At 43.6% G+C, this 72,089-nt stretch overlaps 3 protein-coding genes across 4 annotated transcripts; all 3 read right to left on the bottom strand.

Annotated features, from left to right (window-relative positions):
- Nucleotides 1-26,452: 26,452 nt before the first annotated feature.
- On the bottom strand, nt 26,453-30,887 carry LOC133901370 (uncharacterized protein At3g52155, chloroplastic-like). The gene is made up of 5 exons (XM_062342730.1): nt 30,507-30,887; nt 28,604-28,703; nt 27,934-28,113; nt 27,685-27,802; nt 26,453-26,645 (listed from the first exon to the last, which is right to left on the bottom strand). Exons 1-5 carry the CDS (start codon nt 30,757-30,759, stop codon nt 26,589-26,591), a joined length of 708 nt encoding a protein of 235 aa, XP_062198714.1. The 5' UTR covers nt 30,760-30,887; the 3' UTR covers nt 26,453-26,588.
- A 656-nt stretch (nt 30,888-31,543) lies between these two features.
- Nucleotides 31,544-39,019, bottom strand: LOC133901369 (ycf20-like protein). Of its 2 annotated transcripts, none has more exons than XM_062342728.1 (2): nt 38,614-39,019; nt 31,544-32,250 (listed from the first exon to the last, which is right to left on the bottom strand). In XM_062342728.1, exons 1-2 carry the CDS (start codon nt 39,009-39,011, stop codon nt 31,830-31,832), a joined length of 819 nt encoding a protein of 272 aa, XP_062198712.1. In that variant the 5' UTR covers nt 39,012-39,019; the 3' UTR covers nt 31,544-31,829. The 2 variants fall into 2 exon arrangements, with proteins under 2 accessions (XP_062198712.1, XP_062198713.1); XM_062342729.1 differs by having other exon boundaries at nt 31,544-32,264; nt 38,614-38,970.
- An 11,001-nt stretch (nt 39,020-50,020) lies between these two features.
- LOC133901943 (E3 ubiquitin-protein ligase ORTHRUS 2-like) lies at nt 50,021-54,618 on the bottom strand. The gene is made up of 9 exons (XM_062343498.1): nt 54,022-54,618; nt 52,688-53,220; nt 52,439-52,564; nt 52,063-52,162; nt 51,899-51,963; nt 51,699-51,801; nt 51,489-51,627; nt 51,146-51,360; nt 50,021-51,070 (listed from the first exon to the last, which is right to left on the bottom strand). The coding sequence occupies exons 1-9, from the start codon at nt 54,427-54,429 to the stop codon at nt 50,396-50,398; spliced, it is 2,364 nt and encodes a 787-aa protein (XP_062199482.1). The 5' UTR covers nt 54,430-54,618; the 3' UTR covers nt 50,021-50,395.
- Nucleotides 54,619-72,089: the final 17,471 nt, after the last annotated feature.

Below are 72,089 nucleotides of genomic sequence, written 5' to 3'. Positions count from 1 at the left end.
TTGAATACGTAGCTGCTGCTAATTATTGTTCACAAAATCTTTGGATAGCTGCTACACTTAAACATTATGGAGTTAACTTAGAGAGTGTTCCACTTTTCTGTGATAACACTAGTGATATAAGTATTGCTAAAAACCCTGTGCAACATTCTCGGACTAAACAAATTCGCATCAAATTTCATTTTCTTAGAGGCAATGTGAAAAAAGAGAACATTGAACTTCTCCGTGTGGATACTGAACATCAATTGGTAGACATTTTCACAAAACTTTTGGACTCTTCTCGTTTTATTTTTCTTTGGGGACAACTTGGTGTTATTCATCCTATGAGATTGTTTTGAGGCTTGAAGCTTGTCGAAGTTTAAAAATGAGAAAACAATAAAATACGATGAGTATCATATCTGATACATATGTGACTTTTAAAGCCAATGCTTATGCTACATGAGAGTTTTTGCACATTCATATCTATATATGTAGGATGTAGTTTTTATCATGACTTTCTAAATCGAATGACAATTTGAATTAAATCTTGTCATGGTTAAACTCTCTTGATTGCTTTAATCTTTGATAAAAATGCTATATGTGAAAGACTCAAAGAAATGAAAAAGTGTTGAATAATGATTGATAGGAAAAGGATCAAGGAAGTATATATTGTCGCACCTCTTCTTTATGAGACTGCTTATCATTGCACGTTGATATTAACTTGGAAGAAGTTATGTATGATCGTAACCACTGTCTTAAGCTTCTGATTGTCTTTGACATAGGCTTGGTATGGTTGGATAGAATAATTCCTTGCAAAATAATATGAGATGTTCTTGACAGCACAATTGGTATCTTGTTACATGTGATTTTAATCAAAATAATAACATACTTTTTATATCCATGTTTTTGATAGCATATAATTTGAAGATTCGAGTAGTTGAGATTGTGAGACCATGCCTTGCAAATAAATCTTTAATTATACTTGATAAGTTCTGATTACACTATATTTTTACATGTGTAGATATGTTGGTGCAGATATTCTTGATAGTGTGGTTTTGGTCGAGTATATGTTATATATGTGGCTGATCTACGATGCTCATTATGGTAAAAACAAAAAATAAATAATTTGATTTTCTTGATTTATATTTCACTTTGCATTTGATTTTAAAATCAAATCATGTTTGTTAAGAGGTTGCCAATGTTTTCATCAAGGGGAAGATTGTGAGATCATGTGATGAAAAATTGGTTTGAATGATAAAATTGGCAGAGCAAAGTGATTTAGCTTAATGAAATTAGGATAATGTTCATGAGTTACTAAGTTACTGCTTAGATATGCTTATACGGTGGTGTTAGCGTAGAGATGATGCAATATACTCATGTGAGTAGTGTTGCATGAACTGATCTTGAGTCAAGTCAGGAAGGACTTGTGCTCGTACTCATTTTTTAATTCATGTGCAAGTGTTGCTCAAAGGCGAACGTGGTCGATAACGAATTGGCAAATTAAATTCAAGGAGGAACTGAGGTTCAGCGACTAGGTTCAAGAGGAACTAAGGTCATAGTGATCGAGGATGTCATGCGGGACGTTCATGCTAGAGAACAGTATACGTGAAGACAAGGTTGCATGTGTGCGACTAGGTGCGTTGCGGAGAAGGAGAAACATACACGAGGTCGTGGGCATCCAGATTGTGTGTTCGGATGATGAAGTCGTTCGAGTACATGGCAAGGTAAGGCTGCGGTCTAATTGGTTGAAAAGTTCACTCCCATAAGGAATCGAGTGCTAGTTCGAGTTGGATTTAGTTATGGGTGGACGTGTCTTGGTATGGTTTGTGTCCGGGTAGGATATGACCAGGTTGTTTCCAAACCAAGGATGTTTTTTAGGGCTATACATTGAGAGGGTCTCGGTTAGGGTAAATAGAGCGAAGAACGAGATTAGATTTAGATTTTTGATCTTGGGAGTTCATCTGTCTAAGGTTTGAGATTTCATGGAAATATTTGTTGGATGCTTTGGATATGCATCTTGTAAACTCAACTGTGCAATGAAAATCAAGTTTCGTAAGTTGATGACTTGCTGATTTGGAATTTTCTTTCTGTTCTATATTATGCTTACTTGGTTTTGGTTTTCGATCAATTTTGTGTTTCTTTCAAGTTTCATCTTGGTCTAATCCATCCAAAACCTTATTACAATATCTAGTGTTTGATTTAAGAAAATTTCGAGTGGTTCTGGTTTGATCTCGAGTAGCTTATTGGTCAACTCAACTAGGTTTCGATCTATTCGATTCTGGTTGACACAGTCTGCTTTGACTAGGCATAATTCTTGAACCGTATATCCGATTGACTCGATTCTTCTCGAGTTAGTTTTATATTTGAGTCTAGTTTCAGATGTTCAAATTTGAGGGCAATCGGACTAGCAGGGCTTTCTCTACATTATTTTTACTAGAGCATATACAATATGTTTTGAGTGGAATACCGAGTTTAAATTGATATTTGATTTGGGTGAATTTATCTTGAATTTGGTTTCCGCAATGATTCAACCCCCTCTAATTGCCTTATTAGAGTTTAATTGATCCTACACATGAGGACAATGATCCCACAAACACATGGGGCCTAGCCTCTCTAGCTGCGGGAGATACTAGCCAGCTTCCACTGATGACAACTCCTTCGGTCCAAAATCCCAATAGTGAACCAAGTGCTTCAGATATGCAACGGCGCAGAGGCTCCTCCTTCTACAAGAGCCCTCCTACGACCCCCATTGCAGATCTTACTACCCTGATGGCAAGGGCTGGATCAATTCGGTCACTAGCCTGGCTAAGGAAGCTATCCCCAGGCCGAGAACTCTCATTTATCCGCCACAGCGAATAGCTCTAATCTGGGGAAGTCTCACATTGACCCTTCCTGTGGTGACTCAGATTCAGAAAGACACAATCCCTTGAACAAGACAGTATGGGAAGACAACCGAGCACCTAGCCACCACAAGACCTCGCATATCAAAGACCATCCCATCAACGATCTGTGCAAAGTCATCGATCTGCGGAGATACTCAAACACCCCTGAGGAAGAATCAACCGGTCCTCAATGGTCTAACATGAGGTTGTCCTGGTGCCACTCGAGTAGGAACTGTGGTCGATCTCCAACCCCTGTAGGTAGAACACATGTGGCTACCCAGACTGAACAAGGAACCATCAATGGATGACAAGCCTTCTCTCCGGAGCACGGAAGGTGAACTGGCTGGCACAGTTTTGGCCCGGATTGATCGAAAAGTACAAAGAGAATACTAATCCCATTGTGTTCCTCCAGATCTACACTATAGCCATCCAAGCGGTTGATGAGGATGAAAAGGTGATGGCAAATTACCTTCCCGCAGCAGTTGATGGGTCAGCCAGGACCTGGCTGACTAATCTATTGCCAGTGATGATATACTCCTAGGAGTAGCTTTGTGACTTGTTCCGAGCTAATTTTTAGGTTATCTACATCCACCCCAACATGAAAAATGGCCTCTTCCATTGCATACAGATAGAGAAAGAAACCTTGCACAAGTTCGTCCATCGCTTTAGTAACACCCAGAATACCACCCCCAAGATAAACAACTATGATGTCATCCAAGCATTTATTTGAAGGGTCAAGAGCGAAGTTGCATCGAAGACGTCACTAGGAAGGATCCCAAGACAGTCAAGGAGCTAATGAGGATCATCGACAAGGCAACCAATGCTGAGGAGTCGCTCTTATTTGTTAAGGAAAGGGACCAGGGCATCAAGCACCCCCAACCTAGGCTGACGATGTGGAGAAGAGCAAGCACAAGATGAACCCCAAGGGAGGTAAGGGCAAGAAAACCAGAACTGACAAAGTTTTTGCAGATCTTCCCGGTACACATCCTGACAAGCGCTCTAGCTCATCTCGGGGCAAGGGCTACAAGCCGGGCACTGTCGAACGTGATGGCAAGCCCTAGTGTGACCTCCACCATGCCAGCAATCACTGCCTCCATCAATGCCGCATCTGATAAATGCTAGTCATGGCCGAAATCGATAAGGCCAAAGGGAAGAAGACCAGGTCATGACCCAAAGCCAGGACTCCAGCTCTAATAGTGGCAGCGAGGATGACTCGAACCTGATATCCTACTAGCCGGGGGAGAGGACCATCAACCACATGTTCGGTGCTCTTCTTCCTATGAGTCCAAGTGGCAATACAAGATGGTGGCCTGAGAAGTCTTAGCAGCTATCCCCAAGGGTCTTCAGGCCGTCAAGTGGTCAAGTGTCGAGATCTCTTTCGGCCAAGATGACTGCCCAGAAAATTTTGTATAGCCAGGCCGCTTCCTGATAGTGCTCGATCCTACGATCAATAATGACAAGGTCTCTCGAGTGCTTATCGATGGAGGATGTTGTCTAAACATCCTTTTCTTAGGCGCACTCAAAGCGATGTAGATCTCCTAGACTGCCATCAAGCCAGTTAAGCAAGCCTTCCACGGTATAGTAATTAGATCTTCAGCCACGCCCATTGGCCAGATATCACTCCACATCACCTTCGGGAAGTACGACAACTTCCGGACAGAGAACATTCTTTTCGATGTGGTCAACTTCGAGACGGTATACAATGCCATCTTGGGACAACCAACCCTAGCCAGGTTCATGGTTGTCATGCACTTTGTCTACCAGTGCATGAAGATCCTAGGACCCGAGGGGGTCATCACCATTCGGGGTTGCCCTAAGGTAGGTTTTGTAGTGATAAAAGCAGTCTCGACATGGCATCTCAACACCAACCCGACAACAAAGCCAACAGCTCAAGGATCATGGTCGACAGGGAGCCATCATCGTGACCACAACTATAGCACCTGGGAAGCACACTCGACAACCCGGGGATCTGGTTCCACCACTAAGTTCAGAACCAATGAACATCAATGCACTATCCCCTAAGTAGAAGGGTCCCTACATATCGGCTAAATCTAGTATGTGTCATTTAGGTATAAGATGATATGTCCACAATAATTCATGGAATGTCGGCTAGCTTTGTAACTCCCATATGTTAGTACTAAGAGTACACTCGTAATAATAAAGCTCATATGGCCTAGAAAGTCACCTGAATCCCTCCTTCAACCTTATTTGTATTCTCTTTTATCCTAATGCTCGACGATGGGGTAAGCCGCCTGCCGGGTACCTCTACCCATGCGCACACCCGAGGTTGCGAAAAACCTTTCTAGGATTAAAGGGTAATATGAGTTCCTTTTACTTTATTACGTTATTTAGCTTCCAACCTTTAGATTGCCTATCTGGGAATCCTTCCTGGATTCACAATCAAAGGCTTAGTGGGTACTTGGTACTCGGAACTAAAAACAACATATTATGTACTTTCTGAAAGCAAATTCCCATGAGAAAGGATGGATCGCTAAGTTATGACTTTAGGGTTGCAAAAAGGTTCCATATCGCGTTCCACAAGTGTCCAGAGGCTATGATGCCTTCCACTCAAAGCGGACCTAAGGTCGACCATTATAAGCACCTCGACTAGCGACTGATGTAGCCTGAACTAATCAAAGGGAAAAGTGGGTAGGGGTACCACGAGATGTTGTCGAACGTATCTAGTACCTGGTGCTCGTGGTGTTCCTATTTAAAGCACAAAACATTTAAGATAAAAGTCTTAACTTCCAAGTTCTTATTGCAAGACTGTAGGGAATAAGAGTCTTAAGGTGATGACGAAAATGTCATCACATCCACGTATCCCTTGGCCGGTCTGAGCATCTCCTCCACCATCTAGAACATCTCCTCTACCGTCTCCCTAGGGAAGTCAGCCTGAAGGATGTCGGTGTCGATGTTCTGGTAGTGCGCCTTCATAATGGCTAGCAATTGGGCGATCGCCTCCTCTGTGCCTCACCAGGCGTAACTCAAGATGTGGTCGGCCACTTTCGGGTGGAGGCATCCGAAGGCCTCAGCGAGTTTGGTCGCTTGGGCAGCTAGACCGGCAGTGTCGACGTCCTCCACAGGCTCCACCTAGATTTCAACTCTAGCTAAGGCATCTTGGAATGTATCAAGGGCCGCAACAAGCTGCCATCGAACGTAGGACATCCGGGGCCCATCCTGGGCTAAGGCGTCACGGATCTCGAATAGCTCTACGTGAATAAGGTGCCAAGTTCATAATGAGAAGGTAAAATCATGGCGTGTACAAGATATCGAGGGCTTACCTTTGGACTTGCTCTTCAACTCAAAGCGCATCCCCTCCTTCTCACTGACCTCCCAGGAGAGTTGGGAGCCCAACTAGCCTAGTCGGCGGTCCTTCTCAGTTGGGAGCCCAACTCACCCAGTCGACAGCCCTTCTCGGCGAGATCCCCCTCAAGTTCGTCCACCTGAGATCTCGCATGTCGAGCCTTGCTGCAGAGCATGTTCAACCACGACATGTATAGCTGCAAAGAATCAAGTTAGTATATATGATTCCATCAATTAAGCGTTTGTTTTGCAGGAAGGGACTTACCATGAAGAAGGAGCCAAACATGACCTCTAGGTCACATCCACATAGGACATGGGCCCCCTTGATGACATCCCTCAAAGGCATGTCACTGGGCAACCCATGGATCAGGTTCGCATCTGCCCTAGGCAATGGAACCTCCACCTCTTTGCTCTTGTCGGCTGGTGTCGAGGGCTTGGTGGACTCATTCCTGTGCCCTTTAGAGGACTCAGTCTCCTAGAGCCAAGGTTGTTGGGGCTCAAGGGCTGGCATTGATGCTCCAAGCGTCCTGCAAGAAGGAAGCTAAAAGTTGCGTTCCCACGAATAGGAGGAAGGATGTGTCAAAAAGAAACTTGGTCCTTTGCTCCACCACGTCCAAGGAGAAATCTGCGGATAAGAAAATGGCTCATGAAGGGGACACCTATAGCTCCCCTAATAGCTACTAGTGATAAGTCGGTACCTAGCCCACCTTCTCGGGTTGGGTCCTCCGCGACTGTATACTCCTAAGCACCGAAAATCCTTGACCTCAGAGGACACATGAGGCACTTGATGAAATCTTTGGTGACATCCCATGCCGTCAACCCCTGCTCCTTTAGATCTTAGATCTCGGTGATAGGGGCCTGAGAGATAGTGGTGGATCTCGGATCCTCTGTCCACAACGGCCTCAGCAGTGGTGCAAGACCTTGATATGGGAGTTCGGGCAGGTCAGACTAGCAGTAGAACCATTTCCTATGCCACCCCATCTATGAACTCTTGGTAGAGAAGCCAATGTATTCCACCGACTTCCTTTCTTGGAGGTGAAATCCGGCGCCGCCGATGACCTTGCCCTCAAATCCCTTCAGGAGGTAGAAATGCCTGAAGAGATCGACTGAAGGGTGCACACCCAGGTAGGCCTCACACAAGTGTGTGAAGACGCTAAACATGAAAATGTAGTTGGGGTTGAGATGGATGAGCTTGATGTTGAAAAAACTGAGAACTTGAAGGAAGAAGCTAGAATAGGGGAAACAGAAACCGCAGCAGAAGAAATCAAGAAAAATGATAGTCCAGGTGGTGTTTGGACTAGGGATTGTCTCTCCAGCCGCTGGAGCACAGGCGATCAAGGCGTGCGAGGGAATTACCTTGTCTCACTCCACTCGGGCCAGAACCTCCTCTAAAATGTTGGATTCCAGTCATGGCGAGATTGCGGCCTTGGCAGTGCCAACAATATAGCTTTCTGGCATGTCAATCTTCTTGTAACCCATGCCGTCGGGAGGAGATAGATGGCAGGTCTAGGGTTTTTGAAGGTGGTTGCAGGTGAGAAGTGCGAGAGAAGATGGCTCAAGAAAAAAAATGATAGAGGAAGTAAATGTTATGTGGGCTCTCCCTGTCTCATTTTATACGAAGGCAGAAGCACTCTGGACGGCTCTCCGACTAGCACAATAACCGTTCTGAGCAGACTCGAGGCCACATTTTCCTGCTTTAAAATCTTGTCACATTTAATGCTTGGAATACCTTTTGACACATGAGAAGGCAGTTGGAGCAATAAAGTAGAGAAAATGGCGTACTACTCCACCGTACATGCATAGTTTCCAAACGTCATCATGATCCTTTGCCAGGAATTTTTTTTTTCTCCACCACCTGAAATCTCCGCTACGACGGTTCAAATTTTGAACCCAGTCAACGATAAGTCTTTTCTCTCCGTCCTTTCAAAAGATTGGGATGATATTTCTTGGATGAATCAAAATTTCTATTCGGATGGAATACCTTCTCTAGGGCTCACTTGAGTACTCGGAGGTGTTCAAAAATCCTGATTAGACGACCCGAGGACTCTGAGATCCTTGAGGTTAGATTTACCATCCTATCCGAGAACCTAAGTTCTACTCGAAGATGCAGTCGATCAAAATGTTTATCTTTCCTGACTTAGCTTTTGTTCCATCGAAGCCTCATTTCATATACTGATGGGGGGCTTAATGATGGGTAGTGTAAAACTACCATATCTAGATCCTCCAGGGTTTCCTACATTCTCGAGGCATATCTCCATCCTTGGAAAGATAATCCTTCGAAGTATGAAAGCTGCCCAAATGTACCCAGGATATCTTGTAAATAGAGAAGTTTATCTATAAGAATGATAAGGAAGGACTTTAGAAGCTGTACGACAACCCCATATACATATAAAGTTAGGGGACCCTACGGAGGAACAAGCCAATTGAAGTCCATACAAGCCATTCAAGCCTACATGAGCGATGAACCTTCAAGCCTTTTGTACTTCAGATCTACATCAGCCATCCTCCATAACTACGCACAAGGGAGCCCCTTGACTAGATTTAGATCCATCTATGCTAGCCAAGACCCCCCTTGTAATTAGTCTCGGAGATCAATATAAGACAAATAGGATGTAGGGCTATTATCCTAAAGGAGATCTGGACCTGTATAAACCTTTGTGTGTGCTGTGTGATTCATCTACATGAAGTATCCCCTAGTTTCTCTACAAGTTCGTAAGATTGACAATTTACAAATCATCGACAAAAATCTAAAATTGATTACCTTAAATTTACTAAGTCAATTGGAGTTCTAGCTTCATCAAAATTCATCATCATGGAACAAGCACCTATTTTCAAGATCTAGAGTAATCTAGCAAGTAAATCTAAGTAAAAATAAAATTTAGATGAACTTACTAACCTAAATAATCTATACCTAAAATTGATCATTTTAAATTCACTTAATCAATTAGAGCTCTAGCTCCTTCAAAATTCATCATATGGAACAAGCATCAATTTTCAAAACCTAGAGCAATCTAACAAGTAAACTAAGTAAAAATATAATATAGATGAACTTACTAACCTTGGAGCAACTAGGTCACATGTATTCCTCTAAATTTTGAAGCCTCGTCGTGCAAGGCCGCCATGAAGAGCCACTGCTGAGAAGAATATAGTTCCTCTATTCTGCTCTGGCTTGGAGGCCAGACAAGTGATTATATATTGTGACACATCACTGTTGATTCTAGGAACCACCAGCAGTGATACTTCTTTATCACCGCTGATCCATGACACCAACCAGTAGTGCTTCATCACTGCCGGTTCTAGGAACCAGCCGGTAGCGATAACAGAAGTATCACTGCCAGTCTATGAGACCAACCGGTAGTGTTGTAGCACTAACGATTCGTAACAAAAACCGGCAGTGATAATGGGTATCATTGCCGGTTCTTAATGGCTCAATAATTGATTGGTTGGTGGAGCTTGTGAAACGACACTCTAGTGGTGATACCTTATCACTAACGGTTATTTTCGAAATTGAAGTTAAAAGGGGGCACGGATGACCCTTTAGTAGTGATTGTCTGTGAGACCACTCATTTCTTCCTCACAACTCGCTTGATCTTGTGCCTGCAATTCTTCATCTTTGAACGGCATCATGTTTCCACTATTTCTATTTTCTTCCTCGACCTTAGTATAAATCATTTAGGTTTTTCATTTCATCTTTGGTAATACAAAGTAGAACTCATGTTTTTTTCCAATTACAAGGATGATGCATGAACACATGCCACCACGCTCACACACCTTCCATTTCACCTCCTATCACACACGCCTACAAACAACACCACTGAAAGTACTTTCATATGTATAGTATGGGCACCGAGAGAATCTTAGTTAATGGAGTTGTACCCTCATACCTCTACCATTATACCAAGAGTCGGTTCCCAACTCATCTTGTTCATTATGATAGGACAACATTTTTGTTGTTTCAAAGTATGTTTTAGCAATTGTCCGATAAAATTTATTCGGAATTTAAACATAATAAATGCAACTTGATTGCCATGATATAAGATATCAAACATGAATGTCGAAGATTAGTTCCCGACAATATGTCCGTAAATTGACTGGGTACCTTCGAGTGTAGGGATTAATTACGAGATGAGACAAACGATGTATACAGGTTTGGGCCTCCAATTGGAGTAATACACTACGTTCTGTGGGGGTGTTGCTGTCGTATATTGATGATCTCGAGTACAAGCAATGTAGCTAATACTATTACAAGGAGTTGATTGGATCCAATCTATCCTATGGCTAAAGTTGTCGAGTAGCTCCTTTGTTGGGGTCTTGATGCTTGCCTCTCTCTTTTCGTCCTGTCTTTCGTGTCTCCCTCCCCAGCCTTTCCGCCTTATATAGGGGTGAGGTACCGACTCCTATCCAGCCGTAGTCGATAGGGACTTGTCTTCATTGACGTCCAAGTAGATAGATTTGTTTTGAATACTGGTCATATCGGGTTGGGTAACCAATCTAAACCTTTCCTAGTATGTACTTCCTTGACTCCGGGTGTATCAGGTACCGCTGATTCAGTTCTGCGGTATCTGGAGCTGTCGAATATGTGTCATATATACCCTATCTATGTATGATGTACTCCTTATGCGCATATACCCCTTAGTTAGATATTCGATAGTAACCCCGTAACTCTACCCAGGAGGAGAGGTTTCCATAAGCACCCACTCGAGTACCACCAAGTTTAAGCTTGGTTGAGTAAAGTGGATCGGGCTCATAGTCAAAAGAATTGAGTATGGACGGTTCCTTCCTCTAGTATCGAGTGGAAGCTCAGTCGGGTCGAGCGCCCTGCAGCTAACCACACTCGAGACTTGAAGAGAAAGATTAAAGAACTCAATTGATCGACACCCGACTCCGAGTAGAGTTAAAAAACCTTTTGAAATTTGAAACGGTGGGTATAGACGCATTTAATGCAGGCAGAAGGGCATGCAGAGATTCGCACGTCATCATTGTTCCTCTTTTCGTGCCAGTCGAAGCGTTGTAAAGGTGGCAGTGGTTGAAGAGGCGGTAACTTTTTGGTTATTGACCCATAAGACCCGGACTTGTAGCGGCCATTCCTCATCATTGCCACCAGTCTTCCTGCACAAGCCTTTCAGCTTTTCCACCCTAGCACGCACCACAGCCAAAAGAATTTTAGATCCATGGATCCCAGCTCTTCTTCGAAGATCCCGACTTCCTCCTCGCCGGAGAAGCAGTCGGACGCAGCAGCCGTCAACGCCTCGCCCGATCAGTACGATGAGGCGAGGTTCATGATCGAGGCCTGGACACCCTCGGCAATGGCAGAACTCAAAATGGAAGGAGTGGTTGAATGGAGGACGGCATCCGATGAGAGATTCCCTTCTTGCAAGATCGAGCATGAGTTTGTAGTTTTCGAGTCTTTCTTCTATTGCGGTTTTAACATCCCTCCTTCCAAGTTTCTTCTCAATGTGCTCGATCGATATCAAATTGAACTTCACCACCTAAACCCCAACTCTGTCACCATATTGAGTGTTTTTGTTCATCTTTGTGAGGCTTTCCTTGGCATCAAGCCAAGTTTGAATCTTTTTCAGTATTTTTATAAACTGAAGATGATTACTGAGAATAAATGTGTCGGGGTGTGTGGTTTCCAATTGAGTGGAATGAAAAACTCCTATATCTTTGTTCCCCTAACCTCCTCTTGATCGAAGGATTGGAAAAAACTTTGGTTTTACATCTCCAATCACGACTAGATTGGTTTTTCTTTAGTGCATAGAGGTCTTTTTCCCATCCAAAATCTTTCTTGGGCACAAGAGCACCGAGAGTCCAACAACACCACCTACTTCGCCAACAGGATTGGCATGCTGAGGCAATTTGGCCTAACTGGGTGGCATGTGGCCAGATACTTTATTAGTAAGAGATTGAGTCCCTTGAAGGAGCGAACACGCCTGGCTTGGGAATACAATGGGGATGAGGATGTTTCCAGAGATGCAGCCGGATGTAAGGCTTAGTTAGCACTTTGCACTTTTCTTTTTGCTATGACCTTAGAGCTTTGTCGAGTAAACCTTTCTTCTCTTTTCAGCCCTGCCTGCACAGGATGTCACCGCCCGGTTGAACAAGCTTTTCTCTTCCGGTGCACCAGAGTGTGGCATTCTGCCTTACTCCTTAGCGAATCCTCGGTCAGAGATAAGGATTTTCTTAATGGAAAACTAGGACCTGTTATTGTCTATTTGATCAGACTTGTCTGTATGACTGCAGGCTCCAGTCTTCTGCCAAGAACATATCCTTTCGAGAGAGGTCTTTGATCTCGACAGCACTTCTTCCGCCGATGCTATCGACAAAGGGAAAGGATCAGCCAATGAGGAGCCCGAGGGGTCTCTTCGATCGAAGAGATCGTCCCCATCTTCTCACCTGTTGCCTGATCCGAGCCCTCTCAAGCGCAAGCGAAGGAGCGCTCGGGTATCGAAATCAAAATTCTTATTATCTTCTTATTTCCTTTCAAATTATTAAGTGGATACTTGAATGCATTCGGTTTGGATTAGTGGCCTTTTGTTAGGGAACGGCGAGCGTACCCACCTAATTGCCTCCTTTTAGCAGCCGCCACTCTCGATGACCCAGCCGAAAAGGTAACTCTTCTCGAGTTATCAATTTTCTTTCGGTCATTCTACTAAGGACGAATTTGTGTGGGTGGCTTTTTTAGGGGACGTCTAGCGCGCCCTCGCAATCGCCAACTCGAGGGACCTTCATGCCTGATGACTCGACTAGAGAGGTAATTTTAATCGAATTATCACTCTTTAGTTGGTCATACTTTCACTATAATTATCATTTGGTTCTTTGTAGGCTACTGATGCCTTGGCTTTGCCTAGTCCATGTGTAATCCTCCATTGACTCCGCCTGCCATACCAAGAACGAAGGTGACCACAAAAAGGCCAAAGTCAAGCATCATTTTGCACTTCCCAATTTCAAAGAGGTTTTTCCTGGATCCTGATCTTGACTGGTCGACTGGCAGTCTTTTGTCTTCCTCTTTCCTAATTCTGTTAATTGCAGGCTATCGACTGAGGCGCAAACTAAGGCTGCCAGCGTCTCGACCAGTCATCCGAGGTTGACTTCCCCGATTGACTCGGCCTGAGCTCCAATTAGAGATCCTGCCTCGAGCACGCCCGAAGAAGACCTGCAGCTCAAGGGAAATGAAACTTCAATATCAATCCCGACCAATGACCCGTGGGCGGCGATAAAGGCTCTTCTCTAGGTTACAGGCGCTCAGGTAGCTGCCGCCAAGGCCAACCACCACAAGAAGCTCGAAGCCAAGAGGGAGAAAATTGAACATAATTTTGTCCCTGATCACAAGTGTGTGATTCGATTATTGGGTGACTAACAAAAATTACTTTCCGATTTACCTTTTTCAGGCCTTGAGTCCTCCTGTAGCAACAAGGAAAAACTTCCTGCTGACGCAAAGAAGATTGACGACGATGACAAGTATTGGAAGAGACTCATGAATCAAGTGAACAACTGTGCGAGCTGAAAAGAAGGCGATGATGATTGAAAGGGATGCTGCCATCGCTCAGCGGGATGCTATTGTCCTGGCTCTTCAAGAGTTGAAGGAATAGACACTCGACCTTATGCCCCATGTAGCCTCTGCAAGCACCGCCACATTGCTAGGTATCCTCAAGAGTTATAACCCCGCGCTCGATACCTCATTAGTGACAGTCAGATTCAATTATACTAGCAAGGAAGCCGCAAAACTTGTAGAAAGCGTCCAGCCGGTAGTTCCAGCCTTTGTTGAGTCATTGAGGCTTAGTCTGCCTAGTGACGATAGTGAGGGGAGTCTCTCGGACTGATGATCCATCCTGTTCTGGCACTTATAAAACATGTTTTATGATATGAGAATGCCCACAACAATACTACACTTTGCCAGTCTGTTATGCTTTTGTCCGCTTATTCCCTTGTCGATGAAATAGGATTAGCATAAGTAGATGCAATAACTGATAGATACATGTTGTCATTGTTCTCAAGATCATACGATTATGCATCTATCAACACCTGAAATCTTAACTAGATAAGCCATTAGATGCGCAGCCCTCGAGTACTCGAGAAGACCGTAATAGTGATGAAAAGACTAATACAGAGCTATAAAAAGAAAGAGCATATCGAATTTTTTGCGAACTTTTATCAATTTACACATTCGATCAACATACAAACATGAACCCGATAGAGAGCACACATGAGGCAGACTACGACTTCAGAACCCTTTTGGCCGTTAGGCGTGAGATGTTTGACAATCTTTGTGCCGTTATGCCTCCTGAGGTATAGTTATCCGTCATCAACCCAACACATGCCTCTGTTGGTTCTATTTAATGTGATCGACGCAGAGCCAGGTAAAATTTTGCAAAAAATGTATAAAAGAAAATGGTATTATGATGTAGCCCCCGACTCTTTGGTCGAGGAAGAAATTACTTGATCAGAGAGTAGAAAAGGACATACATGTACCATTGATCGGAGAGCAGTGTTATAGCTCTTGACTATGTACTCGATAACAAAGTCAGACGAAGAGTAAAGCTTGTTAAAGACTATGTACTCGATAACGGAGTCGGACGAAGAGTAAGGCTCGTTCTCGACCATGTACTCGATGACTGAGTCGGACGAAGAGTAAAGCTCATTCTCGACCATGTACTCGATGACTGAGTTGATCAAAGAGTAAAGCTCGTTCTCGACTAAGTACTCGAGAATGCAAGCCCCTAAGCGTTATGGTTTTAACTGCAATGTGGTTATCGAGTAAACTCGAACCGCCGGGTAGGTGGGCATTAAAAGATCCCACTCCCATTTGCACTTGTTTTCACCGCAACATTGATCTGGCGCGTCATAATGGCCACCCATCCCTCTTTGCAGAGACCAAACAAGCCATAACACCGTCATGATTTCCACCAAACACACTACACGCCCAAGGCGACGCCATCGTTTTGGATCTTGACGGCTATATTTTCACAGTACGACCTGTTTCCTCCGCTATAAATAGAGGGGACTCGAAGCTGTTTGTCCGTCGTCTCCTTTGTTTCCTTTTCCCATTGCCTCCTATGACTCGTAGAGCTTGAAGCCATGGTCTCCACTCCATCTCCGCCTCTTGAGCCAATCCCAGAAGTCCTCTCCCCTAGGCCTCTCGCCATGGTACTTCCTGAGGTCATCATCATCACTTCCTCCGATGACAAGAACTCGAGTAGCAGGCCTAAGAAGGAGAGGGAAGAAACATCCACCATATATCGTCATCGTCCCCTCACTCAGCACGTTAGCCGTTACATCAAGACCTATGCTTCAGGCCAGACGGCGTAGTGCTTTGCACCGGAGAGGAATGAGGATGGTGGTGATCTCTACCGGATCATCGACCAAGCCGCCATCGAGGTCTTCAGTGGTGGAGCCCCCTGAGTCATCACTGGCAAAGGAGGTGTAGTCGCCTTCTCCATCGACAATCGCCAGATCTCCTTCGTGCCAGGCAGAAGGCCACTCGGCATCACCGGCGCCAGTTAGCAGCTCCAGCAGGGCCTTCACCTTGGGCACTTTTCTTGGCCCTTATGCTAGTAGGTGGCTAATTCCTAGAGTGATCAGCTACCGCCCGAGGGAGGAGTATAAAAGGTTCCTCGACTCATACAAGGGCAAATGAGGGTCCATACACTTCCAAACTTTTGGAGGTGGTGGATCTTCACTATTTGCCAGAGCTAGGAGGATCCTTTCTGTTAATTTTGCACTAGCCACACGGATTAGAGGAAAAGGGAAAGATTATGTAATTGAGTAGCTAACCGAATCGAATGTAATCGACCTACCTATAGCCTACCTTTTCTATGAATAAAACTTTCAGAGTTGGTCGATGTTCCATGAGTGCTCGAGTATCTCGCCATTTGGAGTAGATAGCCGTACTGATCCAAGTCGAGTGACTTCAACTACTATGTAAGGTCCTTCCCACTTAGGCGATAACTTGTGGCGATGGGCCTGTTTCTGTACCTTTTGTAGGACGAGGTCCCCAACAACAAGTTTCCTGGGCTAAATTCTCTGGCTTTGATATCTACGCAACGCCTGTTGATTCTTAGCTGTTCAAATATATGCTCGATCTTGGTACTCCTCGAGTAAATTTATATCATCCGCTTGTAATTGCACCTGCCTTTCTTTGGAGTAACCTTCCACTCGAGGTGATCCGAACTACAACTCAATCGGGAGCATCGCTTCCGCTCCATAAACCAAGAAGAACGGAGTTTCACTAGTGGCTCTATTGGTCGAAGTACGAATGACCCATAGTATTGAGCGAAGTTCTTTTACCCATCATTTCGAGTAGGCTTTTTGCCTATCGAAGACCCGAGATTTGATGCCCTGTAAGACTATTCAATTAGCACACTCAACTTGACCGTTACTCTACGGGTGAGCTACTGAGGCGCAACAAGTTTTGATACCGAATTCTTCATAGAATGAAATAAAGGTCCTGCTTCTGAACTGGCTACCGTTATCCGTAAGTATCCGATGCGGAATGCCGAATCGAGTAATTATGCTCCTCATGAACTTCCTGTCCACTTCTGCAGTTATTTTTCCTACGGGTTTGGCCTCTATCCACTTAGTGAACGTGTCGATAGCCACAAATAGGAACTTGTAACCGCCTTGGGCCCTTGGGAACGGTCCCAGGATATTCAAGCCCCGGATAGAGAAAGACCAAGAAAGAGGAATTATTTGCAGAGCTTGGACTGGTCGAGTGGTCTACCTTTCAAAAAATTGGCAGCTCTCACACTTTTTGACCAGCTTGGAAGCATCCTGGAGGATAGTTGGCCAATAGAATCCCTGGCGAAAAACTTTTCTGACCAAGGTGCGAGAAGATGCATGATTACCACACATGCCTCCATGGATATCGAGCAGTATTTTACTGCCCTCTTCTTGAGTGATGCACTTCATCAAGATTCCATTACTCCCCTTTCGGTAGAGCTTGCCATTTACCAAAATGTAGAGCTTGGATTTACGAGCAATTTTCTTTGTAGACGCATCATCATCAAGGATGTATTGACCCTCGAGATAGGCTTGGTACAGAGTCATCCAAGTCAGGTTGCATTCAAGTAGTGTAGCATCCTTGTATGCGGGTTCTGCCACGCTGACCTCGCCAGACTACTAGTCGGGTTGGGCATCATCCATTTGCCGAACTGTCGGGACAGATGGTTTAAAGAGTTTCTCAATGAAGACCCCTATGGGTACCGGTGCTCGAGAAGAAGTGAGTCTAGCAAGTTCATCCGCACCAGAGTTATCACTCCTAATGTGCGTCAATTCTAGCCCTTTGAACTTTTGCTCGACATTTCATACCTCAAGTAAGTAAGCTGCCATGTTGTCATCTGAGCACTAGTACTCCTTTTGAACTTGGTTCACGACTAGTTGTGAGTCCCTTTTCACAAGAAGTCATCTAATTCCAAGCGATGCAGCTATGCGAAGCCCGTTTACCAGTCCTTCATATTCTGCAACATTGTTAGAAGCTTTAAATCTAATTGAATAACGTACCTGAGTTCATCGCCTGTTGGAGATTTATGTACAATGCCAACCCCCCGCCTTGGAGCGTGAGCGATCCATCAAAGAAAAGCATCCAGTGATTTTTGACCATGTTTGGCCTTGTTTCTTCAACGCTTGTCCATTCGGCGATGAGGTCCGCTAACACATCAGATTTCATGCTTGTGCGTGGTGCGTAGCTTATGTCAAACTTGTTTAGTTCTACTGCCCATTGCGCGATTCATCCAGTAGCTTCCCGATTGCGTATTACATCCTTTAGTGGGTACGTCGTCATGACGGTGATCCTATGCGCTTGAAAGTAGTGCCGTAATTTCCGGGAATACATCAAGACTGCATATATCAACTTCTGTACTTAGGGGTACCGTAGCTTAGTATCCTGTAGAACCTCGCTCACATAGTAAACAAGTTTCTGGACCTTGACCTTTTTCTTGGGACATTCCCGTTCAACCACTAGTACCATGCTTATAACTTGTGGGATCCTCTTTTTTGTTATCAGTGTAAGGATTAATTGAGACGATAAGTACCTTTTTAAGTCCTGGAAGGCGCGCTGAGCTTCTTCCGTCCACTTGAACCGATCTTGTTTCTTCAACAGCTTGAAGAAAGGCATCGCTCGCTCACCCATCTTGGAAATGAATTGACTAAGAGCAGCAATGCAACCAGTCAGTTTCTGAACCTCTTTCAGTGTTTGAAGTGACCGCATCTGGTCGAGAGCTTCAATTTTGCACGGTTTGGCCTCAATGGCTCAACTTGACACCAGGAAACCAAGAAGCTTGCCAGACAGCACACCAAACGTGCATTTTTTGGGGTTAAGCATCATGCGATACTTCCTGAGGTTGTCAAATGTTTCTTTGAGATTGTCAACCAATGTGTTTCCAGTTTTTTATTTGACTACAACATCATCGACATATGATTCTATATTGCGCCCGATTTGGGGTTGCAAACAGTTTTGAATACACCTTTGATACGTAGCACCAACATTTTTTAAACCGAAAGGTATCTTTACATAGCAAAATACACCAAAAGAAGTAGTAAAAGCCATTTTCTCCTCATCCTCTAATCCCATGCTAATTTGGTGATACCCTGAATAGGCATCTAGAAAACATAGCAACTCGCGGCCTGCAGTAGAGTTGATGATCTGGTCGATGCGCGGGAGAGGAAAAGGATCCTTGGGACAAACCTTGTTGAGGTTGGTGAAGTCAACGCACATTCTCCATCTGCCATTGGCCTTCTTAACGAGGACAGGATTTGCGAGCCATGTAGGATGATGCACTTCTTGAATGAAGCCCGCCTTTAGGAGCTTATCGACCTCATCCTGGATGGCCCACTTCCTATCTTCCGCAAATCTTCACTTTTTTGCCACCACAGGTTTGGCGTCGGGTTTAATAGCTAGTCGATGCTCAATCACCTCCCTGGGGACCCCAGGCATATCGAACAGTTGCCATGCGAACACTTCTTGGTTTGCCTGGAGGAAGGTGATGAGCTCGAGTTCCTATTTGGGGTCAAGATTGGCCCCAACCTTAACCATCTTGGATGGTTCAGACGGGTCGAGGGGTACTGCCTTGACGCAACCATCGATCTTTTTGTTGCAGACACCATCGTTAGTCTTTCCTTTGGCGTCGTCGGATTTAGAAGTGCCAGCAAGACTTACAAGCCTGGAATCTTTCACCTCGACGACACCTTGGTGCCTTTGACATTTAGAATTTGCGTCCTTAGGAATGATGGCCACTCGACTGAAGTGTTCGACCATATCTAGGCTTTGCTTGTCGCATTTGACCGCTGCGCACTGATCTCCTTTAATAATAATGGCCCCATTGGGACCCGAGATCTTGAGTGTTTGGTAGGCATAGTGAACCACCACCTTAAACTTGCCCACCATTGAGCAGCCTAGGATCACATTGTACACCATCTCGAAGTCTGCGATGTCAAAGGTCAGCTTTTCTCTACGAATATTGTCAGGCGTGCCAAATGTGACCGGCAACTCAATCTAACCGAGAGGCATGGTCGATGAGTTAGGAGTTATGCCATGGAAAGGTTCAACTCCTGTCTTAAGCTTTGATCTCCGGATTCCCATCTTGTCCAAGGTTTTGGAGAAAATGAGGTGGAGTGAACTACCACCATTGACCAGAGTTCTAGAAACTTTGATGTTGAGTATGGTCAGTTGGACCACGACCAGGTATCGACCAGGATGTGGTACTGCGGCCGGATGGTCAGTTTGATCAAAGGTGATTGGCTGCTCTGACCACTTGAGATACCGAGTGGGCCCAGTTAGGGCCAGGTTGACTTCTCACTCGATCGCCTTGTACTGCCTTTTGGACTCATACGTGGCGAATCCTTCGAAGATGTGCGCCAAGCTATGGCTAGCCTCATGGAACTGAGGCTCGTCGCCCTCAACGTTTGACTTAACCTACTTATTACCACGCTCAGCATTTGCCTTGATCTTTTCATCAAGTTTCTTCTTGAACACAAAGCACTCGTAGAAGTCATGTTGGTTGTTCCAATGGATGGGACAACACTTTCTGCCACCTCGACTGAGTCCTTTGTTGTCTCCAGTGTTACACGATTTGCTCTTGTCGACTGCAGCTATAGTCTTATCGGGACCCTTGCGCTTGTCACCGGGTTTGTTCTTCTTTCCTCCGCTCTTCGAGGACTCAGGTTTGTCCTTGCGAGATTGAAGGTTTTTAGCGCACACCTGCTCTTTTGCTCGTTTTACGCACTTGTCGGCCAACTCGAAAAGCTCTTTGATCATGTAGATCTTCTGAGTAGCCATCTTTCCACGCAAATCCATGTCTTGAACACCTCGTTTGAAGGCGATGATTACCGACTCATCAGAGATGTCCGGATCGTGTTATGCTTGTCGCTGAACCGACGGATGAAATCTCAAAAGGATTCATCATCGCCTTAGTGCAGCTGGTGGAGGTCGTTCTCCGTTCCTGGGCGCTCGAATGTGCCTTGGAAATTGGCTATGAACTGAGCCTTAAGTTCTGCCCATGAATGAATTGAGTTGGGAAGCAAGTTTAGCAACCAGGACCTTGCGGGTCCATCAAGGGCAGTTAACAGGTAATTGGTCATTACTCGATTGCCACCATCGCCTGCTTGAATGACAGTGGTGTAGATCTGCAACCACTCGTTGGGATTGATCTTCCCGTCGTAGTTCGAACTTCTCGGTCCACCGTATTGACTGGAGTTCGCATACGAAAGCCTCGCAGCCCCCATCGAACTCTTCAGGAGGAGGTGGTGGAGGACTGTCACGCCTGTCTCCTCGAGCAGGGGAGTTATGTCGACCATCTCATCCTGTAGATCTATGGTCATAGTAGCGGTGATCATCTTCACGACGTTCCTCACGGCGGTTTTTGATCACCATACGTAGATCATGCCGGTTGTGAGGAATATGGTTCCTCAGGTCTTCCTGATTTCTGCGCCTATGGATAGGGTAGCTACAGTTTGGCCCACAGTATCATGTTCGGGCTCGACCACCTAAGCTTCCCGTCTGAGATTCCTCTACTCGAGAGCGTTCTCGCCCGTGGATCCTCGAGCCGGGATCTCCAACTGGGGGGCCTGGAGTTGCGGGGATTGTTTGCTCAAGCAACTTGGATCTGAGCTGCATCGACTAGGATCTTGACTTGATTGGCCATAGGAGTTAGTGGATTCGCCGGATCCAATTCTGGAAGGGATCTAAGAATCAGATGAGCTCCTTGCACATTAGCGTCCGAAGTACTGAATATGTCGCTACCGTGGCTCGGTTGCGATCGAGCCAATGAAGCCTCATGATGACTGTTTGGAGGGAGCTTGTCCCTTAAGCCGTGGGCTATCACGGGTGTAGGTACACCCACCGGAAGTTATCGGGAAAGGCCATGGGGAAACTGCTTTCCTGTGGTCCGCTAGTAGAGGGCCGTGTCGAGTGCACGTAAGGCTCCAGATGTGGATGTTTCGAGTTGTAACTTGGCACCAGTACCATCGGTAGCGACAGTTGTCACTGGATCTCCAAGAATCTCCACGCCGTTGTCGACCACAGTGTTTGGATCTATCGCCATTGGATTGGCCGGTGGTGGGTCATCTTCTCTAGCCATAAACATGAATTGATCTGTTCGGCTACTCTGGCTAGCGTTAGAGTCATCATCGCCACCCTCATCACTGTCGGTGTCCATGCAGTGGAGAACATTAGGCTCCACGTGATCCCACTTGAGATGTCCCACCTCGCGGTTCGCATCTGATGGTCTGGACTTGAGGGTACCGGTGTGGATCGGTCCACCTTGGTCGTCCCAACGGAAAACCATAGTTTCGAAGATGATTTTCAAGTCAACGGGAGGGGACTCGAAGATGTCCGCCATCAACTTGAAGTGGTTGTAGAAGTCGGTGTCGGAGAATCTGACGCAAGAGTGAGCCTGAGGCATGATTAATCCTACAAAATAGAAGAATGCCCCTACCTGACGCGCCAACTGTTGAAGATTAGTTCCTGACAATATGTCCATAAATTGATTAGGTACCTTCGAGTGTAGGGATTAATCACGAGACGAGATAAACGATGTACACAGGTTCGGACCTCCGATTGGAGTAATACCTATGTCCTGAGGGGTGTTGCTGCCATATATTGATGATCTCAAGTACAAGCAATGTGGCTAAGACTATTACAAGGAGTTGATTGGATCTAATCTATTCTAGGGCTAAAGTTGTCGAGTAGCTCCTCTGTTGGGGTCTTGATGCTTGCCTCTCTCTTTTCGTCATGTCTTTCGTGTCTCTCCCCCCAGCCTTTCCGCCTTATATAGGGGTGAGATACCGACTCCTATCCAGCTGTAGTCAATAGGGAGTTATCTTCCTTGACGTCCAAGTAGATAGATCTGTTTTGAATACTGGTCATATCGGGTTGGGTAACCAATCTAAACCTTTCCTAGTATGTACTTCCTTGATTCTGGGTGTATCAGCTACCACTGATTCAGTTCTGTGATATCTGGAGCTGCCGAATATGTGTCGTATATACACTGTCTGTGTATGATGTACTCCTTATGCGCATTTACCCCTTAGTTAGATATTCGACAATGAATATGAGCATTTTATCAAAATATAAAGCATGAACAATGGTACTCATGTTCTCTAGCATATCACATATTGCAATTAACATAACATGGAAGAATAACACATGAAACATATAATCAAGTGTTAAATTAATTTATGGTCTCTCAGTGCAGATTACCGATTTAACAACCATCCAACGCTACACTAAGATCACCAATCATTGTGACAATTTCAAGTACAGGGTCTAGATTGAATTCCACCAGTTTAATGTCTTGTTTACTAAGAAATTGATCTATCAACAAATAAGCTATTCAAAGCAATATAATTGGATAGAAATACCAGGATCAATTGCTCACTATGACCAATAGTAAAAAACAAGACTACTAACTGAAATTAATACAACTACAATCTAGAGCTTGTTCTATACTGTCACATTAATCTCACTTAGCCTGCTATCATCATCGAGCATAAGAACCACCATCATAGCATGCAATTCCTCCAAATATCAACACACAATATGAACAGACACACAATATAGCAAAATTGCATGCTTAAAGTAAAGGCAACGAGAACGAGCTTACTTTTTGATGAACAAGCCAAAGGCAAGGCACCAGATGTGTTGTCCTACAAAACAAAGACACCCCTCTATGCCGAGGCCAAGGAGTGAGTGTTTTCGAAGATATAATGTCAATGTGTCGATGGCAGGGCAGACTGCAGTCAACACCCGAGAGCTACAATAGAACATAAGCACCAACAATGGGCCAAGGGGAAATCATCAAAAGTCAGCACAGCAGCGCGACAACAGCCTAAGAATAGCCACACGACAACAGCACCAGAGAAAACCACACGATTGCAGCAGCATGACAGCACAGGAGCGACTGACAGTGAGGAGCCACAGACTGAGAAATGCGAACGCGCATGGGAAGAGGAGTACACGGGTTGAAACAACCTAACTCTGACCACGGCAAGCACCAAGAAGACCATCTGCAGATTGTCCTCGAAGGTACAGCACAACCACCAACACACATGTCGAAGCGTAGCACAGGGTGCACAATGAACTGCCATTGACAGAGAACAAGGCCGAGTGGTTGGCTTAACAAAGCCAGCAACCCAAGGCGCGACAGCACACAACGTGAAGGGCCCCCACGCAAAGGGCTAGGGCAAGCACATCACGGGCACCACCTCACCAAGTCCAAGCCACCGAAATGCCACAAGTTCATCAGAGGTAGAAATCGTCAGAGACCAAAGGTGGTTGAGAAGATGGGGAAAAAGGAAGTCGTTCCGATCTCGTCCGAATAGAGAGGGTGGCCACTTTATCGTGTGTAGCAGGGAACCACGACCGACCGAGCCAGTGCCTATCGCCTCCACGCCCCTTGGGCATGCCCAATTAAAGCGGGGTGGCTAGGACTCTCAGCCATTGTTGCCTCCTCTAGAAACCTCGGGAGAAAAGAAGAAACCACACTGCTCCCCTTGGCCCAGTGCGCTGCTCGGCCTTTGGGCCTTCCGGCCGAGAGAAAGCATGCCTCTACTCCTCCTCCTTCCTTTTTTTTTCTTTTCCTTTTTGGAATTTCATTCAAATTCAAACTTGACTGTCTTTTCAAATTTGAACTTGAAACAGGAAAACCCTAAAATTCCAACACACATGTCCTTTGGTGTTTCAGTGTTAGCATGTTTTCACTTTTAATTTTGTAAATACGCTCATGGGGCAAAAGTGTAAAATTAATAGATTATTTTATAGCTATGGACAAAATTTGATACCTAAATGCAAAGCTATGTGCAGTGTACAATTAATGGCATTGCTCCACAAATTTTAGGATGTAATATAATTTGAACTAAATCCCAAGTATTTTGATCTAAAAATATCCTATTCAAATAGACTTTTCGTACCGGTAGCGTTAGGCCTAAATCGTTCAACTCAGTGCCAGATCTCAAAGTTGATAGATTGATACATCATAGTTTATTGATAAGCCATCGCAACAATTCGATCGATGGGTGAATGTGCCACATCATGGTAAATACGAAGCATATATCCATCAATTCGACAGATTTGCTACTTTGTGCCGGCAGCAGCAGAAGTAGTGTCCTTGGACTTTGCAGTAGCCGGCATGCATACTGTAACCATTCTTTCCGCTAGTATTGGCAATGGCTGCTCGTGGAATGGGACTCTTTTGACTTTACCGATTGGTGAAGTCAGTGACTTTAAATTGATATGAATTGTTAGATTTAAAACAGACAGATCAAATCTGATACTACATTACTAAGTGCTATAGTATTTCTAGCTACAGTTTATCCTCTCACATTTTACTATTCATCCGTTAGAGGATTTCGATCTATGACCCATAGCACCTACGCACAAAAATGAAGCCGACTACTACACGCTGATCACTGGGGTATTTTATCTATTTTATTGAAGAAAACACCGTAAGGGAGGCTCATCCGGTGTATGTTGTTTGATTCGAAGCATCCATTCATCCCGGATGAGTAGGTCCATTATGGGATTATCATATGATTTTACATGGATGACATTATATATTCCTCACGCTTATACTGGACATATGCTTGTGAGGAATGAGCTGATGATGGACAAAAATAAAGTCGATTACTACATTAGAAAAAGGATGTACATGCCGCGTCTCTGCTGCATCACCATGCAAGAAAGTGGTAGACCTGATCACAAGAGCTACCAAGCAGAGTAGCCTTGTGTTGTTCTTGGTAAGAGCCATGGTGAAACTAAAAGTTGATAGTCCTCTTCTTATACAACTATTCTAGTCAAGGTATTTCCTAGGTCACAAATAAATATCGTTTTGGGTTGCGTATACATATAAACTTTGACCACTTATATCTCTTTGGATATTTATTGAACTTTTGAAAATGGTATAGCTAGATTTGACTTGAATAGTAGTTTCACAATATTACAACTTTGCTATATGGTGCATATATTTCATGCTAATAATTAGTGGTCAAAGTAATATGTTGGTGAGCGTATCGATGTACAAAATGACACATATTTATGACCGGAGAGAGTACCAATGTAACCATGACCCTTATGGTGGTCATGCATGTCAGTGTAATATTCCCTTTCATTGGATGTTTTGGGAAGTAAGATGACTGTTGCATGCATGATGCCATCTAGCAGAATAGGTGGCTATCAATGGATTGTCTTAAGGGTTTGATTATAAATATCATGACTCCTAAATGTGGATCTGTATAAAGATTTAAAATTGATCAAATGTGAGGGCTTAAATGTGGATCTATATTAAGATCTAAAGTCGATCCCTATGAAACCATAGTAATCGTAATTGTTAGCACATAAGTTATCAGTTTTTTTTAAGAGTACAAGTCACGCACACACGAGTCTATGACTTGAACCCGGGTGAGCATGTTTCACCACAAATACTCTAACCAACTGATCTATTCTCAGTTTGCCATTGGTTATCAGTTTAAAATTGTAGCTTTTGTGCTATAGGTTGAACGCTATTTTGATTTTACTACCGAATCCATAAGGGGGGGGGGGGGATGTTTGTTTCCCACCATAAAAAAAGAAATATGAAAATTTACACAAATGTTTACTGAACTAATACAGCATATTTTGGGGAGTAGAGAAGTATATGGTTAAAATGGATGGAACCTGATATTTCAGCTGATGTGGCAAACATTCCGACACAACTGATGACAAAATCCAAGATGTGCTTACGAGTTGAGTGTTTAGCCGTTTAGTTAAGTTTTGATTTGTGTTTAATTATTCATCTTCTACACAACTCATGGAGCTCAGTGAGTATAGAAAAATGTATTGAGCTCATGTATCTATCCACGTTAATATCTTCACTGGCATGTAAAAACTTGGTACACGAGGCAAAATAAGAATCAAGAATCAGCTAACAAAAATTGCATCTAGTTTTTAGTTACAACAATCTATGGCTTTACAATTCCATGAAGCTTCCATCCCCCAAGGCCAGCCAGAGAAAAAGCCTGCATACCATATCGCGTAAAAATTGAGTTAATTTTTGCGAAATTATTTATTATAGAATAATGTACCAAACAGAACAAAATCGTGAGTTCTCATTAAAATTAACAAAAGAGAATTCGTTTTATTTTGAGCCAAAGATTCAAATTAGAATTTCCCTTGATTTTCCCCTTGTTGCACTAAATGTCGTCACATGGATAGTTTTTGACAGTAAAAACTCAAAGGGGGTGTTCCAGCATCTACTATCGCGAAGGTTGAAGAGGAAGATGATACATACTAATCTAGAACAAAAATTGCCATAGCATTTCTCCAAGTTCCAAAATTATTATTTTGACAACATGAAAAATTGATCAAACCAAATGACAGTTACACCCCCTTTATAAGTGCAAGTATCAAATAACCAAACTAACTTACACAAGCTTAACTCAAACACCAATTTATTCCTAAAACCACTAAATTTAGTTACAGTTTAACAGTAATAATTTTTTAGATCCCAGAGAGAATGGAATGGAAATTCTAAAAAGGAGGGAAAATCAATATATAATTTTTCAATTTGGAAGATAATTATTTTAATGGCATGGATTGAATCATGGACAAAGTTTCTTTGGATGGGAGTAAGTTTCTAAATGTTTCAATTTTACTCTAATATAACTGATTTTTCCAAACCAACTTTTAAAAGTTCACTTATCCTAGTATGCAAACCAAGAAAACTAATTACTGATCTAGAGTGAAATTCGGACAAGAAATTTACAATTTCCCAGGTAGCTCAACTTGACACATCTCTAAACATAAGAAAATGTCTGAATAAACGAGGAAGGAAACATTGTTGGTGAATAATTTTCCCTTTGATGTGCCTATTGCCTTGTGAATTAGTATATATGAGGTGACTCAAAATGAATCACAGAAGACATCGAAAAAATATGATTAGAGTTCAATAATTGCTGTTCGAGAAGTTTTCTGGGGATGGTGCACGATATATAGAACTATGGAGGAGAAGAGGGGAAAAGAATGGAAGCATATGTTGGTCGTCAGAGCAATAATAACCTCAACCCATGATTTCCCTGCAGCTTCAAGCAGTGCAGCATTACATGTCTTGAGCACCACCGAATCACCAGAAAACATAGAGGCTGCTTCTTCCCATCCTTTATTATGTCCCATGCACCTGAGCATTTATTCTATAGAAGTGTCGTGATAGGTCCAGCAATGAGATATCAAACAGTGCCATAGAAAACAAAAACTAAGCATACATTGTGAAAGATAAAATAATAAAAAAGAAACTCACAGAGGACTCACATGACACTTAGGATGTCGTCACTAGAATATTCACAGATTGCCTTTTGCAAGTGCTCTGCAGTTTGACCATCCATTGCTGCAATTGAGTAGAAACTTGGGATAAAGTGCACCACTGCTTCAGACAACCCTTGAACATGCTCTTGCAGGATCTTAAGAGTTTCCTTTGTGCGAGTAGCATCACTATGTCGAAGGAGGATAACAAATTATAAGATCAATGTAATGTTTATAAGATCAATGTAATGTTCAATTTGTATCCATATGAATAAATGATATTACGTGATTTAGTCATTTTTTTTTTCTTAAGAGACACTAAAGTTTAAATAAATAGGCCAAAATGTACAAATAAAAGACTGGCTCCAACAAAGAAATAACACATGTACAGAAAAGCTAGATGATAGCGTAATGAAGTAGTTTTTGCATGTTTGTTCTGCTAACACAGGTTAGCACCGAAAAGTAATTGGTAGAGCATATTTTGTGAACCACCTAACCAAGGCAACCACATTATACACAAGTTACTGGCTTAATGTGCAATATATGTATTTTAGTTTTGATAATGCAAGATCTACTCCTACAAGAAAGAAGAATGAAGAAAAGAACATTATGTACACCCATTGACATGGTAAACCACGATAAATCTATAAATATTCTCTTACACAAGCTACGAATGCACCTGCATAGAATAAGCTCAGGTATCCATCCCATCTGCTGAAGTTTATCAGAAACACTGATTGCATCGGCTCTTCCAGCTTTGCTTAGTGGTCTATCATGATCTGACATCAAGACTCATATCAAATGTTGTCTTTTTTTTCTGAAAGAAATGCAAGAGGCCAGCAATCATAAAGGAAAGTGTATCTAGGTTTCTAGTGCTGCACCTAATCAAGAATTACATACGATGAACTGGCAACGTTACATGCCAAACAACACAAAAATGCCAATTGACAACCCTAGGACAAAACTCAATGATGCCTTTACCCTCGCTCTACCTTCTTCATCTCCTTCCTTGATTCTTAATTTCTTCCTATCAAATGATTCTTAATTTCTTCCTATAAAAACTAATTGAGTATAAATGGTCAATGTAGCATCTTTTTTCTACAACTACACAAATACTTCAGGCACAATCTAACTGGTGCTAAATTAGTGGTGTGGAATCAATTGACGACACGTCTCAATGATATTACACTACTCGAGGGAAGAGATGAATTTAGATTGAACTTAAATCAATCTGGAAAGTTCTCAGTCAAATCTCTATATAGAGCGATAATGCAAGGTGACGAGCCATCTCAGAACAATCAATTATGGAAATTAAAAATACCACTAAAAATTAAAATATGTCTTTGGTATTTACACAAAGGTGTATTATTAACAAAGGATAATCTAATTAAAAGACAATGACTAGGTGATCAGAAGTGTTGTTTTTGTCACAAACCGGAGACAATAAAACACCTCTTTTTTTATTGCCGCTTTGCTTATTCTGCATGATTCATAGTCCTGGTGACCTCAAATATTTACCAACCACAAAGTGTTCCTAACATGTTTGGGAACTGACTTTGGGGTCTTAGTAAAAAGCTGAAAGCCAATATAATAACGGCGGTGGCCACTTTTTGTTGGTCCCTATAGCTATGTAGGAATGACATTATCTTTAACAAGATGAAAATTTTCTCTCCAATGCAAGTTATTTTTACTTGTACACACTGACTCCGGTCGTGGTTTGTGCTTCAACGGTAGGAGCATCGCGAGCTGATTATTTCGGCATGTACACACTTGGAGAAAGTGGCCAAGGAGTTTTCTATCCAGTTTGGATGAAATTCTAGACTCCACATACAAGCTTAATCATAATAACTTCTATTGGGGAGTCCTGCCACCAAGCTATGGAGTCTCTACTTATTTTGTTCTTAGCGTCTTTTTTGTTTTTCTGGCTATGTGCATCTTTGTTATACAGAAACCGAGGATAAACTCTTATGCGGTTGTATCATATTTATGCAACGATGAGAGTTAATAGAACTTCTCATTCCCAATAAAAAAATATTTTTCCCATGTACCACAGCATTTCATTATTACAAAATAACATGATGCGGCAGCTGTACAGGAAATGTTGTAGCAGACGTTAATCCTTGGTACACCATTTTCTTATGCGAACAGCATTGTTTCATTGAATAATTTCATGTCTCCAAATTCAATCAAACAAGTATCAAAACTAGGGGTGGAAGAGGCAAAAGGGGAAGGTGGGTTGCCGCATTGTTTCTAACAGCCGGACGAAACAACTATCTGTGTTTACAGTATCCTTACTCCACTACAGCAACACCATTCAATCTTCACAACGTCAGAAGTATCGAGCGTGACGCAAGCATCACGGCATCCAATTCATTACCAATCCACTCCCCAGTTAGCATCACCGAGACTAGAATTGTAACTCGAATCAGCAATGCCCCTATCCAGAGCCAGGTAATTTGACACCCTACAATCCTGGGAGCTCAGGCGCCCAGCCAATTTTCGGAAGGGAAACATGTCCAAGACGCACGGTCTTTCGCGCCCGCGAGAGAAGAACAGAGAGAGCTCATGGTCCGCGAACGTACCTCTGGTGGAGCGGCCCCCCGCGGCGCTCTCCCCGTGCCGGAGGAGGATGAGGCGTCGGCGCGGCGTCGCGGAGGCCGAGGTCGCCGGCGCCTCGACGGAGACGGAGACGGAGCGGGCGACGGCGCATGCGGGAGGCGGGCGGGAGGCGGCGGCGGGCGCGCGGGAGAAGGAGAGGAGGAGGCGCGGGGCCGAGGCGAAGGGAGAAGAAGAGCTCGAGAGCAGTGAGGCAGCAGCGGGAGGAGGAGCTCTCATCTTCCGCTGCCGATGGGTTGGGTTGATTTGGCTGCTTACATGGGATGTTTGCTGGAAGAAGAAAAAGGATAGGTGACACGACACGACGGAACGATGGATGGAGAGGCTGCTGCCCTGCTCTGCTCCTACTGCTTTCTACAAGGCGCCTGTGCACTCTGGAATTCTAGACTAGATTATGCTAATTTTCTCTTTGTTCTTCGATTTTGTCTCTCTTATGCATTTCTTCGATGAAATTTGTTTCTGTTACATGCCAACATGTTGTGTCGATAATAGTGCTAGATTGCTGACATGTAAAAAAAACTACATATTGTTCGATAAAAACTCAAGCCATCAAATAGGAGACATTATCAATGCCAATAAGAAATCAAAACACGAGGGATGAACATTAGCAGAGGGAGAGGTAACTATTGGCGAACCAGAAACCGCTATATCTAAAATATAACCAGAAACAACCACAGCCATACTAAATCACATGTATAAAGGCCTGGAGTCATCCCAATCAGAGTAGGAGTAGAAAGTGAAAATGTAACAATAATATACTGAACTTAATCAACGAGAAAACATTCCAAAACGAGAATGGACAAATATGTGAAACGGATAGAGTAGCCCCATAATGGAAGACGGAACCAGCTTACCACAAGCCACCGAGCACAAACTATTACATGGCTGAGTATGATATCTCCGCGGAAGAAATACAGCCAGTCATTATTCAACTTACATCAGCCTTCCTATCTTTTTCCCCAAATAAGCAGAAATGAACATCAGAGATTAGGGTCACATGACATGGAAGTCCAGAAGAATTTCAGCATATATACAAGTCAGATGCCAAATGATCCTCAACTGTTCACAAACATACCATATACGTCTTCCTTTCAGGGAAAAAAAAAAGAATACCGTCGCCCCAGAATAATGCCAGTGCCAAACATCTCACTAAACTCTGAAGAAATTGATTACCTTCAACTGCAGCCATCTCTTCCAACAAAGAGCTAAATGTAACAATATTGAAATTTGAGCAAAGAGCCATATATCAACAACAATACTGGTAGATGCCAGATTACGATTGCCTGAAGTCAGCTACCCAGTTTGAAGGCGTCCACGAAAAGGCCTAGACATACACCAGCTTTCCAGTAGTTCACCATTGCAATCAAAGACTGCAATCTCCCAGGAGGCCTAGCGATTGGTTTTCTGTACATAAGCATGCCGATTCCCTCAATGGCAGTCACTACAACACCAGCAACAAGAACATCCCAGTCACCAGTCTGCCCTAGGATTGTTGCCAAGGCGTTGGCAGTGTAGAAGCCAAGGAGGACGAGGAATATCTTTGTGGGGGAGTTGGTTCTGGCAGAGTTCAGCTTTTCAAGTAGCTCCCTTGCAGCAGCTTGGATGAGTCTACCCAGCCTTGTCCTACCAAGGAAGCCACTGTCCTCTTCGAAGTCTTGGCCATCAGTGTTAGGTGATCCACCAGTCTCCAAAGCAAGGGCTGGCCTCCATCTGCAGTTTTTTGTCTGGTAATCAAACCATTGCACCAAAGCTTCTGAGGGGTGGAGCCGTGGAGCAATCAAAATTTTCCAATAATTTAGAAATAAACAATCTTATATTCTTGTTTCAATCTAATTTGACAAGCCTTTGGTGCTAAAGCTAACTAACCCATAATACACAGGAAATATTCGGTATATGGTCACTTTCCCATCTGCTTCCATGCTAAAATGATGCTTTGTTCAATGGTATGAGACATTTTACAATTCGAGCAAACTTTCATAACTTTGACCACCAAACATACATAACTATTTAAACTGATGATGTGAATCTTGAGTAGTGTTTCCATGCTCGTCTCCCTCAAACTAAATTCATAGATATTGAAGATCTATGGTCAAAAGTTGTAGATCATTGCAAATCAGACAACCAAGGCAACAAAGGCTCTTCACCTTATGCACTGATAATGGTCAAAACTACATGTTCCAAAACATATCATATTGCACTCAAAAAAAAAAATAGATTGCTTGCATTTATTTTCTTTATTTCAACCGTTTTAAGCACATAGTATAACACACAGCAAACAAACTAACCCTGAATAAAAATCCCTAAAAAGCAAGGATGTCTATCACTGTACTCCAGATTCCATAATGCTTAACTTCCCGAATAGTACATTTTGTTAATGCAGGTTTATGAATGCCCTTTGAGTTATGTGTTTGGTTACTCATGTCAACCTAAAAGTGATTTCTTATGAAGGTTTATGTGTTTTGTCAGCTGATATCATACTTCGAACTAAAGTTACAAAGTAAAGGTCAAAATTAACCACAAAAACCACCATTTGATGTAAGATGTTACAATGAATTCAAGATGCCCGCTGACATTTGCTACCCTGATCCTCTGAAAACTAATGTAACATTTTAGAGGAGGAAGGTACTTGAACTGTTTATTTCAAATGCAGAGCCAGTTTGTAGAAATCCCTTTGGGAGTCTCCGCAAGATTTTTAGGGATGGGTAACAGTTTTGAGGGAGTTGCTAGCAGTGACCATCTAACTAACATCAAAGTACGAGATATAGTTGTGATTAGTTTGAATGGAGATAACAGAGGTTTTTTAAGATCCGATCAAAAGGGGAAATTATGGCAAGACTAGTACACACAAACAAGTTTGATCCGATCAAGAAGGATAAGTTTGACTGCTCACCGTACCTTTATATTACTAGTATCTTAGGGATAAATTTATACGTACAGAACAACACCCAGCATGTGTACACGCATCCACATAGCCAGCCACTTTTTAGAAGTGGCATATTGCCGTCAAATACTACAAGTAGCCAAACACGTCATGGTTTTCCTAAAACAGAGAAAAACTCTAGTCTGTAAATACTATGATATTATACTTTTGCCTCATTCGAAAAATACCATTATAATTCATGAAATCGGGCATGTGCCATTATAATTTTGCACTTATTTGAAACATGCCATTATGTACAAATTTGGACAATAATACCCTTGTCTTCTTCTCTAGCTCACCCATCTCCCATCTCCATCTCCTTCCCCATCTTCCATGGCTGCCACCAGCCCTCGGTGGAAATAGAACCCATGGCTGGCCGGCACGGCGAGCTCTTGACAGCGGCGAACGACGGCACGGTTCGGCCATTGAATGGCGGAAAAAGCATCAGCGTGTTACTGAGGTTCCATTTGAGGCACTCGCACCGTCGTCAGCGATCGACAGCGAGCTCAGAGGCGGCCATAACCTGTACCCCATCGTCGGTGGACGGCTATAGCGAAATGGCTCTATTAGGCCATGATTGTGATTTTGATGATTAATGACAATATAGTCGTTGGGACTAACATATTTATCAAGAATATATATTAGTAGGTCTCATGGATGCAATACATCAAGAAGCCATCGCAACTGGAATAAAGATTGACTTAATTGAAGAAGTCCTGAGAGAATTGACTTCACCAGATGGGCCGGTATTCAGGGGTTGAACTCACCGGAGTATTTTGTCCAGAGACAAAGTGAAGGCTGATGACTTCACGGGATAGTCCAGTGCTCTGTGTGTTGAACTCACCAGAGAATTTCTGAAAAAAGGAGAGAAGCCTAAGGACCTCACTGTATAGTTCGGTGATCTGCACTGAGTAACACCGGAGCATTTCTTGCAGAAAAGAATGCAAGTACAGAAGACTGAAAATCAACCCACCAAAAGGTCTGGTGCTTAGTTTGTGCACACCGGAGTGTAGCACCAGAGCATTTCTTTCATAGGCGACTACAAGTATTGAAGAATAAAGTTCAACTTACCGGATAGTCCGGTAATCACAGAGATAGTTGCACCAGAGCATTTTCAAGGAAAAGAATAGAAGGTTTAACTCACCGGTTGATTCGGTGTGAATGGAATGAACACCGGATGAATGCACTGGAGCATTTTACACAAAGAGGCTGCAAAGACTCAGATGGCTCAAGATAACTCACCGAAAGGTCCAGTGATTGATTTGAAGGCACACCGGAGTGTCTAGTGTTCACAGAGACCGTGAGTGGAGTTCCAACAGTTAGTATCTGAGGTTGTACTCTCCGGATGATCCGGTGTTAGTACTACTGTTCTCACTGGATTATCTGGTGTTAACAGCTTTTCTGAGCCATTAGAAAAACAGCTAGTTGGCGGGTTTAAGGCTATAAATACTCCTTCACTCAGTCATTTCAAGATGTGGCATACTGCTGGAGTCTAGATGAAGCTTATATACACTTGAGAAGACATTCAAACCATCAAAGTACTTAAAGTGATCATCCAAGACGATTAAGCACAAAATTAGAGAGTGTTTAGTGCTTATAGGCCTAGAGTGAGTTGTAGCTAGGTGTTGCAGCTTGAAAAAGGGATCAAAGAATGATTCTAGCTTGTACCGAGTGGTACGTCGGCACCTTGTAGCTTTGGTGACTTTCGGCATCATGGGCCTTGGTGGTTCAACCTTGTTGACCCTCCGACGTAGTGTGGAGCGACGGCAAGACACGTGTACTGGGATGCAGAGACCCTTGCCTTGATGACTCAAGCTCCGAAGTGATCACGACAGCAAGTGACCAGAATAGAGGCTAGTGATGAGACCTTGCCTTTGTAGCTTGGTGACTCATTGTGCTTGAGACCTTGTTTCGGTGACTTGGTAGCTCAAGAGCTGTGACCGAAAAAAACTTAGCGACCGGGAGCATATCCTTTGTGGAGCTCCAACGTGGATTAGGGGTGGCATTCATGTTATCGATACCACAGGATAAAAATCCCTTGTGCTGAGTTTGTCTCTCTACTTTATTTACGTTTCCGCATTTACATACTTGTAATTTATCTTGTAAAGTTTTTTGAACCAATTTGGTTTATATTTCTAAGTGTCCTAATTCACTCCCCCTTATAGGACGTCACCGTTCCTCATAATTGGTATCAGAGTCTCATGTTCTTGATAGACTTAACATTCTAGAGTTGTGGCGTCCGAGGTTGGGATAGATACTCATAGTGCTCCATTTTTTAGACACTAATTTCTCCCGTTGAAATATTCTAATATCTTGTTATTTGCAAACTAAAGGTTTAGATGTTTGGAGAGTCACCAAGGAAAAGATGAGATCTCGCATCATCAATAAATAGGCAATTAGATGCATTGGCAAAGAGTATCATTTTATCATCTTTAAATGTTGATACATTTAATTGTGTTTATTCTCTTACCAATGCACATGATATTTAGAATAATCTCATTGAAATACATGAAGACACAAAGAATGTGCGCAATGAGAAATAGTATGTGCTTGTTACTAAGTTCAATAGCCTCAAACAATTTATCCATGAAAGTACTCATGACATGTACTCACATTTGAATATTCTTGTCAATGAGATAAATGGGCTATCTTTGACGCTAATTGACGATGATCAAGTGGTGAGAAAAATATTTCAAGCTCTTTTTCCAAAGTACAAGTTGATAGTCTCTATCATCTACAACAACGACGACATCAAGAAGATGACTCCAAGTCAAGTGCTCGGTAAGATCACTGACCATAAGATGACCATGAACATGAGAGTGAAAGCATTTTCCTCATCCGACGCTAAGAACCTTGCTCTCAAAAGCAAGCAAACACCATACCCACACATGAAGGCGAAGATGAGAAGGTAAGAGTAAGAATCAAGCTCAAGCGATGATGATAGAGATGAAGATGAAGAGAGCAATGAAGATGAAGAGTAATGAAGATGAAGATGAAGAGAGCAATGAAGATGAAGATGAAGAGAGCAATGAAGATGAAGATGAAGAGAGCATCAAATGATGAAGAAATAGATCCTGGAGTCGTCAAGCTCATCTCTCAAAAGGAGAAGAACATCAAGAAGATCAATGCCAAGATTGATCAACCAATCTCCATAAAAGACTTAGTCAAAAATATTGATCGCATCAAGAAAGAGAAGAAGACTAAGAGCAAGAGGGAGACAAGAAGAAAAGCCAAAGCATTTGCAAGCATAAGAAAATAGGTGAGTGAAGATAAAGATTCAAGCTGAGAGCTTCGCCACCCACTCCTCCAAGAGAAGCTCTTCCCCAAGATCGTCATCACTTAAGCTATCATCACACGTGACTTATGACCAAAAGTGTAAAAAACGATGTAAGTGATAATGAAGGAGTCTCAATCGGTTTGGGTTCCAAATAAGACTTGACCTAGAGTAAGTTGTAGCTAGGTATTGCAGCTTGAAGAAGGGATAAATAGTAATCCTAGCTTGTGCCGAGTGGTACATCAGTACCTTGAAGTTTTGGTGATTCGTCAGCATCTTGGGTCTTGGTGGCTCAAGCTTGTTGACCCTTCGACTTGGTGTGGAGCGGCAGCAACACACGTGTATGGGGACGCAAAGACACTTGTCTTGGTGGCTCAAGCTCTAAAGTGATCACGGCGGCAAGTGACCGGAATAGAGGCTAGTGGTGAGACCTTGTCCTGGTGGTTTGATGGTTTATCGTGCTTCAGACCTTGTCTTGGTGACTTGGTAGCTCAAGAGCCATGACCGGAAAAAACTTGACAACCAGGAGCATATCCTTTGTGTTGCTCCAACGTGGATTAAGAGTGGCATACATGTCATCGATACCACGGGATAAAAATCCCTTGTGCCAAGTTTGTCTCTCTACCTTATTTACGTTTTCGCATTTACATACTTGCAATTTACCTTGCTAGAGTAGATTACAATTCTTTTAAGCGGTAGAGTAGACACAACAGATAAATCTAATGCACATTTAGATAGAAATTAAAATAAGTTTATGATGTAAGAATTTTAGAGCCAATTTGATTTAAGTTTCTAAGTGTCATAATTCACCCTCTCTTAAGACATCACCGTTCCTCATAACGGCGGCACAGCTCGACCAACCGAGGGCACCTAAAGCATCTACACGTGCGTGCGAACTCTACTGTGTGCCTCTTGGCCGATGGGCCCGACCGGAACCAGGCCGGCCGCGAGCACCATGGTGCGGCGGCGCCTAGCTCACGCGGATAGCCTTGCCAGTGACAGGCCAGAGCAAAAGCGACGCAAGCAAAAGCTTCAATGGGTTGCGGGGAAACTCACCAAGGTAAGGATTTGGGAGACGAAGCAACAAAGAGACGACGCGACGGTGAGCGGAGGAGAAGGTTGGCTGGCATCGAGGAAGAGGGTGTTGACACTCCAAATCGGTGGTCACCCCCATGGGAACTGCCTCGGTGAGGGGAGGTGATCCCCTCACCGAGGGGGCTCGGAGGGAGCCCGAGGCGGGAGACAGCGCATGCACAGTGGCGGCCCGAGCCGGAGGGGAAGGGGAAAGGGAGGAGGGGGTGCGGGTGGCGTAGGTGCTCACCAGAGGCGGCACGGAGGGAGAGGGCAGCGTGGTCGGGGGTGCCGTGGAGGTAGTTGGGATGTGGTCGACGAAGCAGAGGAGGTCATGGGGTGGATGGAGTTGGAGAAGGAAGACAGGGGCAATTATATCTAATACGTGCAAAATACATATATCAGTGGCATGTTCAAATAAAAGCAAAATTGTAATGGCTCCAATCTAATTATCCTTTTTTAAAACTATGGTTTCTCACTACTACGTTTTAAGGAAACTGCAACATCCAAACAAGGTTTCAGGCTGTCAATTGATAGCTGCAGGTTTTCACTGTCCAGTAACCAATTGCTATTGGAAGGAAGCTCAATGTTAAGATGGGTTAACACAACTGGAATCACCCATCGCTATTGAGTTTCAGCCTTTAGTAAACAAAATACGTTGAGAGTCGAGATTAAGGTTACTATTTAGGAGCTAGAAATAGCAACTCCTTGTTGTGTTCTACTTTCAAGTTTTTTAGTTAACCGGTGACTGGATTTGGCTGGCATGAAACGGTCATGCTAGAGGATACGCATCGGCAGGAGATCTCACCTGATAGCCCCTCCGTTCTTCTCGCTCGGCGGCCGCAGGAAGCATGCCTGGCGGAGGGGTACGCAGCACCGCGCCGGCGCGGAGCCGCGGCCGGCGCCGCAGAGCCCATCGGCCGGCGCCCGCGGCGTGCAGGGAGGGGCCCCACGCCGCAGTGCCATGGGAGGGCTCTGCTCTGTGCTCAGGCGGCACCCAATGGACGCGACGGCGGGCGGAGGAGAAGAAGAGGAGGTAGAGCGACGGCGACGAGGGGGATGAGGCTGGCCGGTGGCTTCGAAGATGAGTTTTTGCCTTCCTTCCCCGCGGGTGGGCCGGCGGGAGGTCTGGCACTGGTATTGGACCCATGGGCTGCAGCCTCCAGCGGATCTGCCTTCCACGGCCCACGATGGCTTAATCGCCATGTTGTGTCATGGGAAGAGGAGACGGAAACTCAACGCGCTACGGATCGCGCTCCAGCTTACCGAGCCGGGATGGGTCACGTGCGTGCAGCTTTTTTGCATGATGGGTAGAAAACTGGGTGCGCTAGTTTGGTCATTTTTAAAGGATCATAATTCTCTTATTCAGTGTCTGTTTTTATTTTGTTTAAACTATTATATTTTTTACGACGAGATCTATAAAACAAGATTTATATGGTCAATATTCGAAGTCATTTTATATTTGCTAATAAGTTATGTTAATAGGATTAACAACTTAGTGTAAACTTGGTAATGAAATCTCCATTTGCTAGCAAGTATTTTTTTCCATAGGTGCTCACCTCCGTCTAGAATTTATTTCTAGTATGTTCACCCCTTACGATTACAGGTTGTGGGTATATACGTGTGGACATTTAGTGATAATATGTGTTTTCCACGGATTGAAGATATAAAGTCCTCTAATCTCTCCCTAGCATATGTGTATGGTATATTGTGTGGGTGAGATATGTGTCGGTTACATACTTCTAAATATGTCATAAAAAATAATGTTGTCACAAGAGGAACCGAGCAAGTATGGAAGAATTCTTGCGGCGGATGGGCTTCTCCAAATAATCTTGGAGCTGTTGGCTCAGTAGAGCCAATTCCTGATATTTTTCCTATATCCTAATGCTTCTAAGCCTCACATCATTTAGGACTCTTTGAACCTTCCTCGGTTGAATGAGCAATGATTGCTGGGCTTGAAACATCTGTCGTTAACAAGATAGTACTACGGTAATTATATACCAAACAAACCCAGCAGAAAGGTGGATATTGGACTAAGGAGCTAAGGATGTTGCGGACTTCTTTTGTCTTTCTAAAATATAATCCGGATTTATTGGAAACTTCAAACACATTTATGTCCAGGTTAAACATGATTTAGACAAACGTTGAATATCTTTGCAAAGTGAAAATGCAAACTCTCAACTAGAACAGATCTCGTCTTCCAACAACGAACATTCTGCTTCCTACTAAAATTTTAATTTCAACTTCCAACCAGGGTTCACGAATTCATTCGGCCACCTAAATGCGGTGACCAGCGAATTCTTTGAAATTCACGAATATCGGTACGAATTTGGTAAAAATCAAACAAATTTTTATCAAATTTACGAATTTTTTTAATTTTGAGTTTGAATCGGACCAAAATTAAGTGCGGACCGAATTCATCGAAAACCACGAATTTTGAGTGTTTTCGACAAATTTGTGAACCCTGCTTCCAACACAGGTCCTCAACTTAATATCGAACAATCTACTCAAATTTCAAGCATTTCAATTCAGGAATAGAGAAAATATCAAACATTCTACTCAATTTTCATGCATTTCAATTGTGAAATAGGGAATCACAAAAATATATATAAAATATTAGGAACGGAAAATATTCTTTGAGCACATAGGTAACTTCCTATGTACAACGTGGACGCCTGTCAGTCGTCAGATGTGACGTGCATGGCTAAGATCTGCAGCTTTCTTTTCCTTCAATAGATTAGCCGGACCGTTGATTTGATACCCCACCGCTGGATCCATGGGAGATTAAGGCTTGGAAGAGGAAGAAGAATTTCTACTTGGTGGCTCTGGATTTACCATTAGCCCTGCTTATCGCCCTGCTACCTCTCGTGGCTCCAATGACACCACCGTCAGTCCGGCCCCTGACCTAGGGCTTCCCTCTAAGCTCCGGAGCCTCCCACTCCAAACCTTAACAATCCCTAGCCCTAACCACTCAAGAGCTTAAGGTTGAAGATGAAGTACTTCAGACGGCACTTTCCATATACCATGCGCGCGGTATATAGTTTTTCTACTAGCTTCACAGAACTGCTAACCATTCGAGCCGACGTCACACCTCAGCTCCCCCTTGCCCAAATCTGCGGGGACTCGATGCTCTAACTGCTGGGGAACTCGGCGGACGAGGTGTCGACAATGAAATCTTGTAGACTTCTCCAAAGCAGGATGTTGACTTCAGTGGTTAGAGCGAAACGCCGATGCCCATCATCGGCGAGGAGGCCGCCGTGCGGGAGGGGATGGCGAAGCAGAGATCAAAGAAACAAGTCACTTGGGTCGGAGCTAATTGGGTTGGGAACTTGGGCTAGGGCAAGGGCATTTTTGTCCATATAGAAATACAAGGCGAGATATGAGCAGAATTCAATATTAGCATTCTTTGCTACTGCCTATGTCAAACAATCATATAGATAAACCTAGAGCATATCTAGATAGATTTTGATATAGGTTTATCTTGTGTTGTTTTTAGAGCCGAAATAGTTCTAAGTGTCTTAATTCACCCCCTCCCTCTTAGGATATCACTGATCCCTTCAATTGGTATTAGAGTAAGGGTTCACATCTAACTCTACAACTTGTGTTAGAGCTTCACACCTTTCACAAGGTTTCGCCAATTCAAGTAACATTTGAGCCTTAGTCTCATTATGATCGGTTAGGCTTCACCGCTTAGTGAGTTGTGACGTTCGGGGTTGGGATAGATTCCTATAGTACTTTACTTTTCGATGGCATAAACTTTCCCCGTGAAAAATTTTAATGACTTTTTATTTGTAAGCCCGATGGTTGGGTGTTTGGAGAGTCACCGAAGATGGAATGAGATCTCGCATCACCAACAAGGAGAGGCAATTAGATGCATTGGCTAAACTTTTATCATCTATATGTGTTGATGCATTTAATCGTGTTTATTCTCTCACCAGTGCACATGATATTTGGATTAGTCTCATTGAAATACATGAAGGCACAAAGGATATGCGCAATGAGAAATATCATGCGCTTGTTACTATGCTCAATGGCATCAAGCAATTATCCCATAAAAATACTAATGATATGTATTCATGTTTGAACATTCTTATCAATGAGATCAATAGGTTAGGTTTGACGCCAATTGAAGATGATCAAGTGGTGAGAAGAATACTTTAAGTTCTTCTTTCAAAGTATAAGTTGATAGTCCCCATCATCTAAGGCAACAATGACATCAAGAAGATGACTCCAAATCAAGTGCTCGGCAAGATCACCGTCCATGAGATGATAATGAACATGAGAGTGGAAGCTTTTTCCTCATCAAATACCAAGAACATTGCTCTCACAAGCAAGCAACCTTAATGCCAACGCATAAAGACAATGATGAGAAGACAAGAGCAAGAATCAAGCTCAAGCGAAGATGATAGTGATCAAGATAAAGAGAGTTATGAAGAGGATGATCAAAGCATATCAAATGATGAAGAAATTGATCCTAAGTTGGCCAAGCTCTTCTCAAAGATAGAGAAGAATATGAAGAGGATCAATACCAAGATTGATCATCCTATATCCATTGAAAATTTGGTCAACACAATTGATCATATAAGAAGGAGAAGAAGACCAATAACAAGAGGGAGACAAAGGAAAGAGCCAAGACATTCGCAAGCATAGGGAATGGGTGAGTGACAATGAAGAGTCAAGTTCAAGTGATTAAAGCTTCAACATCCTCTCCTCCAAGAAAAGCTCTTTCTCAAGGTTGTCATCACACAAGTCGTCATCGCGCAAGTCATCTCACAAGTGTCTTATGGCCAAATGTATGGATAGCGATATAAGTGATGATGAATCCGATGATGATTCTCTTTCCTATGATGAACTCCTTCATTTGATCAATGAGCAACAAAGGGCCCTTAAGAAACAATCTAAAGAGCTTAAGAAAGTCAGTGCACTTAATGACATTCATGCTACCTTTGTTTCTAATTATGAACAATTATTGAGCAAATTTAATTTGCTAAATAAAGAGCATGATGAGCTTAAGGCTAAATTTAAGTGCATTGAATCTCAAACTAAGGTCCCTTTGAAGCAATCTACCTCTCTATTTAATTTCAAATCTAAGGTAGATGCTTCTACTTCTTAAAATGATTTAATTGATATATCATGCTCACCCTTTTGCAATGAGATTTGTGTTGAGAATATTGTTGTAGAATCATCTAACAATCTCATTGCACAAGATGATAATGAGCTTAAGCAAGAAGTGGAGAAACTCAAGAAGGACTTGGCGAGTGTAAAGGGCAAAGGACATATCCAACCTCTTCAAGATAATCATGCTTTCATAGTGAAAAAGCTTGCATAGGGGTTCACCGTGATATGCTTCAAATGCCATCAAGAAAACCACAAGTCCTTCCAATGCATACAAGTGAAGAAGGAGATCAAGAAGAAGAAGAAGAAGATGACGAACCTCTCCAACAAGACCTCCAACCTCTACACCAAGCCCAACTACAAGAACAAGATCAAGAGCAACCACTGCAAGCTCAAAAAAAAGATAATGGTAAGGTGGTTATACACATGGTTGGGAGAAAGGACCAAATGTGGAATCAACTCATTTAGGTACCCAAAGAAGTCATCACCAACATGAAGGAGCCCTAATCGATTTGAGTTCTAAAGAAGACTTAAAGCCCAAAGCGATATGGGGATTTAGAAACTTGGCTCATAAGATGAAGTGAAGATTCAAGCAAAGAAGCAAAGTGTACAAGATGGGTGTATTGATGAAGATCATGATCATCACATACCCAAATCCCCATCCAAAGGTAAAAGAGGTAAGTGTAGCTAGACTTATGTTCATGTATTTTGTTTCTTGCTTCTTACTTATTTGCCTCATCTAGGATTGCATATGCTTATTTTAATTTATTGTAATACCTAGTGTAGGTTTTTATATGATAGGTTGCTTGTGTTTATCTCTAACTCATGAGCAACCTACATGGTTTATTAGTTGTAGGTTCATTTCTTAGCACTAGTTTTTACAATTGGTATCTTTCATGTGCCATGATCCAATCTATAGGATAAATTCTTATTGTTATCAATAACAAGTGCATATATCTCATAAGTATTCAACACTTGTATACACACATTTAGGGGAGTATATCCTATAGGTTGTGATTTTGAGACTAACATGTGTTTCTAGTGACACCTTTGTAGTCTCATGGAACAATCAACATGTTCTCGGAGGTATGCAATGTTTAAATGCTTCAATTGGTATCATTGTCAAATCTTTTATTCATTTAAGCTACCTCCATGCATAATATAGCTTAAACTTCCTATCTTGACATATTATCTAGTTGTGCATATGTTTCTTTCTCATCATATATATACACACATATTGGGGGAGTTTAGACTATATTATATGAGTTTCATAAATTATGATCTATATGCTTTCATAACCTACAATTGGTATTATTAATTTGTAATGATATCCATACAAATTGGTATCCTTTTATTGAATCGTGATTTGTGAAGCTCTCTCTCTTGTGCTCTAATATTTTTTCCTTAAGTTCAATATGTGTTTATAGCCCTTTTTGGGAGATTATTGACAAAGTGAGAAAAGTTTGATGACCAAAGCAAGATGAAAGTAATATGAACAATGAGAGAAGATTGTAGCAACAAGCAAGACATATAGGAATGCCGAAGTTGACAAAGGGGGAGAAGAAAAGATACTATATGTCCAGATTGATAAAAGAGAAGTTCTTGCATAGGTCATTCAAAGGAGACAGTGGCAATAGAGAAAGAGAGAGCCACAACAAATGAGGACTAAGTGGTAAGAACATGCATCCAAGCAATATGGCAAGACTTTATGATCTTTATATTTAGTATCATTTATTATTTGCCACTTGCTTTGGTTATGTTGTCATCAATCACCAAAAAGTGGGTTATTGTAGTGAAAATAGCTCTATTAGGTTATGATTGTAATTTTGGTAATTAATGACAACATAGTTAATGTGACTAATATGTTTGTGAAGAATATATGTTAGCATGTCTCATGAATGCAATACATAAAGAAGTCACCGCAGCCGGGACAAAGTTGGATTGAATTAGAGAAGTTCCAGAAAGATTTGCCTCACTAGATGGTCCGGTGCTCTAGGTGTTGAACTCACTGGAGCATATTTGGTAAAAAAGTAGAGAGGCTTGAAGACCTCACCGGAAGGTCTAGTGATCAGAGAAGATACACACCGGAGCATTTTGTCCAGAGAAGGTTGCAGCCATTGAAGTTGAAGATCAAAGTACCAGATGGTCTGGTTATCAATGTGTTGCACACATCAGATAATGAACAGTGCAAATGGACAAAAGGAGGTCAGCACACCGGAAGGTTCGGTGTATGTGTTGTACACACTGGAGGCTTAACACCAGACTAATTTACACAGGGTGCCAAGTGTTAAAGAACGAAGTCCAAGGCACCGGATGGTCCGGTGATGGATGCTGTGTACACCGGAGTATTATTTCCAGAGAGAATTATATTGGCTCGGTTGGTTGAAGTCAACTCAACAAATAGTCCGGTGATAAAATGATATGCACCGAATGCTTACACTGGAGCAATTTACATAGATAGGATGCAGTTGGCTCGAATGCTAAGTATATACTCACAGGATAGTCCGGTAATGGAGATGAAGTATACACCAGTGTGTTCGGTGTTCACAGAGGCTTGAGTGGGATTCTAACGGTTAGTTTGTGAGAGTATACTCACCGGATGATCCAGTGTTAGTACTATTCTCACCGGAACGTCTGGTGTTAACAACTTTTCTGAACCGTTGGGTTAACGGCTAGTGCGTAAGTTTGAGGCTATAAATACCCACCCACTCGGCCATTTGAATGTGGTGAAGTCCAGAAAAGTTCATGTACACCTGAGAAGACATTCAAGCCACCAAAGTGCTTAAAGTGATTATCCAAGGCGATTAAACATAATATTAGTGAGTGATTAGTGCTTATAGGGAATGTTGCTAGGTGATTGCAGTCTAGAGAGTGGATCAAGGAGTAATCCAACCTTATACCAAGTGGTACGTTGGCACCTTAGAGTCTTGGTGACTCGTCGGTAAGCTTGTTGACTCTCCGACTTGGTGGGGAGCGGTGGCAAGGCGATTGTGCAGGGACACGAAGATCCTTGCCTTGGTAGCTCAAGCTCCGAAGTGATCGCGACAGTAAGGAACCGGAAGAGAGGCTAATAGTGAGACCTTACCTTGGTGGCTTGGTGGCTCATCCGGGTGGAGACCTTGTCTTTGTGACTTGGTGGCTCAAGAACCGTGACCGGGTGCCGTCCGGGAGCATATCCTTTATAGAGCTCCAATGTAGACTAAGGGTGACATTTATTATATCGATACCACGAGAAAATATCCTTGTGCCGAGTTTGCTCTCTCTATCTTATTTATGTTTCTACATTTACATTCTTACAATTTACCTTCTTAGATAGGTTGCAAGCACTTTGATTAGTAGAGTAGACACGCTAAATAAACCTAGAGCACATCTAGATTGATTTTGATATAGGTTTATCTTGTGTTATTTTTTGAGCCGAAATAGTTCTAAATGTCCTAATTCACCCCTCCCCTCCCCCTCTTAGGACGTTAGTGATCCCTTCAGCAGGGAAGCGGCGACATGAGAGAGATGGCAAGGGTCGGCCAGGCGCCAGACGGCTGGATGGCAAGAAGAAGGATTTTACTTCTAATTCTTACTTATCTCTTTATTGATGATTTGCCTCTCTTTATACAGAGAGGCCAACTTGGCCCCTAAGTAATCTATTACAATTTGGAAAATTTAGAAAAACCCTAATCTACTCAACGGTGTGGACCCGGCCATTGCTACAGTACCTATGGTGTTGTTCACGTACGTGAATAGTACCCACGAGTGGGCTTTTGCGCCAGTTGGTCTTATTAGGCCATTGGCTGGATCTTGACCCATGACATCTCTCCCCCCATTCACTTGAAGATCGTCCTCGAGCTGCTAATTGGGGAAAGCTCCGCATGCTGCAAGGTGGGGGTCATGGTTAAAGCCCGAGGAAGCCCCATGTTGAAGAACGAGTTCTACTCCCATGCAGCTCCCTGGCGTGATTAGACAGGGCCAGAGATGGTTGATGAAGAACTCTATTCACCTTGTATTGATGATGGTGTCGGTGGCTTGGAGTCGAAAGAGCACGTAGATGATTGCATCACCATTGATGCAGGTGAAGGAGGTAGACTTGGCGATGAGCATGATGAAGATGTGGATCATGATGACATCATGTTTTTTGCTGGAGATGTCATTGAAATCCACGTATATCATTGTTGTGCCCATTGTTGAATTCCTACAAGACAGAGTCAATGTGTACCTTGTGGATGTTGATATCTGTCATGCACATGTAGTATGTCAAATGTTGGGTAGGAGAATTGGAGATCCTGCACGTAACACACGATCCTCCTAGTTCCCATGGGTAGGAGGCAATTAGGTAGGCAATGAGGACCATCCCATAGGGCAGGTAATGGCCGGCAGGTGAAGGTTGGTGTGTTGCATAACATCCAGATGGCTGCGATTGGTAACACGATGGTTGTAGGCAGGTCCACCGATGGAACAAATATCTCCAAATCATGTTGTGTGACAATATCGACGACCTTGTTGTAGATGGTGTGGACGAGAAGGGTGGGCGTGTGTTTCTCCTGAACACTGATGACTGCTAGATGCAATGGAGGTCGAGTAACTGTGGTCACCAGATTGGTCGTGGTGGGGATGGAGGAGCTGGTGACAGCCACATCATTCGGTCCACCAGGATCAATCGGCCGTGCAATGGTGTGGCTGTTGATGTACGCAGGAATGCGGAAGGTGATAACAGAGTAATCCTTGCAACTTGGAGTGGATGTTGGAGTAGCGATGCCCGGCTTGGTGTTGACGAAGTCATGGTTGCTAGAGGAACTGGTAGCTCCCATTGTCATAACATTGTAGACTGTTGCAGTTGGACCTTGGAACACCATACTGTGGAGGGAGGCATCATTGTCCTTGCCTACAGCAATGTCACGGCCTGCTGGTGGTGGTGGTGTTGTGTAGTGCGGATCATCATTGATGAAGTCGCGATCAACCATGATGAAGAATAGGTGTTTGCAATCATGATTGTCGCTAAACTTCTCATTGCACTGAGGGCAAAGGTTGAGACACCACATCTCCATAATCTCCTTTCTAGTGAGGCGCTTGATCGGCAGCAGTCCTGTGGAGTCGGTATTTGGAGATGCCCTAGGGCCTCCTACCCCAGGCGTGATCTTCAAGTCGGCTGCAAGTGGCAAATGAGAGTCTATGGCTGCTGAAGTGCCATAAGCCTTGATGAGGGATGCCATGACCGTAGATACCAAAAAAATCATGTGTAACAGCCATGTGTTCCTCCTGAACACTAGTGGAATCCATAATAACAAGATCTTCATTGTGCGCGATCGGACCATCTGTAGAGAAATTTTTTAGGTCATGGAAAAGAGCAGATGGTACGGTGGAACCTGCGGAAAGGAAGTCTCTGGTCACATCCTTCGTACATTCTGGAGAAGCAGATGAGATGACATCATGCGTGTCAGAGAAAATGTCATCGAGGACAACATAGATGCCGGCAGAGGAGTCGTTGTTGGGCACACCTAGGGGGACATAGGCAGCACTGCCTGGCGTTGAGATAGGGTGGAAGACCGGCGTAAAGGGAACGTTGATGTTCGACGTGTAGGCGATGTTGCAGGAGTGTTCATCTGCTGGTGGTCGTTGAGAAGTGTTGGTCATGACCTCCGATGAAGCTGTTGATGATGGGACGATGGCATCTGGCAGTTTGACGGTTGTCGGCGATGAAGCAGCCTACTGCAGATCATCCTTGTTGGTACACGCATCTGAGGCTGGTGGTCGACGCGGTAAGGGGGAAGAAAGCTTAGCCGTCTCCTTTGGATCCTGAGGAATGTTGACGGTGAACAACTCATCAACACATTGTCGACATTCGCGATGAAATTTCTCAAATTGCCTGCAAAGATCCCATGATGAAGGTGTAGGATCAGCAACAAGTCGAGCATGAAGATCAGAGGAAATTGGAGCGCCATAGGTACTGTTCATGGACGAAACAACAACCTGGGTAATGTTCACGTGATGAATAGTGTTGTGGTACTGTTTACACGCTGAGCAGTACTACGGGTACTGTTCACGTGAGGAACAGGTTCGTGTTTGTCGTTGTTGAGGTTGATACAATCCTTCACGATTGCATCTGCGTATGTAGATCTTGAGTTATTGCAAGGTCGATCCCTCCGATGAAATCCATAATGTTAAAGTGATCTCTGATACTAAATGTAATGGTAGTTGTTTATTGGAGGGAGGAAAGGAGGAGGATGACGACCATAGAGGTCACCGGTAGCTAGGGTTTGGGCATAGGGAGGTAGCTGTATGAGAGAGAGGGCAAGGGTCAGCTAGGCGTCAGACGTCTGGACGGCAAGAAGAAATGTTTTCATTCTAATTCTTACTTATCTATTTATTAATTATTTATCTCTTTTTATACAGGAAAACTAACTTAGTCTCTAAGTAATATATTATAATTTGAAAAGTTCTGAAAAAATCCTAATCTACTTAACGACAAGAAACGGACTTATCACCACTACAGTACCATGGTACTGTTCACAGACATGGATAATACCTGCGGTACTGTTCATGGCCGTGAATAGTACCCGCAAGTAGACTTTTGAGTTTTGCCCCGGCCAATCTTATTAGGCTATATACTGGATCTTGACCCATAACATAATAAAAAAAATATTGTCATAACTGCATATTTGCTCACAAGTACAGATTTTTGTTTGTTATCAGAATATTCTGATTCATCTCATGGTTCTTCATCACTGAAATTGAAAACCTGTGGAAAAACGTACACTTGGCTGCTACCTTCACTCTGAACTACCAAGCCTAATATAATAATCTTAATTAGTAACTTCATCTGGCATCTGATAGCTGAAGTTATAAATAAGAAAGAAACATTTTTTATATCTGTTACGATGGAGGAACTGGCCAACTAAGATTAATTAAATAAATAACATTGACATGTTCCAGCATATGCCATATTCAGAGCTATTGTCATGAACAGCAATATACATATTATAGCCAAGCAGGCTAGCCTGACAAAAGCACGACATTACACAATTTATGTAACACTCATCGATACCATAGCTTGAAGACACGGTACTGATAATGCAGTAGTAAAAGAACGCACGGTAGAGGAAGGACACTGATAACCTAATTTGGTACTACACGTTTTATAAGTTCATAAAGGAGTTTGGAGACAGCAACCGTACATTCAACAGAGCGGTAACTTAAATAGTTTAAGCATCTTCGATAAACCATCATCCAGGTATTCCTATTAGGTTTCCCCAAAACAAGTGCACGGCATCCAATTCCACCATAAATCCCGCAAGAGTAAGCAATCACTCGAAAGAAAGCAAACCCCCCAGTTTAAATACAGCTTCCCCAAAATATGGAGCCTTCAATGAGATGTGGCTTCTGCTTCCACGTCATCAGCATCCCCGCTCCTCCGCTACCTCTTTCTGCAGCCTTCAGCAACCACCATCAGCCCTGACACGCTCCTCCGCTACCTCTTCCTACAGCCTTCAGCAACCACCATCAGCCCTGGCACGGCTTCTGGTCCTTCTAGCAGGGCTATCACCAGCTTCAGTAGCATTTGCACTTTTCCGAGTTACCCTGCAACTGCTGCTAACAACAGGACTAACATTCACCTCACTACTCTTCCTGGCCTGTTTGATAGGAGTGCCGCACACAACAATCCCTTCCACAGCAGCAGCTGTCTTCATCCTTTTAGCACCATTTGTGACAATCTCAGCGTCGCCCTTGCGCTTCTGAGGCTGCTGGCTTCCTTTGTTTCCAACCTCCTTGAAACCATTCTTGATCCGTTCCACAGCATCTTGTTCAACTAGCACATCCACCACTTCAGTTGCACTCATCTTGAGCTTCATATCATTTTTTCCTTTCTCAGCTTCTCCTTCGTGCTTCTTAGGCTGCTGATCTTCCTCCTTGATTTCAACCACAATTTTGACAGAACTATCAGCATTAACATCCGAATCAGTCTTCTTATCCTCTGCACTATCTTGCTCTTCCTCATTCAAGCCGATATCAACCTCTTCCTTCACCAAAGCACCATCATTCTCCTCCGAGTCACCATTACCAGATTCCTCAGCATCGTTACTGCTGTCTGGAGCAACCTTGATGTCTTCTTCAACAGCCTTCCGTTGCAAAGACTCAATTAAATCCATCATCTCTCGGTTGATCTGAAAGAAAAATATCACCAAACATGTCAGCAACTCTACAAGCTGACGCATGCTTACAACTTGTATTTATTGTACCTGTGGATTCTCTAGGAAGTCACAGATGTCAGTCGGGCAGGAAGGGCACTTCTTCACAATCTTCTGTGCCCTTAGAGTCCGACCACCACGGCTTCTTTCCCTCATCGAGGACTGGCTATCATATGCCCCGAGCAAACAAGTCTTGCAAAAGTTATGAGCACATGGAGTGGTAAGTGGTTCTTTAATCACTTTCCGGCAGATAGAACAACCAAACTCTGCAGGACCAGGCAACAACATAAACCAATTCTGAGAGAAAGCTTGCAATAACTTTCAATTCTTTCAAGCTATGAACACAAAATTGCAAAAGGCACCTAAAGCTAAACCAAACAGAAGAGCAAAGAACCTTTCAGCAGCCTTTCAGCCACAGACATATGAGCACGCTTTGCTACTCTCCGAATTTCCTTGTCAGCCTCAGGGTCCCCACATAGAACAGGTTTTCTGCTGATTGGTGAAGGTACCATCCATTTCCAGCCTGCTTTCTCCTATCACAAAAAATACAAACCAGTCATAACATAGTATAGTAACATTGCAAGAAAAAAACAGAGGTACATACATCGTAGTCCCATGAAGAACGTCCTTTCCTCTCTGTTATATCAGTTGCACCTTGCAGCTCCTTTATCTTCGGCAATGGTCTCGGACGGTCACCATGATCATCACTTAAAACCAGAGCATAAGATGTCAGCGAGAACAATGGCCCTCTTCCACAAGATTGGCTATAGTCTGATAGTCACAAGGCAAAGTATTCTGTCAAACCTGGTCCAAGGAGCTGGTTCATTGTCGCAGCGTACAAAGAGATACCTGCAGACCTTGAACTTACCCTATGGCAAAAGACAGAAGAGTATTCAATAACTTTCCATATATTTATTCAATTTGTCCACTGATAAGCAACTGCATGGTACACATGAGAATGAATTTACCTGAATGCCAATCTTTCTCCAGCATTTCTCTATTCTGTAAATTCCATCATATCGCACACCAGATTCAGGAGCATATGAAGAACGCTTCTCTTTGTGGGACCTATTAAGAGATAGTGAGGCAAAAATTCAAAGATAAGATGAAGTACCACAGATCATCAAAAGTAGCAAGCAACCTCAACATTTAACAATTGAAGAAATGGATAGAGAAAAGACAACAAAAGGAAGATTATTAACATTGTTGAGCTAGAGTATGGCCCCGTAATCATATCTCAATGTCAAGAGAAGCAACGAAATGTAGAATACAGCAGCAGTAGATTACTACATCTACTTGGAAAACAACATTGCAGTTTTAAGTGTAAGCATGTCAAGAACATACCGTACAACCCTGACAGGGTAACCCCTCAAGCAACTAATACGCAAAGCAGCATTCAGCTTCTCAAATTTCTGATCAGAGGATTGTTCCTTGTTTGTTCGCTTATTCCCGCTTAGGTCTCTTCCACCACTGCATCAGTAGATATTATTTTACAGATACCTTTTGGGGATAATTTTACAGTTATTTCAATAAGGTGAAGATATCAATAAGGGGAAAAGAATAGAAGAATAGCAAGTAGTTAGATTAGTGAACCTTCCAGTATAAAGAAACCACTCCCCATGGTCTTCATCATCTTCATACCCTCCTGAGAGTGCTACTGACTGAGCACCATATGTGGATTGGCCAGCAATACCAGCAACATGAGGAAAATGGGCACCCCATTGCCTGCACTCAAGTCGATCTTCCCATGTTTCCCCAACTCGAACACCAATATTCCTTTTGGGATCATTTTCAGCAAGAATGGGGCCAAAATGATCAGGTGCAATAGTCACAAAGATCTGGCCACTCGAAGCATTTGCTTTTCCAGCCCTCTTAGCTCTCTCTGTTGTAAATGCCTTGTCAGGTCTATCATCATTGCGTAAATAATGATACGGAGCTGCTGAGCCAGCTGAGTTAGCATTCTTTGAAATTTTGGCCATACGAATAACTTCAACTAATGCAGAGTTAATTCTTGGGTGCTCTGCCATCTTAGCTGGGATTTGTGCCCGACATTTCCCACATGTCCTTTTTCCATTCTGAATCCACTTTTGGAAACATTTCAAGCAGAAGTTATGGCCACATGGTGTCTACACAGGGCAAAAGTATGTAGTGCTTAGAAATGGCACAAAACAAATGTTCAATGAATGATGTAATCCTAAGAAAAAATATAGCACTAAGCATCAAATGACTCTCAAAGCATAAAAACACAGAAGCAGTAATGTTGCTGTTGAATCAAATCAGAAGAACAACCAGCAAAAGTTACTCCGTAACTAAATGTTGCAAGCACAACGAACAATGAACAAGCCCTTCAGCAACATTTGATTAAGCTCGATATGCCAATGAACCACAAAACTGGCATACAATTTGGTTGAGGTATTTCGTGTTTATTTTAACATATACCACATGTATCAATATTTCATTGAAACAACTCGAACAACTGACAGTATCTCTGGCTTCCAAGGCATAGAATTATGTGCAGAATCCAAGCAACAATACAAGGTGACAGTAAAATCACAATGACAAATCATATAGCAATACTCGTAGCATAAGGAATGAGCATAAAGACGATGACCTTCAGGTAGTAGAAAAACTTGAAGTACAACAAGATTTCGAATTTGAATCTGTAGAACTATACGGGAAGAGATCTTAGCGTAAAGTGCAGGAAATGCAGCCAATGAATCGATTGATGGATAATCAAGACCCACACGAAGAATCTTAGCACTAATAATGATTATAGCAATATGATGCAGCACTAGAGATGAGAAACACAGATCCTGGGTGGGGGAATCACAGCAGACGGATTGAGGACGGGAAGAAATCGAGGACGCCCCTGATTCGGGGACATCGGATGGAGTAGTCTAGAAGAGAGGCGGGAGTGTGGTACTCACGGTGACGGGGCGGTCGGGAAGCTTCATGCAGAAGACGCAGCTGAAGTTCTTGCCGACGACCTCGAGGACATCGTCCCCCGCGTCGTCTTCTTCGGCGACGGGCGCGTCGCCGGAGAGGAGGGCCTGGCGGCGCCGCGCCTTCTCGTGGTCGGAGAGAGTGCTGTCGGCCTCGATGGCGCGGATGGCGGCGACGAGCCCACCCCTGGCCCCGGGTGCGGCGGGGGCGGAGTCGCCGGAGCAGTCGGGGCAGCTCCACCGGGCGGCTTCGGAGAGGGCGGGGGGCTTGGAGAGGCAGGGGGAGTGCCACGGGGTGGCGCAGGTGGAGCAGCAGAGGAGCTCGACCTCGGGCAGGGCGGCGGCGCGGCAGACCATGCAGACGCCATCGCCGTCGCAGGGGAGGTCGGGCATGGTGACGGCGGCGGGTGGGTGATGGGGAGGGTTTGGTCTCCTAGGGTTTTGTGGCGGCGTGGAGGGGATGGGGAATGGGGATGGAAGGGGCGAGGTGATGGAGAAGAAATAGGAGGAAAAAGGACTTGGTGGGTGGGTTCAAATTTTTGGTTTGCCGCTGGGGCGGGGCACCAAATCTGAATTTCCCTCTTGCTGCTGTGCTGGAATGGGAAAGAATGCGGGATGGATTCTCGCTCTCGCACGCCGGAGCAGAGGAGACTGGAGAGGGGTGGCGGGCCCACGCAGGGGGCCTCCACTGCAAAGCATAGGATTGCAAATTATGAAAAAACAGCACGAAAAACTGCAAAACATAGAATTTCCTCCAAAGTCCCTTGGCCCACGCCGGGGAGAAACCCACATGGTGGGCTAAAATCGTATTTGGCTACACCGTAGATTAGAAAAACCCACGCTTAATCCACGCCGATCTAAGTGTTAAAAAAATCTTCTATCCAGGCTGGGAATATGCTGTCCTCGTGTGTGGCACCATCTTGTACGCTATAAACCCTAGTTGTGTGTCGCTTGCCATTGACCTCCCTGATCCGGCAGCACCCGTCTCGACTATAGCATCTAGGCCTGCTCGTGCCGCTCGTCGCTGCACAAGCTACTCCTCTCTGATCCGACTGCTCATCCACACGCTCCTCTCCTCTCTAACCGGCTACTCGCCTCCTGATCAGGTGGCTCACAGCTCGACTTTGGTGGCTACTGCTTGACCATGCACGCCCCTCGTTGACCTGGCTGCTGCTGCTTGGCCACTCGCGTCCCTTGTTGATCTGGCGGTTGCTCTCCTACACCGACAGCTTGTACTTGTTGCTCCTCTTCCTGTCCTCCTCTTCCCATCCCCTTTGCTCAGTGCTGTATTAGTGGACTACTATGCCATCTTGAGTGCATTGCTATTACGAGAGCTCTTGGGAGAGGATAGAGAGAGGGATTTTATTTTTATTGGTATCTTTTCATATTTGTTCATGGTTGCTAGTAGAGGTTGAATGTTTGTCTTAGCATGCACTGACTACATGGAATTAAAACAATGGGAATTGCACAAAGCTTGCTCATACACCCTGATAACATACTAATTAATTCATTAGTACAAAGAGAACTTCTATCTACTTGTGTGTATTTGATCTCTCATGCATGTCAACGGATACAAAATAACTGATTAATGGCTAGGAACTGGTGCCTATTTTACATTTCATGAGTTTTTGTTTGGTGCCAATTTTATGAGTAGTAAAACAAATTTCTTTTTTTACATGTTGATTAATTGTGTTGTAGCTAGCCAATGCATTAAGAAAAGTTTCTCCATTAGGCACCACTTACACATGTGCAATCTCTTCCTGGTTTTGGAGTTCTTTATTTCTTAAATCTCGAATAGAGTTTACACGAGTAATATCTATGTATGTTATGTTTTGATGCTTGCTGACAAGTCAATGACAAAGTTCTCAAATTTTTAGGATATGTTCGAATAGGGAGTGGTAATGAAACCTGTAGGCTAGATAATTTTTTATTCATACTGATTTGATGTTTTCCTGCTTGAAATAATTTTCTTACCATGTTTAGTTAAATTATATAGGGTAGAAAATAAATACTAATTGTTGTGTTGCAAAATGGGTTCGAGAATGGAGCATCCAATTGGGAAAAGGAAGGAGGAGGATGATGAGATAATGCTCTTCCTTTTACCCATTTTACATCTTTTTGGGTAGTAGTGGAGGGAGAGAGAAAAGATCAAGACATACATTTCGACTGCCCGGACAAAGAGCATGGAAATCATCTAGGGACATGAGAAAGATTGTTGTGTTGCGTTCTGCATGGAGCCCAATATCTTTAGAGAGATTTCAAACTTCTTTAGAACAGAGAATCTCTTACATGACATGAGAAGTGTTAGAGTGGATAAGCAATTTGCATTCTTCATGTTCATGGTTTTGCATAATGCAAGCTATGAGGATTTGCAATATGAATTTAAACATAGAAGAGAAACCATCCACTGACATATTAAGGTGGTTTTCAATGTAATCCCATCTCTGGCCTATAGATTCGTGAAGCCTACCCTTGGTGTTGTAACTCATTGGAAGATTAGGACGGATCAACGATTCTTCCCTTACTTTAAGGTGAACAAGTTTGACTCTTATATTAGCTATTATTTATTTATTTTTCCTAAAATTTGTATAAGTCATATGCACATTTCAATATTTCAAATTGTATTGGTGCCATCAACAGCACCCACATTCCTATTACTATCTCTAAAGAAAAGCAAGCTCCTTATAGAACAGAAAGAGCATATTGAGCCAAAATGTCATGTTGGCCTGTGATTTTGACTTGAAACTTACTTTCATCTCATGTGGTTGGGAAGGGTCTACCACCGACACTAGGATGCTTGGGTCTATTATGCTTGGAGGTTTTCGTGTACCCAAGGGCAATTTTTTTCTTGTCGATGGTGGCAAATTTACTTTCTTTATCGTGGTGTATGGTACCATTTGAAGGAGTTTGGGCGTGGTCACCAACAACCAAGCAACTACAAGGAATTGTTCAACCATTGCCACGTTGTATTGCGGAATCATATAGAGAGGGCGATTGGAGTTTCGAAGAAGTCTTTCCCTATTCTGAAAGTGGGAACATTGTATCCTATTGAGAACCAAGTGAAGATACCAGCAACCGCTATAGTCTTCCACAATATTATCCGAATGCATAATGGGGACGATGGGTAGCTAGATAACCAACCAAATAACATATCACCCGAGATATTTGTTGATCTTCCCCGCGGAGATAACAACTACAACAATGATGTGGTGTCTCTTAGCAGTCAGATAGATAATGGAAATCCCCCAGAGATATAATTGCACTGAAGATGTGAGAGGATTATACTCATAACCGGTCATGATAGATGGATGTATTTCCTTATTTGCACTTTGTTTTCTAATGAAATGTAATTATCATGGATCTTCTTGCACTTTTATTTTCAATCAAATGTAATATTTATGGATGATTGTTTATTTCCACCTGTTTTGAATGTATAAATTTAAGTTAAGTTTTAGATGCTTATCAGCTTATATAATTATAACAAACAATTATTCTATTTTCTTCCTTTTGAATACATTCACAGAAGTAGTATAACAATGATGTTTGGAAGAGGTTCTCCAAAGATCAACTTGATGCAAGTTGCATCTATGAAAAAGAATCCCTCACCAAGGTTCTTAGTAGGAACTCAATTGAAGAAACAGAGGGTATCAGCGATGCTCGGTGGAGTCTAGCAATGGTGAGTGGCGGCGATGATCTTTGGTCAGTGATGGGAGGGGTACTCCAATATCGATCTCTTGATGATGAGTTAGGGGAAAGTGCTCTAGGATGCTGAGGGGAGGTCCAGGGGTCACATATTTATACTTAAGAGGCTTGAGGAGTCCGGATTCAAGAAATCTAGGGTTTTGATGGCATCGTCCTTATCTCAAGCTTGAGTTCTTGTTTGAATGCACCTTGGTTAAAGATAAGCTAGGCAACCAGTCACGTAATTCATGTGGACTCTTCTTGGCCGAGCATATGGAAGATCAACTTGCCGATTGGCCCGGATTTGGCGTGATGGACGTCGACTCTGTTTCGGACAAGGAACAAGAGGCTCAGCCAGAGGTGAGGGACATCACTGATAGGCGAGCCTGGCTGGTCAATGGCATGGATTGAAGGCAATGCGGCTCAGGTTGGCGCGGCATCTTGGGCCGTGATGGCCTTCGGCATGTGTGCACGTGCGATAAAAAGGAAGATAGGGAGAGCATGCCGGACTGATGAACAGGCTGAGAGAGAGGGAGCAGGAGACAGGTCATGGAAGATTTTATCTTGCAAAAGATAAGGGATTTTTCTTCTTTTCTTTTTATTTCTATTTCTATTTTATTTCCTATTTGATTTTTCTATTATTATTTAATTATATAATGTTTATTAATTATCATCAAATCAATCAACACACAAATCAAACAATTAGCAAAACATATTTGTTAGGAAAAATTTTATTTGGTGTATTTAAGTTAATTTCCTTTGCAAGTTAATTAGCTATATGGTTTTCAAGAAATTGGGCTGTTACAGCTATACTAGGCATGGTGTGGGAAACGACTCCACCGAGCTGACTAATGCAGGACCCAAGCCGATGGCCTCCCAACAAGGGAGAACCTCCAAGAAGGATACGACATTGAAAATGTTGTCATCGCCCATCTAAAGAATTGGAACTAGGTTTTTACTTGAAGAAACACAATGGTAGGGTGGAAACGGTGCCCGAGGGCATCACCGTCCCTGGCACTAGTAGAATTGGACCTTATATTCAATCTCAGTGGTCAGCACTCGATTTTTTGTAGCACAAGAGGAAACATGAAAGTGGCACACATGGCAGAGTGGACTAGTTAGATAGACAATGACATGATTAAAATCCCTAGAGGGTACAAGAGAAACAAGAAGGCTGGCTTGTGCATAATCAACAGTGGTGGTGTCCTTAACTAGTTCGCAAGTTGTGAAAGTATGGTCTAGACCCAGCTTCGTATACGTTCATTTTCCTCTTTTGGCAGTCAATATTAGGTCCTATAGCACCTAAAGGCCCAAACAACACATAAGAACAATCTACCACCATCAAATATTTGTAATCTACTTTAGATCCTAGCAGAAGCATGAAAATAAGTGCTACAAGTTGTAGTCCTAGTCTTACTTGTAATTGCAAACTTCTCTCCGTACTACCAAACACTTGTACCATTGCATCTTCTTTCATATAGTTGTAAGACTCCTTATTACTGGGATCTCCTGTATCAGTCCCTGGATTACGTAGCTGATACGTATAATATAATAGTTGTAATATCACAGTCAAACTTCGTATGTAAATAGTAAGGTTCGGGGTACAAAAGGCTTACAAACCACACTGAATATTACAAACCTGGCCTAACGGCCAGCAAAACACACAATGGAAGCAAAAGCCCAAGCCACAAGCAGCGAGGGGGCAAACGCGGCCTTAGGGACTAATCTTCATCCCCGGGTTCACCTTTGGCGGAGTCAACATTGGGTTCTTCATCTGAATGATAGCAAGAGTGAGTACGGAAGGTACTCAGCAAACCCTATACTACTTCAAAGGGTTGATAGATGTAAAAAGGGTTTATTCAAGGATAGACTTTACGGTTTAGATTTAAGCGTAAAGCAGTTTATGCAGATTATCAATTGTATCAACTATGATCGACTTCCAGATATTTTAAGTAATTCAAAAACCAGTGACGAGCTGTATCTAGGGTTTCTCGGTCCTGGGAGGGGCTACACCTCACTCCACAGTCCCTTTTCATCACGTCTAGTGTACCTCTAATACCACACAACTTCTAGCGGTGTGAGCCAGGAACCACACTACATGGACATCTAGTCCACACACTCACTCATCAAAACTCACGCACCAAGAGTCTAGTCAAAAAGGTTCTGCCTTCGCATGTCCATGACCGTGGACACGGCTATTCGAATAGATTTACACTCTGCAGAGGTTGTACAACATTACCCATACGATATGCTCAGCCTCCAACCGTTGCAAGCGGAGGAGTGAATCATACCGAGACTCTCCAAGCACCTTTCCTGCCGGGCTTTTCCACGAGTTATGCTAAGTCCCAGAGCTGCATGTTCCAAAGGCCAGCATCCCTTTTTAAGCCTAAGTCGGTCCCTGAAACCTCCAAACAGCGGGATAGATAGACCCTTGGCTGCTCGTTGCTCTCAGCCTCCTGGTATAATGCCCAACTCAGTCCGGTGAAGGAAAAGTCAAATCCTGCCCATACAGGACGCATGATTGCACGGGGTCGCTAAGGCATGGTGGAGAAATGACTCGGTCCTTAAGCGGCCAGGCTAGACATCTTCATGGGCAATGAATACCATCATGTAACTCAAGGCCCCAAGAGCATCCTCCCGGAAGACTACTCTACCTGCCCACGCCAAAATAGTTTTCACCCATTTTTACACATCACCCTCCATGTCCCACATGACATCAAGGATTTCCCGACCATCACGGAATTCACGACCATCAAGGAGGCATGGTATATGAGTTATCATTGATAATAGTAAATCTTATGTCCGAGGAGAAGTAAGCGACATCTCCGAGGAGACGTATTCCATCCTAAGCATGCTAGATATCAAGGTGTAGCCCATCATTAATATATTTAACAATAGGTATTCCTATGGTGATATGTATTCTGGATGATGACATGTAAGGCATGACAGTGTTGATAGGATTAACTACTACAAGTAGTTTGAAAGAAAACACAATATATAGCACATGCGATAATAAGTCCGGTTTTAGTTGATTATGTATATTATTTGAAAACCATAGGTTCAGTATGATCAAGGAAATAGGACTTGCCTTCTCCAGAATTTTCTTCGAAGTCTTGATTGTAATCGGGATCCTCCTCACTCCGGATACTTCCGGCGCAGCACTCACAGAACTCGGGTTGCCCTGAAATCGCGACTACGATCAATAACGACGATATTAAAGAAGAATCAATTAAGAACCAAATGGAAAGCCAAATGAGCCCTAATGGACACAACAAGATGACAGATGAGTAGATCTCGATTTTAGATGAATTTCGGTGAAAGAATCGCCAAAATTAGAGCCAGAACGGAGGAGTTACGGCTCCCCAAAGATTTAATAAGAATTTAAATCAAGAAATTAAGAAATGGCACTATTCATAAGTGGGGCCCGCATGAATAGTAACTCGGGGCCACATGAACAGTATCTATCGGGCTGGGATTGGCCCAGATTGGGTCGAGTTTGGGCCTGGATGGGCCGGGTTTGGGTTTGGACAGCCGGGCTGCACAGTGTTGGGCCCGCACTGTGTAGGCCCGTTTGGGTTTTAGGCTGGCTGGCTAACGGGCTGCGGAGGCACGCCGGCCTACCAAGCGGCCCGTCTGGCGGTCGGGTCGGCGAGGCCGGCAGCTGGGCCGAGCCTGACGGAGCCACGGCCCGTGGCCGTTTTCCCCCGTGTGAGCGATGACCCGATTTTGCGTGTGCATGAGCATGCGACAGAGTAAGGGGGGTTCGGCCAGCGGCGAGAAATTTCAGTGGGGCGTCACCGGAAAGGGCACCGGCATCGGATTTCCGCCATAGCTTCACGACGACTTGCTGATGCCAGGCTTCTACACGCTACAGGGAACACGAAGGAAAGCTCGTCGACGGCGGCCAGCGGCGGAAGCAGTGCCAGATCATGGCCGAAGTAAGGGCAGCGGCGCGGGAAGAATTGGGTAGCACTCCCCCTCACTGGGAGGTGCCAATCCGCTTCGAGGGAAGGTCCTACGGCTTCTAGACATCACGGTACAATGCCTGGTGACGCATACGGGGTTCTAACACAATGGCGGCAAGCTAAAACGCGGCGGCGGAAGTCATACCTAAGGCGGCGCACGACTATGAGCAAAAAGAGGGCTCGGGAGACGCCTACATGCTATCTAGGGGGTGTTAGGGGGATTGAGAGGCTCACCGAGCTCAAGAATGAGGAGAAGCGGGTCGGCGGCCGGTGACTCGTCGAAGAGGTGGCAGCGGCGATGCTCGACTATTGGCACGAACAGTTTCCCGTCGAGCTCCCGGCGATTGGATGGCGGCATGAGGACGGTGATGGCTCCCTAGTGCTCCCTGGCAGCACATCGTTGGCGGATTGATGACGGTGAGGTCGTGGCGGCGACAATGGTGATGGTGGCAGTGGTGTGGATGGTGAAACGGGGAAGGGGCGAGAGAAAGATTGGGCATGCTATTTATAGAGGGAAGGGAGAGGTGGAGAGAGGAGGTGCGCGTGGGCTGGCGTCACGGGGACGTTGGGGGCGAGGTGGTGGCCGGCGCCCACCTTTTTCTCTAGGGGCCTACGCCGGCCAAGGATGGGCGGGGGTTGCAGAAGTCGCACGTGCAGGGCATGGGAGGAGAGAGGGTGCGCCTAAGAGAGAAGAGAGAGATCAGTGGATCGGGCAGTAGCCACGACCCTTCTACCCATCTCTTTTCTTGAAGCACCAACACAGTCGGCTAGTCTGCTTGATCGCCATGACATCGGACGGTCCCTCCTTGCATTTTTTCTTCTTTTTCTCCTTCGACTGACCCCTTTGGAGGAGGTGGGCTGGTCGAAGGTTGGCCATGCCCTGGTGTCAATCTGACGCTCTCAGGGCTCGATGGCTTGGGCACAGTTGTCTACGAGCTCGAAAAGCTCAGTAGTGCTTCGGATTTCCTTGGTGGCCAACTTCTAGACCATCTTTTGGTCTCTGACCCATCTCTTGAATGCTATGACTGAACCTTGGAATGGTGTTTTGGCGATCAGTGAAGTGCCAAATGAAGTCTCACAATGACTTACTTTGTCATTGTTTGACTTGGTATAGGTCATCCTCGACCCCGTGTTGGGCATAGGTTCCCTGGAAGATGGTGACAAATTGATCGCACAAATCCTCCTAGGAGCGAACTGACTCACGGGGGAGATTCATAAGCCAGGACTAGGTTGAACCGGTCAAGGCGGTTAGGAAGTAGTCCTAGTGATGGACATGGTTTTTGCCACCGTAGTTTTGTGTCGGGCGGTCTCAACCAGGAGGGTGAGGTCACACAACCATGGAGCAACTAGCGAACCCTCTGGTACTGCCACCGGTGGGTGGCTAAGAAGCATTCACACGGTCTGTAGATTCTATGTAGGCGTCACGGCCTCATAGTCGAGCTACCGAGCGCGAAGTGTTGACATATCACGAGGAGGGAGCCCCTGGCATTCACTCGGTGTGACGGCCTCCGTGATGCCGCCACCAAAGACCAGGTCTTCTACGGTAGCTCCTCCGGGCGACACTGTGGTTGTTGGGGCTGTGCCAAAGCGTCCCCGTGTCCGGCGCCAGTCTGGTTCCCCTCTGGGCGCGTGGCTTGGGGATCATCGTAGGCACCTGGAACATGGGAGCTTCTGCTACCCCTTATTGCATGAATTGTCATGCAAACTTCCCGTTGAGACTTAGAGCCCTTGGACTCCGATTCAGTGTCCCATTCCTGGAGCGCACCGGGCTCATCTGGGTCGTATCCTATGACGAACACCCCGCGGTGACTGCGGTCCTCAGAATGGGACTCAACAGTTACTTTGGATCTAGCCTTGGGTAGCCCAATCTAATTTTCAACACCTACTGAAACGCAAAAACATGCCCCTCTACCTGGCACACCAACTATCGAGGGTTAATCCCTAACAATGATTCTAGGGTGTACCGGTAGATGGGCACGTGAACGATGCTTGCAGTGTGAGTGTGTTTGTGATGAACTCAAGAACACATGGATTATTCTGGTTCAGGCCTACCTAAGGATAACAACTCTATGTCATGTGTATTTTGTTATTAGTGTTTGTGAACTGGTTACAGATGAATTTTCTTAACCCTTCCTTCTCTGCCCCCCTACAAATCGGGTCCTCCTCTCTTTATATACTAGAGAGAAGGAGAACTTACAAGTAGAACCCGTTTAACAGACCTATGTCTGGCTAGATATTCTACTCTTAGATCATTATCATGGAGAACTAGGTGATCCCAACTTGCTCTGAGAGCTCTGCATGCCCATCCCATCCGTGGATGGCACACACAAACTCGACACAAGCCACCACTAATCCATAAAATATATGCTCCCAGTCACCAAGACACTTCCAGTCACGACTCATGAGGCACCAAGCCACTAAGGCAAGGACTCAAGCACGATGAGCCACCAAGGTAAGGTCTCACCATTAACCTCTCTTCCAATCACCTGTACACCATCTTTACTTTGGAGCTTTAGCCACCAAGGCAAGGGCCTCCGCATCCCTGTACATGCTTCTTGCCATCACTCTACATCAAGTCAGAGGGTCAACATGCTTGAGCCACCAAGGTTCAAGGTGCTGACGAGTCACTAAGACTCCAAGGTGATGGCGTACCTCTAGGTACACGGTAGGATCACTCCTTAATCCACTCTCTAGGCAGCAACACCTAACAACAACTCTCTCTAGGTCTATTAGCACTAATCACTCTCTAATCTTACGCTTAATTGCCTTGGATGATCACTTTAAGCACTTTGATGGCTTGAATGTCTTCTCAAGTGTATGTGAGGTTCTCTAGACTCCATCACCTTCAAATGACTGAGTGGAGGGGTATTTATAGCCTCAACCTCACGGACTAGCCGTTGCCCCAATGACTCAAAATCATTGGATGGTCCGGTGCAGATAGCATAGTAGTCACCGGATCATCTGATGTGTACATCTTCAGAAACTTGCCGTTGGAACTCCACTCAAAGCTTTTGTGAACACCGAACTTTCCGGTGTGATCTTCATCTCTATCGCCGAACCATCCGGCATGTGTACTTGAGCCAATCTGTGCCATTGACATCTTTTCTGCACAAAATACTCTGGCGTATTGTCCAATGTATTTGATCCAAAGTGCCACACTATCCTTTGTGTTGTTTGATCTTCTCTTTTGAGCAAAAACACTCTGGTGTGCACTCTCTTAGTTCGCCAGGCTATCCGGCAAGTAGAACTTCAATCTTCCAGCCTATGCAACCTTCTCTACAAGAAATCCTCTGGCGCATCATCCGTCATGTACAACTCAGATTGCTGGACTATCTGACGTATACACCTTCTTCTCCTTCTTCTGTCAGAACACTTCGGCACTCATCACTTTCACACACCGGACCATCTGGTGTGTACTATTTCCATTAGCTAAAACATTCCAGCATGTACAAATGTCTCTGCACCGGACCTTCCAATGTAGTCAACTAATGTGGGAGTTCTCCAATTCAATCAAACTTTATCCCGGCTTAGGTGGCTTCTTCATGTATTGCATCCATGAGACCCACTAAAGCATATTTTAGACAAACATGTTAGTCCCATTGACTATGTTGTTATTAATCATCAAAATCACATACATGCCCTAAAGTAAATGCTACAATTACCCTAAGGGCATGTTTCCTACAACTACGGTTGCTAGTTCCAAGTTACAAGTCAGGTAATTCTTCTCGTGGTTTGTCAATTGTCTAAAGACATATGCCACGACCTTGCCTTCTTGCATCAAAACACATCTAAGTCCTTGGTGAGAGGTAGGGATGAAAACGAACGGGAACGGTCGGGAAAACCCCCTAACCGTTTTTATTATCACATTTTCTCTCGAAAACGGAATCAAAAACGGGAAAGCCGGAAACGGGTACGAACTCGGGAATGTCAGGATATAAAAAACGAACCAATCCGAACATAAATATGCGGGTATCTGTCAGGAATCGATAATTTAAAATGAGAACACCGATCCGTAGAACAATGATTTTAAGCATTGGCGCGACACATAATTAATTCACACCAATAAAAGTAATTTATATCATACATAGATGAACCACGTAATGACATAAGTACCAACTGAAAAACAACTACCATGTCGTAACTCGAGTACTCAACATAACATACAATCACACAAAGACTAGGATTGAAGGTGATGCAAGAACTTGAATAACATCGGTAGGTCAGCAGCAGACCGAGACTGGACCACTGAGATCTGGTTGAACTTTAGGATAGGGGTTATGCTTGTACTGGCCGGCCGGGTTTGGCATATGGGCTACATTGTGATTTGTGAAGTTTGATCTCAATTAGAAAAACGGGAAATTCTATATTAAAAACGGGAAATCCGAAAATGGTCGGAAAAACCCTATAACCGTTTTCATTTTCACATTTTCTCTCGAAAACGGAATCGAAAACGGATGAGAAAATATAGAAAACGGATCGGAACGGAACGGGATTTATCCCGTCCGTTTTCATCCCTAGTGAGAGGCATCATAATAAATGACAAAAATCTTTCGAATATCTGGTAGCACTAGCACTGGGGTTGTAGTTAACTTCTTCTTCAGCTCCTTGAAACTTACGTCACATGCGGTGGTCCATTCATACTTCTTCTCTTTCTTTTAATAGCTCTGGAGTGGTCTCGTGATCTTAGATAATCCCTCTATAAAGCGTCTATAGTATCTAGCTAAACCAATGAAACTTGTAACTTCAGTGACACTCGTAGGTGACTTCCAATTCAGTACATCTTTCACCTTACTTAGGTCTATTGCAATTCCTCTGGCAGACAAAATATGCCCTAGGAATAATACTTCCTTTAGCCAGAATTCACACTTACTAAACTTAATATACAACTGATGTTTTCTAAGTTTTCCCAAAACTTTTCTTAAGTGGACCTCATGTTCTTCCTCGTTCTTGGAGTAAACAAGGATGTTATCAATGAATACTACAACGAACTTGTCTAAATACTCCATGAATACTTTATTCATAAAGTACATGAAATAAGCTGGAGCATTTGTTAATCCAAATGACATGATTGTAAACTCATATAGGCCATATCGAGTGACAAAATCTATCTTGGGCATGTCCAAAGCTTAAACCTTTAGCTAATGATATATGGTCTTAGGTCTATCTTTGAGAAAACACAGACTTCCATGAGTTTATCTAACAAATCTTTGATCCTAGGCAAGGGATATTTGTTCTTGATGATAACATCATTTAGAGCTCTATAGTGATGCGGGGATGCCTGATCTTCCGTAGGTAATATGATAAGTCGATTTGGTGAAGCTTTGACATTAATGATCCAAAGGCTCCGATCAGAATAGATCAAGAACCCTCGCAACCATTACACTACTATTCCATGATTATCAACCGTTCCAAGACGCGATTGATCTCGTCAAGAAGGCTTTTCCTGCCAGTGAATCGAGAACACAAGTAAGAACAGGAAGATGCAATCTGAATATTACTGATTATCAATGAAGTACTCGAGTTGGGGTTCAACAAACCGATAAATGGCAAAACTATCTAAAACAGAATAATCTAAGCTAAACCCAAGTCTAAACTATGATGGCTACTGTATATTTATAGGGGGACGTGAGGAGGTTGACCTAGGGTTGTGCAGCTATGGACAACATGGACTCCGACCCCGACACGATTACAGGACCCAACTAAACTATAAGTAATATTTGGTAGAGCTCATATCTATTGGAAAGCTCTCATCGTAAGCTTTCCATAATGTCCAAGATCGTCTAAAACGGACTTTGTATGAGAGAGTTATACCTGTTTTACTAACATACTGTCTTGAGACTCGACCACAACCACGCCACGACTAGAGCTCAGCCTCAAGTCCGAGTAGACTTGGCCTTCGAGGAGTGACGTCCGGGTAAGGTTGTGGTGCTTCCCCCATGTTTCTAAGCAATAAAACATCATAATAATTTAGTAGTAATCCATCCAAGTAAGCATGAACAACGAGAAACGAGTTCACCTGGTGGTCTAATTATCGTACATGTGCTTTTGTAATTAGACCTTGCATGATTTGAGGATTATTAACGGTATTGATCGTATCCGAAGGAGCCATGAGCTCATCATATAGTCTATGTACATCCTTTGTCTTCTATCCTTCTTCTGTACGAAAAGTACAAGTGCTCCCTATGGTGATATACTAGGTCAAACATAACCTTTCTCTTGTAGCTCTTGAATTTGCTTCTTGAATTTATTTATGTCATTAGCAGCCATCATATATGGCCTTTTAACTATATGTGCAATTCTAGATGCAATATCAATAACAAACTCTATATATCAATCTGGTGTCATATCTGACAATTCTTTGGGAAACTCGCAAACTACCGAAATCTATTCCAATGCTGATCCTTCCACTTGATTTAGCATTTTCTCCTTTGCTGCTGGTCTGTCTACCATAAACTCGACTTTAACTCCTTTTTCATTGGTCGTGGTGATTGCTCGTCTGGCACAATCTATGACTCCTCCAAATTTCTTTAGCTAATCCATTCCAAGGATAATATCTATACCTTCGGATTATAGGATTACCAGGTTTGCAGGAAAGTGTACCACCTTATTTTGAGGTTTACTTTATGGCAAACAAGTCTAGTTCTTATTTCTTTACCGAGTGAACTTGCTATCATGTTTTGCTTCAGTGAGGCGACACTGGTAAATTATGTTTTTTGCACAACCTTGTAAGTAATGAAAGAATGTGAAGCTCCATAATCAAATACGACAAAAACAAGGGCGCAATTGATGTAGAGCATATCGAGCATTATGTTTGGTGCGTCCAAGGCTTCTTCTATGGTGGCACGATTCAATCATCCCTTTACATAGCTCTGTTGAGCTCTGTTGGGAGGAGTAGGGGTCTAGTACTAATTGTGTCCCGGTGCATGTGTGGGAGTCTTAGTTGGCGTGCCCAAGTTGAAAGGAACTAGAGTTCGAACTTGGCATCTCTTGGGACACTAATTGGCAAAGTGTCAATCTCCTGACAGTTGAAGCACGGCTGACCAGTAGTGGCCTAAGTGTTGGGGTTCTTAGTTGGAGTTGGGGTGTTGTTGCTTGATAGGGGTTGCTTGTATTCCAAACGAGAAGCTAGCGCTTGGAACATGTACTGGCTGGGCATCTGGTACTACTGATTCTGCTAGGGTATGGTGCGATGGAGAGAGCTACTTCCTAAATACTTTCCTTATGCAATCATCTTCCTCTTGCGATTGTCTTCAAGCATGCAACGTTTATCTTCTAGGACCAATGCCTTGTTTACTAGATGCTGGATGTCCGGGAAGTCATGGGTACTTAGCTGAACCTGCATTCCATAGACAAGTCCATCCAGAATGCGTTCTTGTTTCTTTTCATCCGTATCCGTATCTTCTGGTGCATACCTTGAAAGCTAAGTGAACTTGTTCATGTAATCATTGATTGACATAACTCCTTACTTAAGGTTACAAAACTCCTTCTTCATCATAGTGATTGCTCCCGCAGGCACATGGTGGCGATGAAAAGCTCCTTCGAATTTATCCCAGGTGATAGTCTCATGGTCTTCATGCGTGTTTCAAAAAGCATCCCATCAATTAGAGGCAGAGCTGGTGAGTTCATGGGTGACATACATAACTTTCTCTCGATAGTTGCATTGAGCGATCAACAACTTCTCCTCAATGGTGATGAGCCAATCATCTGCAGTAAGTGGTTCAATGGTGTGGGAGAATGTTGGTGGCTTAGTCCTCATGGATTCTCCCAACTTGGACTGGTTGTGGGGGTGGTGAGGTGGTGGCTGGGGTTCATCCTGCAAAGCATGCTGCATATTGGTCATTGTTTGCACCAAGCCTTGAAGAATCTGTGTATGCATTTCCATAAGCTATTCAATTCTCATTAGGCAGAAGCAGAGGTGAAGAGCGACTGTTGTTGTTCCCAGAACCGTTCCTGGTGTTCACTGTCTAATTTGGGGGGTAGGGGTTACATACGGGAAAGCATAGGATTCTACAGAAGATCTATGTTTGTGGAAGCGTGATTTAATTAAAAACTCCTCTTATTATTTAATTAACTTCATTGCCTACCACTAAGATGCGGATGCAGAAATGGTGCCCGAGAGTGGTCCTGCAACTCACATCTAACACTCACAAACAATAAGATCCGTAAAAAACCAATATCTCCAAAACGACCTAAGGGACATTACTGATCGATAGTATCTAATGGGGTTACTAAGTCCCTATCTAGAATACATGGTGGGGTTGCTGGTTCTCCTTTTGAATCACTATCTGGATGGTTGGATCAAGAGTTTGAAAGAGGCTTGGAAGAGAAGGCAGTGGAGGTGTGACTTAATCATGGAGTCAATGTCGAAGGCACTTATTCTCTCCTTCGACATCTTACAAGCATTGACAGGGGACCTTCAGTTTTGACATGGCTCTTTTGTAGAGTCTGTATAGGGCGATAGTAAGTTGAACTTGTAGCTGAAGTGTGTCGCTTGCCTCATCACAATAGCAGCGAACTCCCATTTTTGGGCTGGCAGGACAATGGATGGGGATGTAGCGATACAATGAATCCTTGATGATTGGTCCATAATCCAAGTATGTGGTAAAGACCTTGACTTGAAGTGTCTCGCATGCCTTCTTCAAATTTGGCCCTCCTTGTCTCGGTTCCATAGGTGCGAGCTACTATCAACTCTCCATGGTGGGGCATAAGTTCTATAGATGAAGACGGTTACGCTCGATTTGCTTCACTTGCCCTTCTAGTTCTCTCATACATCAGCTTCTTTTGATGTCCCATATCCGAGAGTACAGTCCAAAGTATCCATGGAAGAATTCCATTCCCCAATCCGTTGGAATGGCGCACTTCATTGATGTCTTTGTCCATCTATATTTTTAAGCATGGGAAAGGAGAAATACAAAATAAATTAGCAAAGGAATAGAGGGAGATAAGAAGTCTCCAGGCGTACCTTTTAGGATTCCAAATTTTATCTTTTTACGGTTGTCCAGGCGATTTAAGGTTGCGTCCTAGGTCAATATGGCTCTAATACCACGTCTGTCAAAATCAATCCAAGAAACATACCAATCTCAGTTATGTGCTGAGGGTAGGAATCAATCTCAACACATAGTGACTTCATTGATAATAACATAATAAATATTCATCTTAATCTACTTAAATCGTCCTACAAAAGTGATCTTTGAGGGTTGAAGAACAAATAAAACTGCAGCGGATCTAAATATAGTTTTTATTCCTCTTGATGACTCAATAGGCAAACCGATGGATAACTACCTTAGAATGCTCCATTTTTTAGTCTCCTCAAAGTCTTCTCCAACTGAGTGTGTTTGGGTATAGCAATTATGAGCACATGTCATAATCAACAAGTTTTAAAGAGAATATGCATGCGAAGGCTTAACAAGAATATAGCTAACATGGTTCCTATGCATAAAAGCAACATTGCTGGAAAAAAGGCCCTAAACCTGGGATTGATCAGAAGGATTGGTGATGGGTCTCAAACTGTTGCAATGTTGCAATGCTGGGGAAACAAGGATGGAGGCTGCTTACCAACCCAGAGTCGCTTTATGGCGGCGTTCTGAAAGGAAAATACTTCCCAAACGGGGATTTTCTGTCAGCCGGAAATAAAAAGCATGCCTCACACCTTGATGGATCAGAAGGATTGGTGATGGGTCTCAAACTGATGTGTGGAACAATAGATGGATCCCTGATGGTGTTGGCCATACACCACTCTGTAGACAAGAGGGAGTCACTGCACAAAGAGTTAACGAGCTGATAAATGCAAATGGGCGGTCTTGAATTTATGGGGTCCTCAATGCAAATCTGATACGGGCTGATGCTGAAGCAGTTTGACGAATTCCTTTAGGGAGGATTAATGAGGATTTTTGGGCATGGTCTGCAGAAAAGGATGGTACATACTCGGTGTGATCAGCCTATTGATTACTTTCATCTATAGAGAGTCATGTGGAAATGCACAAGAGCACTCATATTCTGAAGTGCAGGCCTCATCCTCCTCTGCTGGTGTTAACCCAATTTAGAGTGTCCTGTGGAAACTAAAAGTTCCACCAAAAGTTCGGGTGTTTTGGTTGAGGATTATCGATGAATTCATACCTTCTCAAGGTAATTTATAAAGAAGACACATCGATCGGCAAAGTATATGTGAAGCCTATGGAGCTCGAGACGAAACAACTTTCCATGCTCTAGTGGAATGTGGCCATGCGAAGTGCTTCTGGTCTGATGTGAAAGAGGTAACTCGGGTCAAATTACCCAGCTTAGCCCACTGACATGGTCGACCGATCTCTTGAATACAAATGTCTGTAGCAGGGAAAGTGCATGTATCAATATGTGCGGAATGTGGTCGCTGTGGCGCTCGCGGAATGAACGCCGGCATGGGAAGGGTAC

This window comes from Phragmites australis, chromosome 20, assembly GCF_958298935.1.
Source record: "Phragmites australis chromosome 20, lpPhrAust1.1, whole genome shotgun sequence".
Lineage (NCBI taxonomy): Eukaryota > Viridiplantae > Streptophyta > Magnoliopsida > Poales > Poaceae > Phragmites > Phragmites australis.
The sequence above is the reverse complement of the archived record's forward strand: the minus strand, read 5'-3'. Positions and strand labels throughout refer to the sequence as shown.

What these genes read in the sequence shown, in the direction of transcription:
- LOC133901370 (XM_062342730.1), bottom strand. Translation starts at nt 30,759, where the DNA reads ATGAGAGCTCCTCCTCCCGCTGCTGCCTCACTGCTCTCGAGCTCTTCT. An exon ending in GGGGGGCCGCTCCACCAGAG is followed by an intron (nt 28,704 to 30,506) that starts GTACGTTCGCGG and finishes TCTTGATGTCAG; the next exon opens with ATCATGATAGACCACTAAGC. An exon ending in CAGGGAAATCATGGGTTGAG is followed by an intron (nt 26,646 to 27,684) that starts GTTATTATTGCT and finishes TATGGTATGCAG; the next exon opens with GCTTTTTCTCTGGCTGGCCT.
- LOC133901369 (XM_062342728.1), bottom strand. Translation starts at nt 39,011, where the DNA reads ATGGCGATTAAGCCATCGTGGGCCGTGGAAGGCAGATCCGCTGGAGGC. An exon ending in AAGAACGGAGGGGCTATCAG is followed by an intron (nt 32,251 to 38,613) that starts GTGAGATCTCCT and finishes AAAAAACTGCAG; the next exon opens with ATGGAGGCCAGCCCTTGCTT.
- LOC133901943 (XM_062343498.1), bottom strand. Translation starts at nt 54,429, where the DNA reads ATGCCCGACCTCCCCTGCGACGGCGATGGCGTCTGCATGGTCTGCCGC. An exon ending in GGAGAAAGATTGGCATTCAG is followed by an intron (nt 51,964 to 52,062) that starts GTAAATTCATTC and finishes CTTTTGCCATAG; the next exon opens with GGTAAGTTCAAGGTCTGCAG. An exon ending in ACTTCCTAGAGAATCCACAG is followed by an intron (nt 51,071 to 51,145) that starts GTACAATAAATA and finishes TTTTTCTTTCAG; the next exon opens with ATCAACCGAGAGATGATGGA.